Source organism: Glycine soja, chromosome 2, assembly GCF_004193775.1.
Source record: "Glycine soja cultivar W05 chromosome 2, ASM419377v2, whole genome shotgun sequence".
Taxonomy (NCBI): domain Eukaryota; kingdom Viridiplantae; phylum Streptophyta; class Magnoliopsida; order Fabales; family Fabaceae; genus Glycine; species Glycine soja.
Window position 1 is genome coordinate 38256270 of NC_041003.1, and position 72089 is coordinate 38328358.

At 33.8% G+C, this 72089-nt stretch overlaps 3 protein-coding genes across 7 annotated transcripts; all 3 read right to left on the minus strand.

Annotated features, from left to right (window-relative positions):
- Positions 1-9278: 9278 nt before the first annotated feature.
- Positions 9279-26518, minus strand: LOC114393399 (folylpolyglutamate synthase). Of its 5 annotated transcripts, none has more exons than XM_028354757.1 (17): positions 26303-26518; positions 25671-25833; positions 25116-25312; positions 24760-24825; positions 24357-24466; positions 23529-23589; positions 20435-20518; positions 19442-19498; positions 19210-19270; positions 18963-19009; positions 18717-18794; positions 17838-17996; positions 17169-17498; positions 11806-11884; positions 11257-11340; positions 9992-10191; positions 9279-9518 (listed from the first exon to the last, which is right to left on the minus strand). In XM_028354757.1, exons 2-17 carry the CDS (start codon positions 25816-25818, stop codon positions 9459-9461), a joined length of 1821 nt encoding a protein of 606 aa, XP_028210558.1. In that variant the 5' UTR covers positions 25819-25833; positions 26303-26518; the 3' UTR covers positions 9279-9458. The 5 variants fall into 5 exon arrangements, with proteins under 5 accessions (XP_028210558.1, XP_028210542.1, XP_028210551.1 ...); XM_028354741.1 differs by having other exon boundaries at positions 11257-11412; positions 26303-26517; XM_028354750.1 differs by lacking the exon at positions 24760-24825 and having other exon boundaries at positions 11257-11412.
- A 6395-nt stretch (positions 26519-32913) lies between these two features.
- Positions 32914-45182, minus strand: LOC114375839 (peptide chain release factor PrfB3, chloroplastic-like). The gene is made up of 6 exons (XM_028333706.1): positions 45086-45182; positions 40799-40986; positions 39989-40189; positions 34852-35064; positions 34091-34268; positions 32914-33308 (listed from the first exon to the last, which is right to left on the minus strand). The coding sequence occupies exons 1-6, from the start codon at positions 45180-45182 to the stop codon at positions 33028-33030; spliced, it is 1158 nt and encodes a 385-aa protein (XP_028189507.1). The 3' UTR covers positions 32914-33027.
- Positions 45183-54652: 9470 nt separating this feature from the next.
- On the minus strand, positions 54653-55606 carry LOC114393427 (probable F-box protein At5g04010). Its single transcript, XM_028354783.1, has one exon. It carries the CDS (start codon positions 55529-55531, stop codon positions 54782-54784), a length of 750 nt encoding a protein of 249 aa, XP_028210584.1. The 5' UTR covers positions 55532-55606; the 3' UTR covers positions 54653-54781.
- Between the last annotated feature and the right edge of the window lie 16483 nt (positions 55607-72089).

The following is a 72089-nucleotide window of genomic DNA, read 5'->3' on the forward strand; positions in this document are numbered from 1 at the left end:
CCTCTGTTTGATGTTACAGGACTTCAATGTCCTTTTGCTTTTTTCAGTTTTCACTTCTTTTGTTTTCTCTGGCATCTGGTTTTGAGTAGCCATACCACCCGAATGAAATTAGTGTCATTATCTTTACTTATCTTTTATTTTCAATAAAAGATGAAAATAAAAGATAAGTAAAAAGGGGCAACTGTCACACACTAATTTCATTCAAGTATAATGTTTTATCATTCAGATATGATGTTTTGATCATTGCTAATCGAATTATGATGTTTAGCACCGGTTACAGTGCAAGGTTGAGGGATCGCTCAAGTTGATGTTTGATTGTCAGATCCGGGAACAAAAACCACAACAAAAGGGGGGCAAAATGGCCATTTTTTTATGTTTCTAGGCCTGAGCTTGCCCAGGCCAGAATCTAGCTCACCTGGGCCATGGAATGCCTTCATCCTGAAGCAACCAACTCGCCTGGGCGAGCTTCCCCTGCACCAAATGGCATTTTCTATAAATAGCCATGCATGGGGAAGGGTTTAAGGGATAGCAATTGAAGGAATAGAATGAAAAACGCAGGGAGAAAGAGAAGAAGAGAAAAAACAAAGTTGAGGCATCGCTGAATCGAACTGTGGACCGTTCCCTACATCCTTTCTCTTGCTAGCCTTGTACCCTATGCAACAGTCGGTTAGTTTTTCTTAAGATTTTGATGTAATCTATGTACCCTTATGGGTCCTCTGTGATATTATGTGTGCATTTATCTTCTCCGCTTATCGTCGATAATTTCATTTTATTCGTAAGGCTTAATTCTAGTCGATCACTAATGTCATAAAAATAGGTTTTTTAGTGAGACTGGAAGGTAATAAACACAACAAAAATGAAAAAAAAATCAATTCACAACCCAACTTCTTTTCATCAAATATCACTTGAGATTGTTTCAAGGTCCAATGCCTTAACGATTCTCTCCGCTTTTCAAAATTTAAAATATCGTTTCAAGATCCAACGCCTTAGTGACTCTTTGTTCGCAATTAAAATAAATCTTTCAAAAACATAAAATCAATTTAACACACAAACATTCATACTTAAAGAACTACATATGTCTGATTTCCTCATTGCACCTGAGGATACACAAGAGCAAGGGAAACACCCCTGTCGATTCAAAATAATAATAATAATAATAAAAAGGGAGAATAAAGAATTTTGAAGTCATGATTTTGCACACTTGATTAAAGGTTGTCGTCCCTTGTGACAGGTGCATGGGGTGCTAATACCTTCCCTATACGTAAACAACTATTGAATTCTTCTTTTCAAAATTCACAGACCTCTTTTTTATTTTTCTAATGTTTTCCTCAAATAAATGTGTTGGATCAAGTGGCCTCAGAATAATTAAGAAGGGGGGGGGTTGAATTAATTATGAACATATCTTGACTAATTAAAAATTTATCCTTCTTAATGTTACTAGACTCAATTAGACTTTACTACTAAGTTATGAGAAAGTAAAGAATAGAAACAATAACTTAGGAAAAAAGTAAAGCGGAAATGAAAAGTACACAGCGGAAATTAAAGAGTGTTGGGAAGAAGAAGACAAACACAAGATTTATATTGGTTTGGCCACAACCCGTGCCTACATCCAGTCCCCAAGCAACCACCGGTTCTTGAGATTTCCAATAACCTTGTAAAATCCTTTACAAGCAAAGATCCACAAGGGATGTACCCTCCCTTGTTCTCTTTGAACAACCAAGTGGATGTACCCTCCCCTTGAACTAATCCACAAGAGATGTACCCTCTCTTGTTCTCAGTATTACAACCCAAGTAGATGCACTCTCTACTTGTAACACAAAGGATGTACCCTCCAATGTGTTAAGACAAAGAATTCTTAGGCGGTTAGTCCTTTGAATTCTCTGTAAGGGGGATACAAAAGATATCTCAGGCGGTTAGTCCTTTGAAATCTTTTGTATAAAGGGAAAGGGAAAAAGATATCTCAGGTGGTTAGTCCTTTGAAATCTTTTGTCAAGAGGGAGAAGGGAAGAAGAAGAAGAATAGCACAAGTTTTTGGTCAATGTACTTTTCTTGAAAGAGAAAGTATTGAACAAAAACTTTTAGAAAGATGAAGAGAAATAAATGAAAGAAATATGTTCTGCATCCATTGAAATTTGTGCCATGGTCACATATTTATAGTCATTTGATGACTCAAATTAAAAGTTGTGACTCTTGGCAATTTCTTCAAAACTAGTCACTTCAAGAGTTGTGACTTTTGTGAAAACTAGTCACTTTAAAAGTTGTGACTTTAGAAAAAATCTTCAGAAACAAGTCACCTTAAGAATTGTTACTTTTGGTAATTTATTTTTCAAAACAAGTCACTGGTAATCGATTACCATCATAGTGTAATCAATTACACATCAACAGATGTGACTCTTCATGTTTAAATTTGAAAATCAAAACGTTCAGAAACACTAGTAATTGATTACAAGTATGGTGTAATCGATTACACAAGTTTGAAATTATTTGAAAGTTTTATCACAAGTTGTGACTCTTGAAATTTGAAATCTAACGTTTTAAAACATTGGTAATCGATTACAACTTTGTAAATCAATTTGAAAACAATGTTGGCTACTGGTAATCGATTACCAGAGAGTAAAACTTTTTGGTAAAATTTTTCTTTTGAAAAATTCTTTCGAACAAAATTGTGCTATTAAATAGTTTTTGAAAAACTCTTTTAATACTTATCTTGATTGAGTCTTCTCTTGATTCTTGAATCTTGAGTCTTGATTCTTTACTTAAATCTTGAATCTTGAATCTTGATCTTGATTATTCTTGAATCTTGAATCTTGATCTTGATTCTTGAAACTTGCTTGACTCTTGATTCTTTGTAACTTGCTTGGCTCTTGATTCTTTGGCATCATTAAAATAATCTTGGAAGGCATTGCTTCCACAAAATGTTGGTGGCGACTCCCACTCATTTTCTCCTTTGGAGACGAACATGCTTGCTTTTATCCATTTTCTTTCATCGTCCCGTTGCAAGGTAGGTTACGATAGCTATCTAAAGAGAAAAGGACTGAGTCTGCACGAGACCTTGCTCAGTTGTGGAGTTTAAGGTTATTTCAAAGAGCCTCAAACCATGCATCCAGAACTGATCAAGATGTTATGGAGAAACTCTGAGTTTCAAGACAAGAAGAAAATTATCTCCAGAATTCTTGGGAAGAAGGTCATTATGAGAACCATGTTCTTAAGGTGTTATACAAGGAGAACCTTTACAAGGTGGGAAATAAGAAGGTTGAGTACAACTTCTTATGCAAGGAAGCAAAATTGTGGCAAAATATTTGTAACAAGCTTTCTGCACAAGTTAGGGTCTAAGAACTCTATACCTGACCTGCACATTTTTGCCCTCTTTCATCTCATGGAAAGCATACCCTTTAACCCGCCTCACACCATTTTCATCAACATTCTTCGCACCATCAAGACTTTGGATGGATATGAAGATATCTACTATGTAGTCCTGGTCAACAAGATTCTTTGGGAGCAATGTATGTATCAGATTTTCAACTCTAAATTGGATGAGCAAACGAATAATGCCATTATGATCAAGGGATCAATGATTGCCAAGCAACAAAACTTTGGTGTGTGATGCATAAAATATGTTAGGCTCGCACAAGGAAAAGTGTACCCTAAGCAATAGTAGCAATGCACTTGAAAGTCCGTATATCTAACCCAAAGGACCAATTGTATTCCCAATTAGTGAAGTTTATTAAACTAATAATATAGATTATTAAAAAGAGGATTTAAATATTTTTATGATTTTGATTTTTATAAGAAGCAAATAAATGAATATGAAGATAGGTTTTGAGTTATAATAAGAGTGACCAGGGGTTGTGACTCACTAGTACCAATTTTTCCTCAATCCTAGTCCTAATGAAATTTCTTCCCCAGTTAATTACCGATTTCCAAAATCAACTAAAGCCTATGCTCAAGGTCAAAAGATGCTCTTTGCCTTAAATCAATACCCCAATGATCATGGATCTATCAATTTAAGCCAAAGGACAAAATCAATTCTAAAGATGATTAATTAAAGATTAACTAATATATTGGAAATTACCTAAACAGTTTGATCATGCAATTTGGTGCAAAACATTCTCTACCTAGATCTACCAATTACATGTAAATGAATCCACCACAACTGTGGTTAAGAGTGATGCTAAAGCCTTGGGCCATTATAGATTGACCATGGCCCTCATTATTGACCACGACCCTCTTGAATTTACCACGGTCGTTGCTAGATCTTTATGTCGTTCTAAAGGGTTGTTATCACTTTATTGAGATCATGTTGGTTACCATGGCCATGGTAAATGTACCATGGTCTTGATCGAGTGCAAAGTCTTCAAATCTTCATAAAATTGTACAATTTCTAACTCTCACTCAATTGAGCGACTATACTTCTGAAATACAAAACTAGGGTCCAAATGTGAGTTTTGTCAAGAAAATGCATGCAAAGTGGAACAAAATACCACTTAGAAAGTCATCAATGTTGCTAACATCAAAGCTATGAAGCTGGAAGTTGACATGACAAAAAGGGAGGTACCTCGAGTGGATGAGGAAGAAATCATTAGACGAAGACAAGAGCAAGTCACTAGAGTCAAAGCTAATTAAGATAATGCTCTGAATTTTTTTGGGATTGCCAATAGAGAGGACAAGATTATGCAAGAGCAAGCCAATAAGAATAAAACTAGAAGGGAAGAAGAGGAAGAGCTGATCATAAAAGAGAATAGGACTACAAAGAAACATGACTAAGCTGGTGTGTCCAATCCTCCTAAGATTCAAAGAAACAAAGACTATTCTTCTAAAAAAGAGTCTAAGGAAGCAAGTTAAAAACTTGACCACCAACCAAAATATAAAGGGATATGAGTGAAACCGATGATGATGCTCTACCTATCCCAAGGAAGCAAAAAGCAAAAGGTCAACAACAACAAGTACCAACTATCTAGTAAAATCAGAAGGTTGTTGAGGGGTCCAATGCCAAGGAACCAATTTTTCCCTCAAAGGTACAAAGAAAGGTAAAAACCTAAGTAACTCAAGTGAACAAAGTAGTTGCTGACAAAGTATGAATGCCACCCTCACCTTCCAATGAGTCTTTAAGTGTTGATGCTTCAACCTTTCATCATGAGCATCCACCTACAACACCTAATCAATGCTCACCTCTATCTCCTATCAATTTATTTAAGTTTAAGGACACGGGTCCAAATTTTGCATGGATGGACTTATGGAGACCGTGGAGTTCTTTGCACAAGGAAGTCATATCTAAAGAGGACAAGCTTAAGAAAAGATTTCCTATCACATTCTTCAGGTGGAACAAGCAAAATTTCTATAAAAAGAAGGGCCTCATTTATAGAGTTGAACAGGAACCCATCTAGAAATAGTTTGTCACTATGTCTCCCACTCCTTGGATGAGGTACAATTATCAACATACTCCCTCTGAAGCTTATAAGGCTCTACCTGCTGATGTAATGGATTCCTTGGACATTTTTCTTGAACGTGACCTATCTATCAAACCTAGAGAAGATGCAACGTTATTGGATTCCTTCTGGAACTCCACAAACTAGGTGTCCACTCCCTGATGTTGAAGAAGCTAACAAACCCAAAGGGAAGAAAAACAAAATTGCAATAACCTTTATAAATTTGGATACCTCTTCCTTAAGGAACAACATGAATCCATCCAAAGGTACTCAGTTTCCAACCATTACATGGTCCAAACATATACATATTTGGATGCCTACTACAAAGTTTATGCCTGCCCATTTTACAACTCCTAATCTAAAACTTTCTGATGAAGATTTGTTTGATCTAGGAAAGCTTTTAACTTAGATGTTTGTACCAAATTAAGTTATTGTCTATCCTCCAAAGCTACATATCAATGAGGCAACAACTCTCAAGATGATTTGCGACAAGACTTGTGCAAAGTTACCTATCAGCAACTTAGGCAAGAAGAAGGGATTCAAACTATACTTTGATATGGAGATGCCCTCCAAAAGTCAGAAAGTATAACTTTTCAGCCATCTCTGCGATTGGAAGACTCTCTTTAGAGGTAACAAGCTTAAATGCAAGTAAGATCATTTTGATGCCAGAACTTCCTGGAATCAAAGTGCCTGGTTTGACACAACCAAAGTATTTACATCTGGGTTTGATGGCAAGGATGTTGCAAACCACAAGGATTCCATTGAAGTGTTGCATCTTGTCAAGACGTATCACTTTGATGATGCATGTGTCTACTTTGTGAAGGACAAACACAATGGCTTCATTACAAGACTAAAGGCACTCCTAATCATCTTCAATAATAGTGTTTGATCTGAACAAAATGGATGAAAGGGACTTTGCTGATCATGTGATGCAAGTGCACGAAGCTCTCAAATCAGAAAGGGAGAAATGGGAAAAAGCTATACAAGCTGAGCTTATTGCAACACAAGTTAAGGAAGCCATTGCTCATGTCACTGAAGTACTTGATGCTTCCAACATCTTTGTGTGTTGCGAGAGAATGTTGAACAAGTTGCTTCACCAATAGAATCCAATGCTACCAAGGTTGATGAAGTGTTACCCACTGAAGAGCTTGCACTTGTGTCCACCTAACAGGAACCTTCAAATGAAGCCACATATGTGCAAAAGGATGTTCTTGATGTTGTAGTTGTGTTTTCTAGCAGCTCTAGCAATCCAAAGGATGTTGCTTTCATTAGTTATGCTGCCCCCAATGCTCTATCAAAAGACAGAGTCCAAGCCATTGTGACTCAGGCTATGACAAAGCAAAGGGAAGAAACACAAGAACTGGTGAATCAAGCAATCATGAAGCAGAGAGAAGAAATGCAAAAGGAGGTTAGAGCATAAGCTAAGCAGCAATGTATTGAGAATGACCAATACAAGTTATCTATGCAGTAAACTATTTCTTCTCAATTCATGAACTTGTTTCAAATGCTTTTCCAAAACCCTTCAGCAAACTCAGATGAACATGCTTGGCGCTGTCGTCCAACCACCACCACCAGTTCAACAACAGAGGCTTCTTGGTCCTCCACCTTAACCAACCTTTGTTCCCAATCGTCAATTGCCTCCACCACCACCACCTACTCAAGAGTGACAATGATGGTAAATCATCATTTATTTCTTTGAACCCTTGTCAATGCACTCTTAATAATACAAGGTGTTTGGTGATCATATATGTGTTATCCGCTTTTATATATATATATATATATATATATATATATATACACACACACACACATATATATACACTCTGATATTCCATAATCATGCATGATTATACTGAGTTTATTTGCTCTTATATCCTACATGATTATGTGTTACCTTGATCAAAATTTATATAGTTTGTCATCATAAAAAAGAGAGAGATTTGTTAGGTCTGGACGGTCCAATATTTCATGACTAGAAGATCCATCCATACCCAAATTTTTTATAATTACAATGATATAAATTGTTGATGGACTAATGATTTATTCTTAAGTGTAACAAGACTGACTATATATGAGCACACATGGTAATGATACTCTAACTTTACACTCTTATTAGGTTGCATCGATTCATAGTGGGACTTGTTTTCTAAGTGAGTAATATCCAACGTCCAACACGTTGTTTTAAACAAGCATCCAATTTGTTGTGAAAACCAATATCTATAAATTTTGCCTTTAAACTTGCCTCCAATGGACTTAATCACTTACACAAGGCATTTTATGTTAAGTATAAGTAACGTCCAACCTTTGTACTAGATTCAAGTTAGCTAAAAAGAGAAGCGCTCATACCAACTGTCTTCTACATTTTGTTTGTCTCTCTTGTTTTGTATGTCGACGTATGAATTTCAAGTATTTAAGGACATATTAGAAGAGAAAAAAAAAAGGAATCACTAGAGAATATTTCTCTAAGGTCATTATCGCTGAAGGGAGGCACATATGCTATTGTCTGTACTTTTATTTCTTCTCTCGCCTTAAGCAAGTGACACGTTTCACAAGCCACCAACTATGACACAACGATCACATCGAGGAAGGCTCTTATCCCACAACGGATATGTTCTCTGAAGTCTATAAAAGGTGACTCAAGCACTATCATCAACACATGAAAACGAACAGAAATTCAAGAGAGTGAAATTTTTAAGTGTTAGAGATTTTAGTCACCAAACAATACTACACTGAGCTTAATTAGTCATCCTTTGGTTTGCAAAGCTTTTTGATTGTATTTACACTTAATTTTTTATCCACTCTTTAAGTGTTTTGAATCCGGATATTCAATCAATCCTTTGTTGTTTGTGAAAGTCAGTAGTGACTTAGTGTTAAACAATACTTGATTGTTCTTAAATTCAAGGAAAGTCTAAGGGATCTACCAAAAGTTGCATAGAGAGTACTATTGTAACCAGGAGTGGCAGAACAAAATACTTAATCAAGTTTTGATTAATAGAACCTTTTACTGGTTTGAAAAGGATAACTAGAGGTAACTCTATTTGAGTGAAACAATATAATCTTAAGTGATTCTATTCATTGTGTTGATTTTGACACACTTTGTCACACAAATTTGCACTTGGAAACCTTTGAGAAAAGTTTGGTTTATTGCATTGGATGAGTCCACGTCTGGTATTAAAGAAAGCTGGTTTTTCCATTCATTGGATGATACTAAGTTGAATAACTTATGAGATTCACACTCTTATTAAGTCTTTATTCATTGTTTGTCACAATGAATCTTACTTGACACTAGAATTAAATTTTAATTTCTACAAATGCACTCATGCATCGAGTCCATTTAATCTCCCCCCAAAAGGATTTCATAGTCCCTAATCACACCAGGCACTTCCATAATCAACACACAAACACATGCACAAATAATTTCCCAGCACACATTGCCCAAGTATCACATTCCTCACGTCTCAGATCAAACATAATTTCAATAATACCAGTAGAGTTCAATCCCAAAATCAAGGTTCAATGGCCTCATGAGCTAACCAGATTGCATATAAAGGTCCTGGGTTGACGAGATTATATATATTTGGAAATAAATACCAAGTCTAGTTTCATTATTACTTGCTGGGTTTTGTTTTGTTATTTACGTCGTTTTTTCCCTTGAAAACACTAGAAAAATCATAGTTTCATTTTTTACTAAATACTACTAATAAAAATGTTGGGAAGAGTCTAGTATCCCGTGTTGTCCTGGGACTAAACTTTCTCGAGATTAACAATGAAAGCCTTTTAATATTGGTTAATTTGGTTTACTAATTTTGCCTATTCTTTTCCCCCACGTTTTTCAGCATTTAGGATATGATGTGAAAACTGAAAAGTAGTATGCACATAAAATTGCTCATATTTGTAAAGAATGAAATATTGTCACACCATTGAGCAATTACATGAGCTCAGTATCTGCTTAAATGATTGAAAGAATGGCAATTCTTTGGTGCAATAAAAGTTTCCAGAGCCAAGGTAGGCACTTATATTCTTCAATTTAAATCATCTTTTCAAGAGCTTTAGTACATCTCCAACAAGATGCAGTGATCCAGTGACAAGAACCTGCAACCATTGGTAAGAATTGGCTCTCAGAATACATGCAGTATCATAGGTAGGTAGGTGGATTGAAAAAGAAAAACACTTCTCTCGGTCCCATTACGAGGGACAAGGAAAGCAAGCAGAAGGTAAAAGGAAACACAATTCTCCATCTTCAAATAGCAATTATACATACCAGTGGTTAACCAAAATATTACATCGCAGGGTAACACCATTGGCATGGAAAAGAGTAGAACAAACAGAACAACAGAATAAAGTTGACTTTCAGGAGCATGATGGTAGACAAGAGGTCTCGTATACCAAGGAGGTCATGTTTACAAAAGGGAAGAGAGAGAAAGAGAAGCAAAATTTGATTGTTACTAGCTTAATGGGATTTACTAGGATGTTCCCGGTTAAAGAGGAACTGAGATTTAGCACTGAGTATCCATGCATCAACCAAGTCAAATATAAGAATCAAGTACCATCCATATTATTGTTACCTGAAGTCTTGTGGAAGGATGGTCTCTAACACAGTCCCGCAGCCATTTTATTGTCAATGGCAATGAAGGAATTACTGCACTGCGTGCCAGATAGTTATGAGAATGGCAGCCACTTGAAGCATCATCGTAAAGAAATTCATGAGGTGGTAAGATCTCCTTGTTATCTATCTTGAAATCCTTTTCAAGCAAAGTGGTCATTTCTGAAGATAAATAAAATAATGCACGAGTCAGAAAAAGTCAAGCTTTGTCAAGAATGCTTGGTAATCTAAGGCAGCATCTTGGCATGATCTTAAGGAATTTTGTTATGGGCTGTCTAAATAATTTCATCAGTCAATTTGCTGTCATTACATTTATCTTTATCTAGGCATAATCCAAAGTCTAATTTTGTAGAACTTGATGATAGCAATCAATGTTGAATTTAGAACACATCTAAAACAGTATCTTGTGTCTCATCTTTTGGTTGAATTTCCATTGGAAATATTTTCAACTTTGTTTACAAGATAATAAGGATGTTGAACGAAGACCAACATTGTAACTAAATGGATTTGCTCTTTAAATTCTAAGAATAAATATTTCAACTGATTATTGAGGCACACGTATATATGTCATTGTCAAGACCACTCTACTGGATGCATGGACGCATGATGAAGCACCAAAAAGTTATAGCTCTACTTTTATGTGAAACAAACTTATAGTCCACATAGGTGACCCCATTCCAAGACATGCTTATGCAAAATGAAAAGACGAGGAAAAAGTTGATGTTTAGGATGAGCCAGTTAGTTAGGCCTCGACAGTTGAGAGTAGGCTTTATAACCTGTTAGAATAGGTAATTAGTTAGGCTGTTATAAATGGAGCAGTAGTTGATAGGGGAAGTTCGTTGGTGAACATTAGTTTTGGGTGGGACAGACCAGGCCCTTGAATACGTGCGAGTTTTATTCAGTATTGTTGTAAATTTTGCCATTGCTCGTTCTAATATCACATTGATTGAGATAGGCAATTAGGGATTTGACCAACAAAATCTCATTTCATTCTAGTTTCTGATCCAGTTTCTGTCAGTTGAGCCTCTGGAAATCCTCCAATGACTACCGTGACAACAGACAATAAAAAATTCAAGACATTGATATCTGACTGTCTTATTGCCCCTGGATGTTGAAAGATCCATTTGCTATATGAAAGACAATATGACTGACACAAGCATAATGACATCACAGTGAGGTCCCTAGAGTGACAAAGAACATGTTACAAGCTGAAAAGATGGGGCATACCTTTCCCGTGCGTAATCTTCTCCCAGATTCTTTGGAGGTTAAATTGCCATGATAGGTCTATGCCATTGAGATCAGAAGAAATAACTGATGCACCAGAAGTAACCTTACTATACTTTGACATATTTGGGACAAAAAGTGCTCTTGAGAAATAAATACCTATGCAAGGTTTCAACAAGTTTTGACTGCATTAGTGCAATGAACATCATAGGCATGTGCACACACAAAAACTTCTCAAATAGTGAGGTAAGAAGATATGTAGAATGGCTGGGACGTTCTTTTTTCAAATTTTTTCTTCCAGAAGATTATCTAAACGTAGTGTAGCATTTCATATAGAATATATTGGTAACAAGTTTCTCCGTCATATGTAAAGAGGGTCAACTCAACCGATGTGCTAGAAGGTTCAATGTACTATCTAATTTATTGTTAAATCCAGTCACAAATTTTATATGTAAACAAAACAAGGTAAAGTCACCACTCACTTAATGAAGATAGATGATTTCTTGTAGAAAGTGAAAATAGCAAAATATGAGTGTTTTGAAGCGGGAATACCTGAAGAAGCGCATGTATTTACCAGCCGTGGAAGCAAAATATGGGGATTTCTCACATCTAAGCAATTGAATAGAAGAATCTACAATTAATCAATGCTGAATATCAGGAGAGAATTAATAATGAAATAGATGGTCAAAAGAATTTCATGTGATAATTTATCAGTGTTGAAAATGAGAATACTTGAATTTAAGTGTGAGGAAATTTTACTCACATGACTCTTGATATTCATATTTCAGCTTACAATTTATAGAGTACAAAGCATAAGAGAGAGAAAGGGGGAAAAGACAGCCTAGCCTAGTCTATGTGACAGCCTAGTCTAGTCTATGTCTGCTAACTTCTAAAACAAGAAAAAATATTTAGTAATGATGCATACAAATCTAATTTAGAAACCCCAAAAGATATTCAACACTCCCCCTCAAGCTAGAGCATATAGATCATATGCACCAAGTTTGGAACAAATAGACTGAATCCTAGGTCCTCGCAACGACTTAGTCAAAATATCTGCTGGCTGATCATTAGAGCTAATGAACTCAGTGATAATTTCTTTGGACAATAGCTTCTCCCGAATGAAATGACAGTCAATTTCTATGTGTTTGGTTCTCTCATGAAAGACTGGATTTGAAGCAATATGGAGAGCGGCTTGGTTATCACAATATAACTTCATCTGCCCAACTTCACAGAATCTCAATTCTTGAATTAGTTGTTTGATCCACATAAGTTCACATGTAGCCATGGCCATAGATCTATATTCAGCCTCTGCACTGGACCGGGTAACAACAGTTTGTTTCTTGCTCTTCCAAGAGATAGCATTCCCTCCAATGGAAACACAATATCCGGATGTAGATCTCCTATCCATAGGACAACCAGCCCAATTTGCATCACAATACCCAGATACTTGTGTATTACCTTTGTCTTCATAAAGTAATCCTTGTCCTGGAGCTCTCTTAATGTATCTAAGAATACGCATAACAGCATTCCAATGATCAACACGAGGATTTTGCATAAATTGGCTCACCACTCCAACAGCAAAGGAAATATCAGGTCTTGTAATGGTGAGATAAATGAGTTTTCCCACAAGTCTTCTATATCTCTCGGGATCAGGACACAATTCACTCTGATTTGCCAGGAGCTTCAAATTTGGATCCATAGGGCTATCAACAGGTCTACAATTCTGCATGCCTGTTTCCTCCAAAATGTCAAGGGCATACTTCCTCTGAGAGATCACAACACTATCTCCTGACTGAGCCACCTCAATACCAAGAAAGTACTTCAAATATCCCAGGTCTTTGGTCTGGAAATGACTGAATAAGTGCTCCTTTAGCTGAACAATCTTAGTAGCATCATTCCCTGTAATCACTATGTCATCAACGTATACTATCAAATAAACACATTTCCCAGGGGATGAATGACAATAAAAAACAGAATGATCAGCCTCACTTCGTTTCAACCCAAAAAGTTGAACAATATGACTGAATTTACCAAACCAAGCCCGAGGGGATTGCTTCAACCCATAGAGAGATCGACGCAGCTTACAAACAAAACCATACTCCCCCTGAGCAACAAACCCAGGAGGTTGCTCCATATAAATCTCCTCCTCAAGATCACCATGGAGGAAAGCATTCTTAATGTCAAGCTGATGAAGAGGCCGATGACGCATGGCTGCCATAACAAGAAACAGACGAACAGTGGTGATTTTAGCCACAGGAGAAAAGGTGTCACAATAATCAAGGCCATAAATCTGAGTATAGTCTTTAGCTACCAATCGAGCTTAAGCCGATCAACCTCACCATTAGGCCCAACTTTAACTGCATATACTCATCTACAACCCACAGTCTTCTTGCCAGGTGGAAGAGGAACAAGTTCCCAAGTACCATTATTTTCAAGGGCCTGCATTTCATCAATCATAGCCTGTCGCCATCCAGGATGACTAAGTGCCTCATGAACATTAGAAGGAACATGGTGTGAGGATAAAGAGAAAAAAAAGGAAGAATATGAAGGAGACAAGCGATGGTAACTCAAAAAATTATAAATAGGATGAGGGTTGCGAGTAGATCGAGTACCTTTTCGGATGGCAATGAGCCAGGCTGACTCAGAGTGATGAGAGACAGGTGAGGAAGCAGGATCCATGGTTGGAGGACTAGTTGGAGAAGGATGAGAATCACGAGGGGAGGCTTCAGGTACTATAGAATCAGCTGATCGTGTCCTGTGATGATATGTAAGCAGAGGTGGAGAGACAACTTCAATTGAATTTGGTAGAGAAGATGGGACTTCATTGACATTTTGGTCAGAGTTACCTAGAGGACAAGGAATTGGCAGTACTTCCTGGAGAGAAGAAGAATGATCTACAGAGGATGAGAAGAAAGGTGTGTCTTCAAAGAAGGTTACATCTGCAGACATATAATATCGTCTTGTGATTGGAGAGTAGCATTTGTAACCCTTTTGAAGACGAGAATAACCCAAAAAGACACATTTTACTGACTTGGCTGAAAGTTTGTCTAAACCAGGGGAAAGATCATGGACAAAACAAGTACAATCAAACACTCTAGGAGAGACATGAAACAATGGGTCATGAGGAAAGATAATTGAGTGAGGAATTTGGTTTTCAAGAGAAGAAGGCATCCTATTAATTAAGAAGCACGCAGTAAGCACTGCGTCTCCCCAGTGATGTGTAGGAACATTAGAATTTAACATTAGGGAACGAGCAGTTTCAAGAAGGTGACGATTTTTCCTTTCAGCTATGCCATTTTGTTGAGGTGTATGAGGACACGTGGACTGGTGTAGGATACCTTTTGAGGATAAAAAAGAGGAAAGATCATGAGAGAAATATTCTTTTGCATTATCACTTCTGAAAATCTTGATTGTTTTTCCAAATTGATTTTCAATCTCATTGCAAAACGACTTAAATATGGGCAAAAGTTCAGATCTATCTTTCATTAAATAAACCCAAGTACATCTGGAGAATTCATCAATGAAGGTTACAAAATATCGAAAACCAAAAGATGTAACACAACTTGGTCCCCAAATATCAGAATGAATGGTAGAAAAAGCCGAATCACATCTTTGTACAGTTTGAGGAAATGATGACCTAACATGTTTTCCTAGTTGACAAGACTCACAGTCTAAGACTTGAAGGTTTTTAAGACTAGGAACCATTATTTTCAGCTTGAATAAACTTGGGTGACCCAGACGATCATGCAAAAGTTTGGGTTTTGAGGATGCAAAACAGGATATCGGAGAGCTGGATTCTAAATAATACAGTCCTCGTGATTCACGTCCTTCTCCAATCAGTCGACCCGTCCCATGTTCCTGAATAACAAAGGAATTAGCAGTAAAGGTTACTGAACAATTTAATGAGCGAGTCAACTAACTTAATGAGATTAGATTATATGGACACTGAGGAACAAATAATACAGAATTTAATTTCAATGAAGGAGATAATGATACTTGACCACTTCCTTAAGATGCAACTTTGGACCCATTGGCTACAGTAACAAGGTGAGGAATCTTTGGAAAGAAAATAGATGAAAAGGAAGACTTGTTACCAGAGATATGATCAGAGGCACCTGAGTCAAGTATCCAAGGGCTAGGACTTCCGATTGATTGAGAAACACATGCTGTTGAGAAACATTGTACTGATGAAGATGATGCTTGATTGCTGGATTTCTCGGACTTGAGCTTCAAATACTCTTGGTATTCCTCATCAGGAAACTTAGACTCAGGTTTTTCTGACTTGGATACATGTGCCACTTTGTCAGGGAAGCCATGCAAAGAGTAACAATTTTCTTGAGTGTGGCCCATCCTCTTACAATATGTGCATTGCGGACGTCGACTTCTTCCATTGCGGCCTCCTCTACTGTTACGGCCTCCCCCTCTCCCACGAGGTGCCACCATGGCTGATGTTTCCACAGCATCAGTGAGATTTTCATCCTTCAACGCATGAGGTACACGGAGAAGCCTAGTAATGAGAGAATCCATCAATGGGACTTGATCTCCAGCTAGGACCTGATCACGTACATGATCAAAATCTGAGTGTAGACTCCTCAAGATAAGGACCATGTAGAACTTGTCCAGTTTCCTATTCACCTCTTCCAACGAATCAGCCACAAGAAACCTTCTCAGCTCTTCTACTGTTGCCCGAGCTTTACCCATATGTGCAATCATGTCATGGTTAGATTGCTTGAGAGCTGTAACTTTCACAGTCGCATCAAATAGGCTTTGAATATCGTTGGCGAAGATCTCTTGGGCCTTCTTCCAAAAAAGATGACATGTTTTAAAAGATCTGAGAATTTCCAAAACATCTGACTCGACTGATTGCCACAGAACAGCACATAGTTGATAATCTACCTTCTCCCATTCAAGTTTCTTGTCATTTGGAACAACATTGACGTTTTTCTCTAGGTGGTCATGGTACCCTTGACCAAGAAACCACAACTCAACTGAAGCAGACCACGACAAATAATTTTTCCAGTTGAGCTTGGCAGTTGCAATGGTTGGGATTCCAGAAAATGAAAAAACAGGACCAGAAGTAGCCATTTTGACCCAAAAAAAAATTCCGGCGGCCGGAGTGCGGTGGACGGTGGCCGGAGGCAGCGGCGACGGTGATGGCCGAAACCCGCTCTGATACCAACTTGAATTTAAGTGTGAGAAAATTTTACTCACATGACTCTTGATATTCATATTTCAGCTTACAATTTATAGAGTACAAAGCATAAGAGAGAGAAAGGGGGAAAAGACAGTCTAGCCTAGTCTATGTGACAGCCTAGTCTAGTCTATGTCTGCTGACTTCTAAAACAAGAAAAAAATATTTAGTAATGATGCATACAAATCTAATTTAGAAACCCCAAAAGATATGCAACAAGAATATAATATTCTGATTCTGTTAATAATAGTGGTTTATAGGCACATAATCTGTAATTTAGAGGAAACAGAATATACTCTACTAATGTGTAATTAATGTAATTAGCTTATATAAACACACATCCACTATGTACTCTAGCACATGGTTTTCAGTCAATTATAACAGATTATGTGAACAGCAGATATGTGTTTATATAAGCTAATTAAATTACACATTAATAGAGGATATTTTGTTTCCTCTAAATCATAGATTATGTGCCTATAAACCACTAATATTAATAGAATCAGAATATTATATTCTGATTTTCAACAGTTAGATTCAAGAAATCTCAATAACAATGAATAATATAATACAAAAAATAAAACAGGTAGTTGAGGATTGCGTTAATATAACTTAAAAATGAGGAAAAAAGCATCCAAGAAAGGATATACTTTGTTATCACAAGTACAATAATGGTTAAGCTCCGGGAACGGCTGCAACAATCAATAATTTTAAGAATACCTACCCGCCTAAAAGATTTCTCCAGCTGCTCCAATGTCTTGCTTTCATGTAGGAAGTGACCATTTTCTAAAGATTCCTCTGCATTTTCTACTTCAAAAGATGAATGTGATGAAATTTCATATCTTTTTACGGCATTAGAGAACCACTTTGCGCAAGTCTCCATGCTCTCTGGACTATGAGCTCCATCCAAATAAAATATCAACTCTCCACCACAATTTTTAGACAAGATTTCTGAGCAGTCAGAATTTGGAGAAGAGTCATAAACAATCTGAGCCCTTCCAGAAAAATGGGCAGTTGAAAGTCCTCTAATAAACTCATCTGGCAAATTAGAATCCTGTAAATTGTATTATACAGTGAAAAACGTTAGGTGAAAATGGAATATAATCTTAAACAATGAAAGAAAAGCAGGCTGAATAATCTTAAAGTGAAAAAAAAAAAAAGCAATCATTACCCACACACACATGAAGTGAAAAGAAAAAATTACTGGCTAATCCACCTAGGTATTAAAATCTGACTCTGACAAGGAACTCATTCTGAAAATTCTTATACATGACATGTACTGATAGCATAATTATTGCCAATGTATTTAGATTCTAAAGCATTATGACTTACAAGACTTTCCATAAACATTTACTTAGATCGTTCATGAACCAAAAGTAGAATTTTAACTAACCTTTTGATATTTTTTTCCCCAGTTCCCTGTTCTCTGAAGCCAGCATCTAGAAAGTGAGACGGCAAGAGCAGCATTATAGAATTGGTGATCACCAGATAAACCAAGCTCTAATCCCTTCATTTGTTTACAATCGAAAGGTTCAGTCACTTCCAGTGGAACCTGCAGCCATTGAAAATAGGAAAACAATTAATAGCATTAACAGTAAAGAGACTCGTATGCTAATGTGAGGTTGCTCATGCTCCAGCATGATTGTATGATTGCTGGCCTTTATGTTTTTCCTACTAAATCAGTGCTCTAAATCTAAACTACAGGAAGTACTTGATTTCATATAACTGAAAGGATGAGAAAGATAACCTTTCAGATGGTCAGACCAAGCCAAATTATGAAGTTTCATCAAAAGTTTCAGTTTTTTTATTTCATTATTAATTTATTTTTTAATCACAGACTCTATGAAAATTGATTACATTACCAAAAGCTTGTCCTTCAAAACAACTAGACATGACAATTTCCGAACTTGTGGATACTCGTCTAACTCCGATCTAACTTTTAACGGCAAAAACCTGTTTTGATTGGGTTCAGGATTTTCCCAAGTTGCCAAAGTAGGGATGGGGACAAGTTTGGGGATGTAATTATTTGCGTGCACTCACACACACCCATACAATATGTTAAAGAGGAAGAAACAGAGGCATTGTTTGACTGAAACCGTGAGTTTCAAATACACCACGGATGATTCTGACCATAGGAGTTTCTGACCATAAAAACTCTACATCTGTTTTCATCAAAATAATAAAAGAAAATGTATTGATAAGAGGCAACTTCATAATGCTCTTTCCTTGATGCAATTTATAATGGTTGATGTGATTTAGAACAATGATTTACCATTAGTTCTTTGGCCCTCTCAAGGATAACATCCATTGCTTCAGGAGGTTGGGGTACTGTGAAGGCAGGTACCTTAGGCTTCAAGAATAGGAAGGCATCAATTTTTCAGAAGATAAGGCAAAAAAGAAGGGTGGAAAGGGGGCATACAATTACAAACACATAAATAGAATTAAAGTACTACAACAAGTAGCCTATTTCCATAGAAATCAATGTGCAAGTTTGGTTGGTTGAGTAGAATTTTAATACCTTAAAAATCCCTGCCTTGTGTGAAGCTATCTGTCCAAGAGTATCTCCTGCATAGATGAAGTAATTTAAATACTTTTTCCATATATTGAGGTCAATTCACTGTTGAAGAAAAAACACAAAAGATGAAGAATAAAACTGAGAGTTAACTTGATGAAACCACATTGCCAACACAGGAACATGTTATGCTCTCAGTAAACAATATGCAAAGCATCAGGAAGAATGTTCAGAAAGTATGAGACATACTTACCTAATATCTCAGTATGATCCATGCCTAGAGAAGTAATGCCACAAACAGTAGGTTCTTTAATCTGCAAGTTCATAATCATTTTGAAATGTAATTGTCATAAATCAAATGCAACAGGTAGAAATTTCTTTAAACACTTTTCTTTTATTAGTTCAAGAAAATATATTAAACAAGAATTATCGTTAACAACAAAAGTTAAGAAATAAATTTGTGATACCATACATCAAATGCCTACCACATTAGTTGAGTCTTCTTTGCCTCCAAGACCAACTTCTATTATGGCAGCATCAACCTATGAATGGGAACCATAGAAATGGAATATTAGCAGTGAAGGAAAAAGTGGAGAAAAGAAGAATAAAGAATGATAACATAAGCAGATAAGTAAATATTAGTAAGCAATAAACTGCAGGTAAAAGCCAAAAAAAATTGTAAGAACTAGGAGCACATTATACATAAATAAAAGATACAGCATATAAAAGGTAAAGGTTGTGCAAGGATTCCTGAAGCAAAACATAATAATTTTATGAAGATGCAAATATACATATAGGAACACAAGAATGTTATTGCGATCAAAGAAAATAGAATATTCATTATTTCATCTTAGATTATTAGAAAAATGATGGAAAATTTAGTATTCAAACCCATTTAATTTCAGAATCATGTTGATAGTTTTAGATAAAAATAACAAACAGGCAGTATTTTATTTTTACTTAAAATACACATATGCAAGAAATATATAGCAGCTGAGATGAAAAAGTAGTCCATCCATGTAGAGATAGCAAACAAAAAGATCTAAGTAATTTAGGTTCTATTTTATTTTTACTTAAAAGAGTATGTAAGGTAACAGGCAGTGATATCCTTTATGAAAACAACATTTATCACTGAAGTAAACAGTTTTCTAGAGTGCAACAAGCATGCTGCAGGGAAATAAAGGTAAAGACGTATTCTAGCAATGACAGAAGAATTTCTTTATAATTAGAAAGCATGGACAAACTGGTTTGATTTGCTAGTGCATTATTCAGAACAAATTTAATCTTTCACCTCCAAAACAATACAGGTAAAAGAATTTTGTAATTATTGGCTAGTGGCTTGTGAAAATTTGATCCAGAAAATGACAAGTTCATAACATCAAATCTTTCACATTAGCTACTGCAAACAGGGATATACAGCAATTTTGCAAGGACAATTTAGTAAGAAATTCAATAACAAACTGATATGCATGGTTTACCTGTTCAGAGATAAATATTTTGAAGGCCAATATAGTAAGAAACAGAAATAGTGGTGGCATTGAAAGCTGCTCTGTTGTATTTTCCTGTGAAATTAAGCTTCAGGAATTGAGACACTGCCACCAGAATATGTCATTGGATAATATATTCAAGTTACGTTGTTTCTTCTAACAAATGGTTTCACATCAGAAACATAAATATTCAATGATTAAATTTGAAATATACTGTATGGAAGTTACAATTTCTCATTGATATTGAAGGACAATGAAGAAAAAGATAAATTACTTTTAATATGATTCTGTTACATATTACAAGAATTTTTACTCTAAAAGTAGTAGTAGCTTTGTAAGCAATAATAATCATGAAGCTTGCTATGAGTTAACATGTTATCTTTTCAATCACAGACACAGAGCTCTCTCCCTTTTTATCCTCAAAATTAAAATGGTTTATGGGCATTTAGAAGATCAAAATAGAAAAATTGAACAAGTATATCATAAACTCCCCAACAGCTAGCACTAGTGTCCCATAGTATTGGGAAATCCCACATAGCCGGCCTCAATTATTGGGATGTGATTTATATATCTGTTGGGCAACTTCACTTAAGCCATTTGATTTTAAGAAGGAATCTAAAATGGTATCAAAGCCTAAAGCCCATTTCTGTCATTCCCATAGTATTGGGAGGGTGCAATATAAACAACCAATTCACATGCCAGGTGGGGGCAAGAAACAGATTTGGGTAGTGGGGATAGGATAAAAAGATAAGAAGAGAGGCAAAGGATTGGAAAATTATGTGCGGTTCGGGAAGGGATAAATCAATCCCCTTGAAGTGCTTGCAGTGTCTCTCCATTTCCATTTCTCATTTGAACATCATCCAAAGAGAAGGGGTTTTACATGTTAGCTCTTTCCCTTCATTGAAGTATATTATCAGAAGACCGATAGGGAAAAGCCGAATTACTCAAATAGACAATTCTTCTATTAAGTGTAAATATATAACAGGGTTTATTGTGTAATGTTGTGTCAATGTAGACCACACCTCATGCTATTTATAGTCTGAAAAAGGAATCAGTATTGATTGCAAGATCAATCAATTACTGATTAATAGGAAATAGAATATTCTAATAATAAATACAATATCAGAAATAATATCAAGACATAATCTCACACTCCCCCTTAAGCTCGAGCATATGTGTGATATGAACCAAGCTTGTTACAAATGTGGTAAACTTGATAGAAACTAAATGCAGTTTGAGTCGTGTGGTTGTGCTGGATAAACATGGCTCCGCAGCAGCCTACGAAGGCCCGCAATGATGATGGGGACCAATGTGACGCTTGCTGGAGATGCATCATGTGCCTGAACTTCACGTGCCAGGCCTTGCGTGAGGCTGCATGCAGCGGTGTTTTGAGTTGGTTGCGCACGAGAACCATAGGGCTCTAATATCATATAACAGTGTTTTACTGTTATGTTGTGTGTCTTAGATGACCACATCTCATGTTTATTTATAATGGAGAAATCAGAATTATAGGTTTCTATGTAATAATAAATACAAGATAATGTAAAGATAAATGCAATCTAGCAATCTCCCTCAAGCTCGAGCATATGTCATATGAATCGAGTTTGTTACAAATGTGGTCAACTCGATAGAAACTAAAGGAGGCTCACTGGAGACGCGTCATGCGTCGTGTACGTGACCTTCACGCTCCAGGGCCCTGTGTGCGGTAGTGTTTTGAGTTGGTAGCGCACATGGACGATGTGGCGGTCTTTGCGATGGCAACGGGTATTGTTCACTCGTGAAAAAGGCAAAAAGATCCACCGGGGATGCCTTGAGGTGGAGGGAGAGAAGATCAGTGTGACGCTGGTCGAAGAAGCGTCATGCGCCGTGTGCGTGAACTTCACACACCAGGGCCCTGCATGGGGCTGCGTGTGGCAGTGCTTTGAGTTGGCTGCCACACGGACGGCGTGCCAATTTTCAAAAAGGTCACCGGAAAAGCTTAAACAAGTCGTTGGAAAGAGACGAAGCATGATGGTGTTGTCGCTGGACTGTGGGTCCACCAAACAGCGGCAAAACAGAGCCGAACAAAGGCTAAATAGGTTCACCGGAGGAAAAGGAGCATGGCAGGGAGGTCGTCGAAGAATGGGTCACACATCGGAAAGGGAAAGTGTACAAGAAAACTATTCAAAACCAATTAAAAAAGAAGGGAAAGTGTACGAGAAAATTATCTTTCCCTACTACTTTTCCAAATTAATCCCTCAGACACATATAATTCAACAGAATATGTAAGCGATTCATATACAACATCTTTTTCGTTTATCAAGGGTTCTAATAATTGATATATTTCTACAAATAATTGAAATTCAATTTCTTGATCTGTATCCTCAATTTTTGGAAACTTAAAAAGCCCTTCTGGTAAGTCTCTTTAGTAGTTTTTATTTGTGGTGGTTTTGGTATCTTCAATAAAAAAAGGGAAAAAGGTACATTTTGTTCATTGGGGATTTCCTGGAAAAAATCATAGGCGGTAGAAGAGGTCACAGTTGGCGGTGTTGGGTTCACTGGAGAGAGGCACTTTGGAACGGAGGGTCACGCCAGCGAGATGGCAGCTCAGTGGTAGTATAAGCTCTCTCACAACATGTGTGTTAGTGTTTATGTGAAAGGAATGTTGCGGCAAAAAGGGGAAAAATAGCCGAAAAGAGGGATAGTTAGCATAGAGGTCCACCGGGATGCAGAAACAGTCATCGGAAGACGGGGGACAAGCAGAAAGGTCCACCAAGGACAGTAGGTCCAAAGTTTTTGTTATTCCTCTCTCAAGAAAAACCTAGCTCTGATGCCATATAACAGGGTTTATTGTGTAATGTTGTGTCAATGTAGACCACACACCTCATGCTATTTATAATATATAAAATGAATCAGTATTGATTACAAGATCAATCAATTACTAATTAATGGGAAATAAAATATTCTAATACTAAATACAATATCAGGAATAATATCAAGACATAATCTCACAAAATACAAGCAATGATGCTGCTTAAAGCAATGCTTGGATTTAAGATATACATAAGAAAGTTCAAGAGTCTAAAAATAATGTAATAAACAATACCTCCAATCGGTTCCAACAATCCCAGAAATACTGTAAAAACTTGTCTTCAGATATGTCAATCCTACAGAGATAATTAACAACTCAGAATTTAATCCTATGTAACTTTTCAAAAATAAGTGCAAAGGCAGAATAAGCAACTAACTGCAATACTGTACAAACAAATTGGCATCAATTATTTTCCATATGAATATCAAAAGAATTCTATTTGCAAATCCATATTTCGTAATCTAGGACTGATTTTCAGAAGGAAATGTCATTGCATTTCATCTCAAAAATAGGTAGCCCTAGTTGCTTCATCTGTTTGAAGTTTGAACTTGCTATTGGGTGAAGGCTTTATTAACAATATAATGAATGTACAGCTGAATAATGTCCAGAGATGCTTGCATGGACTACCGTCCAATTCCTCATGGAGAAAAAGGTATGATATTTCTTAATAAAGCTTTGTGAGCATTCATAATTGAAATATCTTATGGCCAAGAGTAGTTCATCTCGATACAGTTTTCTTTCACAAGATACTATTATGACAGTAAGAAAGAACAGAACCTAGTCAACTGAAGTGTTGATGTGTTCTTATTCATCTAGGTTCATTGTTTTGAGTAACAATTTTTGAACTCTTGATATATGGTGGTTTACCAGGATCAACAATATATCTGTGCTGTACATTCATGCGCTCTAGTAAATGAGAGGTAAGAAGAGTGTGTGTATCATGTGCACGTGCGAATGAGAGAAAAATATTATTGAAAAAGACTGACAGAGATCAGAATAGATGAATGGAATGCTGATACTCCATCAGCCATTCTAGACAAGTTATTTCTTTCAATTACTAACCCGTCTATACGAAATCGTTCACGCACGTCAATTAGGTGAGGGGATGTGAAAACTCCTGTGCGAAAGCCACACTCCCTTAATATTGCCTCACAGAATATGCATGTTGAACCCTGATAAGTAATCCATTGACAAAAAGGGGAAATGAAGGATGAAATGAATATTAGGGATGTCCTTTCTGTTATACAACTATAAATTGGTTAAATATCTGTTGTGTAACCTCTTTATTTCAAACATCATAAGACAAGCACCAACTTATTTAAAAGATATATATAATTTTCATAATAGTAGTAGTAATTTGATCCTGAATCTTGAAGCAAAAAACAGAATTGTCTGAATAAACTTTTCAACAAGCCAATTATTGATAAAATGAATAAAAATATATGACAAATTATGGAAAGAGTACCTTCCCCTTTGTGCCTGCCACATGAATAATGTTGAGCTTATTTATATCTTCATCCAAACCCAATATCTGTATAGAAAACATGCATTTATTTTCTACTAGAAGTGACTCCTAGGAAATAGATCATTTTTTCCCTAATTGGTAAAATGCATAAAGAATTTCAAGTCTGTTGAGTTCCAATCTCACAACCCATTTCGCTTTTGTTCTATTTTCTTCCTTATTTACAATCAGGTGGATAGCTTGGGAGAAAATTAGACTACACCAAGACAAAACTATGCTAATTATAAGGTTATAGTTACATCAAATCATCTGCCATCACTATGACTTCAAAATTCTTGGAAAATAGTTCAGCATATTACCTTGAGATACAATGACATTATTTCTAATTTGTTGGAAATCGGTGGCTTTTCCCCACGCCTTTGGCGAGTAATAAGAGAGGAAATTTTTTCCATGGCAGTTTCGTATGAAGACACTGGGAAATTTTGCAATCGTCCATCTGTGACAGCATTGCTTTCCCTTTCAAAAAGAACTTCAGATGACGTCTTATATATAAATCCTAAAACATCAAGCCACGAGAAATTTTCAGAAACTCAATGTTATGCTTTTGCAAGCCCTGCAGTGTCATACGAGTACAAGTTCTTTCATACTTTTTCAGTTGATTAAATCTCATAATAGAAACTAGAGAAAAGCTTGTTTGTTCATGCGTCCAACACCAAATGACAAAAACTGAAAAGTAATTAATATTTAAAATTGAATAATAGAAAAGGATAAATTGAAAACTAACATGCAAGGGAAATGCAATGTTTTGAAATGAAACAATGACAACACACACATATACCTCAAAAAACATCATAGCAAAATAACAAAATGGAATGAAAACAACTTCTAGTACTCTGTTAGGAATAAGAGCTTACTTTGCCCTGCGAAATTATTTATGCTTGTAAATGCAGGTAAACAAGAATAAACCCATTTTGTCTTGACGGTGGATTTCATATGCCCCCAAGGGAAATGTGATACTCCTACCATCCCACACTTAGTGTAAATATTGCTAGTAGTTATCATCAGTATATATTAACCCTGCAAAGCAAACATTACCACAATCGAAAACTACCAAAATAAACCAACACAGCCAGACATTCTGATTGGGAAATTAAGAAAAAGGAAATTACAAAGTGACAGACTCACACACCCTTGTGATAAACTTGACATTCCTTTCCATCATATCTGCCATTCATCTTCCTAAGTAATAATAGCTATACATTTATTTACCTCATATATGCCATTCATAATTCAAGTATGACCATAACCAGAGTCTAAGAGTTAGGAACAGTCCACAAATTATTCATTTAAAATGAAATGATTCAAAGACAAATAAAACCAAAACTGTTAGGATTTGCAGATCAGGAATGAAACCGCGACGCATTATAGATATTATTATTATATAATTTTATTCCTGCTTCATTAAAAAAAAATTACAAACTTAGATGCATTAGCATTATTATAACGACATGTTTCGAATTAGGGAGAGAAAGAGTAAGAGACTCACAGTGAGAAGAAGAGAAGCCATGATAATCTGAATTGTTAGCGGTAGACGCTATGGATGGAATAGAAATGATAAATTATGGTTATGCTATCGGTTGGCCATAGCACTAGCAGCAATCGATCAGCTCTTCCACCACCTTCTCTCAATTTGTAATACAAAATCAGGTTCACGCATTTAGGATTGGACCTCTCTTTTCACCCGCGCCAATGAAAGCGTGGCTTGCTGCAGTTGTTTTTTAAAAATGGACAAAAAGTATTTGTTTTGTATTTTCTAGAGTAGGTTTTGATTTTCATTATAAAAAAAATAGTTTTTCATTTTCATTATAAAAAAATTAATTTTATCTTTTAACTTATTCATTTAAGTTAACTTCTTAACTAAATTTTAATTGAATAGTTGTTATGTTAAAAAATATTTAACCTGTTGAAATTTATTAGATTTTTATTATTTTTTATATTATATGAAATATATAAAAATTTTAAAAAAATAATATGATAAATATGAATGTATAAATATTTAAATTTGAGTATTTTTTTATATTATATTAACATGTACTTGATTTTATTCTAATGAAAAAAAAATTAAATGTACTTGTCGAAAAATTAAATTTATTTTAATTTTGTTTAAATAGTGTGTTTTATTAAAATACATTTTTGTTAATTATTTTTTTCATAAATTTTTTATTCAATCATTTCTGTTCTGATGTTTTGATCGATTTGAAGATATTATTTTCAATTATGTAATATTATTGAAGTTTTGAATTGATTAACCTCATTGTTCATAAATTTAAATGTTATTATTAGTAGTAGTAGGAGAAAACAGACACTTCGTGTCTAATTTCTTTTTTTCATGGTTTTTTTAATGAAAAGAAAGATAATAGAAGTTAGTGGATGGTGTATGAAAGTAATTATAGAGATAAATTAATAATTTATGAATGTAATTATAGGAATAAAATAGACATAAAAATGCATACAATAAATAGTAATAATGATGGAAAAACATAAGGTAGCTTGTGAAGGTAATTATAGGTATAACAATAATAAATAGTAATAATGATGAAAAATCAATTTAAATTATATGATAATTAAAATTCCTATCATTAGAATTAAATTTTTTGTTGGTTAAATTATTTACTTGTATTTAAAAATACATAATATTATTGAAATATAAATAAATATATTTACTAGCTTAGTATATTATATATTTATATTTTTTTACATATAAAAAATGGTTTTGTTCAATGTTATAATGTCAAATGGAATTTCATATTCATTCCCTAAAAATTTATTAAATGGAGTTAATATATATATATATATATATATATATAATAGATTGATTAAATTTATAATAATGAATATAGCATATATTTCTATTGCCTAAATGATCCTATCATAAATGCATCACAATAAATAAATATTTAATCAATCATAAATTTAATTATTTTATCAACTAAATGTATACATGATTTCTGTTGTACATCAATCACATTAAATATTTATAAATGTAATTTTATTTATAATTAGTCATTAATAGAAAATTTACAAATTTTTATTATAATTATACTTATTTATAATTAGCCATTAAATTTTCTATTAATATAATCTCTATTTAAATACTTATAGACACAATTTGTGAATTTTGTATTTTAATATATTATTATTTTATATTACATTTAGACCCAATTCTAAGAATTATAATTATACTTTCCTTTTAACTAATAATTAAAATTATGGTGTTTTTAAATTTCGAAATTCTAATAATTACTATTATACTCATTTAAAATTAGTGATAAATATAAGCTCTATTTTAAGTAATTATAGACAAAATTTATGAATTTTGTAAATATTTAATATATTATCATTTTATAACACATTTAGACCCAATTCTAGGAATTATAATTAGTTTCATTTTAACAAATAATTAATAGATATTATTCTACCCAATTCTGAATATCCCTTGTTAGCACGAGATTTTAAAATTTTATGAAATAATTTTTATAATTATGGTGTTTTTTATAATTATGGAATTTTTTATTTATTATCATAATTATAACTTATAATATTTATATATATATATATATATATATATATATATATATATATATATATATATATATATATATATATATATATATAGAAAGAAGGTTTGATTCTATGGGATGATGACACATGTCAATCGCATATTCATTTCTTCCATAAAATACTATAAGATATTATTCAAATTTAAAATGTCTTTATAAAATATTAAAGGTTAAAATATATTTTTAATCCTTTAAATTTAAGTAATTGTTTTTGGATCTTTAAAAAATAATTTGTTTTTTATTAGTTGCTCAAATTTTTTAAAAGCTACTTTTTTAGTCCTTTGTTGAATGTGTTCATAATTTCCGAATTTGTAATGATTTCTAATCACTAAAATTTATTTTTTTAAAAACGATTCTAATGATTTTGAACCCCAAAGTATTTAACTTTCAATGGTTTGACGACCATCTTTTATCTATTTTGTTTGTTATAAAGAAGAAAAATAAAAAAATAGATGTAAAATTATCACAATTTTTTTGTAGTCTAATTATTTTAACTTGTCATAAATTATTTTTAAAAAAATTAAATTAAAACATATATTTTTTACTATGACAAATCATCACATATATGTGGCATCGTTAATGTAAAGAATGAGAGAGACTAATTGTAGAGTAATAAAAATGTGAAAGACTAATAAAAATAATTTTTTAAAGACTAAACATATGTTTAAGTCAATATTAAATAAATTGAATTAATTGTAGAGTAAATTAAATCATTTGGATATAATTGATTGCTTGTATATAATAATATAATATAATATAAGCATAATTGATATAAACTGAAAGATAAAAAGTGAAATAATTATTCAGATTTTATAAAAATTAACGTAAATTAAATCATTTGTATATAATAATTGATTGATTATATATATATATATATATATATATATATATATATATATATATATATATATATATATATATATATATATATATATATATATATATATATATATATAAGCATGAGTGATATAAATTAAATATATAAACTGAAATAATTATAAAGATGACTATCATCATTTTATTATGATTTTCTCAATTCTGATTCTCACTTTTATTATAAATCAAAGAAAAAGTATGAATTTTCAGTTCCATTCATTTGCCTTATAAAGATGAAATAATTATTTCTGAAACCAATTCTTATTGAAATACTCAATTTTTTATTATGAAATTAAAATTATGAATTTGAAAAAGTAATCATGGCCAATTCTCACTATTTTATTATCAAATCAAATAAAAAGTCTGAATTTGGAAATGTAATATTTCAAATACATTTTTTCCTCACTTTGTTTTGTTTGCCTCATTTTATATTTCTCTCTTTTGTATTATTGTATACCCGCATTATATCTATTTTTTCCCGTTTCAGAGGTGTAGCAGAGTGTGTTCTTCACATTCATCAAGTAATGATTTCATTCTCTTCCATTTTGTTTGTCATCTTCTACTTCAAAAAAATTACGCATTCTCTTTTACAATAATTTTAAAACTAATATCTTCTCTTTTGTTGTTGGTGGTATTTTTTTGAAGGTGGTGAACTTTAAGTGATGGGTGTGTACGAAGCAGAAGTAGTTGTTGTGATTATGAGTGACTTTGATTGCAAAAACTTGGTGATGATTTGACAATGTTGCAATGAGTTTTTTCTTTCTTATTTGAAATTGATTTTTGGTGATTTATCTAATATTTTTTATTTGAGAAATTATAGATGTGTTGTATACACACAAAGATGAGTCATAAAAGAATGTTAGGAATGAGTATCTATTTATAAAAATTTATACATGACTTAGTTTGTTATTGTCATTTTGAATCCGTTGTTCTAATATTAGGGGGAGAGTATAATCATCTTAATTCTTGAATGAAACAATGTGAATAAGAAGTTCAAACGCTAATTAATTTACAAAGTTTAACAAAAAAAGAATGCTAAATCATATGTACCAACTTCTAAAGCTCTAATAAAATTTGATGTCCTTGTTGGACAATGTAATATTGGAAAAACGGGTCTTTGTTGGTTCCAAGGATCAAAATCTTCAATTAACAAATGAGCTAAAAAGTTAGATTGCCAAATTGAGATTATGAGAATTCGAAAAGATTTCTCTCACATAATTAATAATTCAGTTTCAAAAGAACTTGAGGTACGCGAAATTGTTGAGAATAAAGAGATATCAATAAATTATGTCATGGATGAAATACAATGGAATCAAAATAAAGTCAATGTTAATGTGTTTGCATATAATATATGCTAGTACCAAATGATATTAAGGATCAAGAATCAAAAGATATTATTGAAGTAGAATTAGACTCACTTATTAAGTGAAAGGTTTTTGGACCTATAGTCTGTATACTTGAAGGTGTAAGACCAATTAGATATAAATGGACTTTTATGCAAAAGTAAAATGAAAATGGTGAAATTATTGAGATTCAAAGTATGACTAATTGCTCACGGATTTTCACAAATACCCAATATTGATTTTAAAGAGACATTTACTTCTTGTAGATATAAGTATTTTTCAATAATTAATTAGTATGGTTGCACGTGAAGGACTCAATTTATATTTAATGGATGTTGTTATAGTTATGACTTTATGGAAAAATACATTTATATGAAGACCGAGCGAAAGATTTAATTTCCCTATCAATGAAAGTTATAGAGAAGATTACTCAATCAAATTGAATAAGTCTCTTTATAGATTAAAACAATAAGGGTGAATGTAGTATAATAATCTCAATGATTATTTCTTAAAAGAATGGTATAAAAATATTCTCATTTGTCCTTGTATTTTAATGAAAAAACCCAAAAATGGATTTTCCATAATATTATATAGATGTCATAAATATCATTGGAACTCATGAAGAGCTTCCAAAATTCACTATCGCTTCAAGAAAGAGTTTGAGATGAAGGACCCAGGAAGGAAAAAGTTATGCTTGGGATTACAAATCGATTATTTAAATAATGGGGTTTTTGTGCATCAAGAGACTTATATAATAAAGGTGTTTAAAATATTCTATCACATCCATTATGCATTTCAATGGTTGTAAGGTCTTTAGATATGAATAAAGACCCTTTTAAACCTCAAAGGACGAAGAACTATTTGGTCCTAAGGAACTATATCTTTGTGTTATAAGAGCCTTGATGTATATGCTTAATTATACACCCCTTGATATAACATTTGCTATTAATTTATTAACAACTTATAGTTCTTCACCTACACAAATATATTTCAATGGAATGAAGCATATACTTTGTTATCTGAGAGGAACAATCTATATTGACTTATTTTATTCAAAAAAATTCAAATCAAATCTAATTGGTTATATAGATGCAGGTTATTTGTGAAGATAATTATATGCAGCTTATTTCAACATGTATACAAAGAACTTATGGTTTACCTTTAGGAAAAATGGCATTGACTATCACATATATGTGAAGACAACTTACATATATTATACCACGAGATTTTTCCTAATAAAGTTTTAATGAGACACATTCTTTGATAATGAACATCAAAGAGAGAGTGTTATGAATAATCTATTTGTAGTTGTCCATATATTTTATTATCTTTTATAATCTTTCTATTTATCTTTTGTCACTTCTTGTATTTATAAATAAATTACTCTTATTGGAAAGAATATACATAATTATCATTCTCTCTGTACTCTCTTCTTCTTTACTTTCTCTCAATTATTCTCCTCCAAGTTTATTTAATAATAGATTGTTTTTCATTACATGTTTTTCTTTCACTTTTCTTCAAACATGAGATCTTTATGATCAAGCGTTATCATGATTTATGTGTGGTCTTTATCTTAAATTTTTGTTATAATGAATTAAACATGTAAAGATTACACAATTGATCATTATTGCATATAATATTCTAATTCTTACTAGGTTCCGATAATTTTTTGTCAAACTAGCTGATAAAAAAGTTAATGCTTATAAACTACTAGAGTGACTTATCAATCACCTCCGATAGTAATATTTATCATCAAAAGAATAAATATAGTAAAAAAGTAGAAGTTGAAGGATGAAATCAAAACCAACCTTAAAATTAAAGAATCAAAATACTAATTTTACTTTAATAAATTTAACGTAAATTTGTTTCGACACCAATCCCCTGTGGTAGGCAGAAATGTTCAAGTAACACTATTCCTAAAGAAGCTAATTCAAGTAAGCAACATTTATATAAAATTTCATGATGTTCTAGACTCTCTTTTTTCTTTCTCTTCAAACTCATAATTAGATCCAACTTTATCTTGGAAGGATTCACCAACATCTTAATCGTGTGAAAAATGATACTATTTGTTGTTATTGTCACACTAAATCCTCAAAAAAATGGAACACACTAGAAGAGGGCCTAATACAACCCTCCTTAGCCTGGGCTTGAGACTGGCTATGAAGAAACATCGGCAGAGTTTGATGCCAAACCAAATAAAAAAAATGTTTAGAATATAATGCTGTTGACATTCAACTCATCAACATATCTATCAATACAGGCAAAAATTGATGAATTAATACTCTTTTTTGTTTTTTGTTTTTTTTTTCTTTTCATGAAATTAAGGGATAGAAGTAAATCCTGCAGGATTGAAAAAGTGAAAATACTAAGTCTATCATGCTAAACAATTGCAAAATGAGAACATGGTGGCCTAAGGAACATGGATTCTGACCTTATGACATGACTCTGCTATTAATATGAGCTACAATGAGAGGTCCAATATTCCCCTCCAGAACATTATTTAGGTCTGGCACCTCAACGCCTGTCTTTACATCGTGTACTAACTTGTACGGATGAGAGATGTACCTCCGAAATTCTTCTTGCCATAGATTGACGATGTTTTCCTTCCGTATACTTTTTATACTTGCAACTCTTTGTTCCTTTGCTGTCACTAGAAGTTTAGCTTTCAGTCTGTTTAGTGCTTTCATCTTATTTGCAAAGTAGCTTCTCTCACCTGCACAAAGACAACATAAAATGTAATTAAGTAGAATCCCCATTTTTATCCTTAGCAGATTTTTCTTTTCAAAAATAAGGGAAACTGACTTGGTAGTTATTTAGTTCTATGGAATGATTGTCAGGACATGTGGTTAAAACGCAAATAATATGTGAACAAAAAACTAACTTCTTCCTTATGCACGGGCAAGTTTTCTCCATGTGTTACACTAATGTAACTGCAAACTGGATTAACCATGGCCAATTATACAGACGATGCCTGGTACAACTATTAACCATTTCATCTCTTTAGGCAGCCATGTGAAACAATTTTCAAAGCCCTCAACACTAGACATCTTAATCTCTTTTATAATTTTTATTTAGCCATTAATACCCAATGGATAATTGAATTATATGAAGTCATTTGATAATTGAATTCACTAATTATTTGTAATTTACATAAGCTTTCAAAATATAGGAACTAGTTGGTTTTGGAAAATGTGCTTTGTTTTCATCTCATATTTTCACAAATAATTACAAAAATGTCACCTTCGTTTTCATTTTTCACTTGTTTTCAAAAAATTTCTGATACAAATTTCTAAAAATAGGAAACAAAGTCAAAATAAGGGAAAACTCATCATTTCCTATACTAATCTTTGAAAACTGGAAACAAAATGAAGACAAGGTCACAGTTTTGTAGTTATTTGTAAAAGACAAAATGCAAACAGAAAACATAATCTTGAATATATAATGGGAAAAAACTGAAACCAAGAAGCCAACATCTAAACAAAAACATATGCATACCAGAGGATTGGACACTTATGCCAGTAGGTATATGCTGAATGCAAACTGTATGATCAGTTTGTCTCTTGTTTTCCCCATGAATCAAGGGAGATGAGATAATCAAATCCTCAGAATCAATTTCAAGATCACAAGCATTCTCAAGGAACATGGGAATAACATCTACAGTTGCTGAGCTAGCCTGCAAATTTTGAATTAGCAAACAAATTATTTCATCAAATTTCAATACTTAGTTCATAAGCCTAAAAAACATTGATAGTTCCTTGATATACAAAGCCATTCTAAGATTGTTATAATACAGCTCAATTCACTATAGAAAAAATACAGTCAAACCTCATTGTAGCAACTCAAGAAAGGTCACAGTGATCACAGTTTTACGATACTTGCTTTGATATTTCATCAAATCCAGAATCCAACATGAATTTTTATATGCTATAAGAAGGATGTTTCTACAATATATAATATAATATCTTTTCCTGCACACGGATAATTATGATTAATTCAATTTAGTAAATTAAAAAAATTATATTGTTAGCTTTTTTTAATACCTGTTCACACATACGTAGAAAAATCTAATGGTTGATATCAATATAGAATATTAATATTATGTGACGGAATTGAGATTAATACTCTTTATAAGGTATTAGAAGACTATTCTTCCCAAAAAGAGTTTTTCTATAATACAATTCCATATGAAAACAACAGAGTATATCAGAAAGGAAAATCAGCTTGCAATTAGATAGGATGAAAGGAAATGTTCTCACCTCAAGCTGAGAAGATTCATTTGGAGAACCTCTTATCATGTAGTGAACTCCTTTCTCCCCTGAAAGATATCCATATGCACACTCAAATTCAAACTCTATAATCGCAGAATTAATTCCTCCATTCTTGAACAAACACTTGTCAACAATCCTTCCTGCATAACCTTGTCTTTTGGCCCATCTAAGATACATGATTAGGATCTGTTCTGCCCAGAGCTTGATTCACGCAGATGTAGGCCAAGGACAGCAGAAAAAGTTTACATAAATAGTTTGAGAACAAAAAATATGGAATCATAGAGCAGACAATCAGCAACTCAGTTTTACAAAGTCTAGATGAAATAGATATGTTTATTATGTGTATAACACTGAAAAAATTTGGTACTCTTCATAAGTTCCAGTACTTGAAGATAAATTCAGCAATTGTTAAGTTCACATATGAGTGAGGTTATGCTAAATTCACAGTATTGGAGACCTTGTTTACTTGTTCCTGCTTCAAATGCAAAACTCCAAGAATGAAGTAATACTAAAACTTCAACACCAGAAATTTTAATATTTTAAAGTAAAAATACCACATTCGAAGATGAAAATTGATTTCTGTAGAAAAGAGTAGGAGTCTATGACTGGTACAGCTACACACTAAGGCAAATTAAAAGGTCCAGTTGCCAATGAGAATCACTTCATTGCATGAGGAGAACAAAGATGATATTTAACTTCCATATGCATGCCTACCAAACTTTTTTTTAATCGGCAAAAATAGTATTGTATTATATATTAAACATAACAAAGTTGTACTGATGAGATTACACAGTGGCCAGTTTGAGTAGGACTATGGTGTCCTAATACATAGTTTACAACATGAACTAAGAAACCATAGTTCTGACATTATACTTATCCCATAGTTACCCCCACTTGTAGAATTATCCCACCCTAATCACATAAATGCCTCCTTCATGTTGTTGGACCAATGATGAAATGGTGTGTCAAAACCTTTATCCAGATTTTTTAACCAAGTCCAACAGAGAAATTTACCATCCTCCAACAGCTTCATATCACTAAAATTTTCCTCTTCAAAAAAAATCTTATTCCGATGCTGCCAAATACTCCAAGTCAAGGAAATCCACCAACATTTCCATTTTTGAAAATTGTTGCCATTAACACCCCTTCGGGAATGTTCCATGAACAAAAAAACTCAGCCATGAAGCAAAGCATGTCAACCTTGATAACTTCCCAGAATTCCTTAATGAATATGAAATTAAGGTCGTCTGGATTAGGGGTCTTATCACTCCCACACCGCATCCTTAATTTCATTTTTGGTAAATGGCCCCGACAATCTTTCATTGTGTTGTTGTCCAATGACTTTAAAGCTAACCTCATCTAGTTTGAGCCTCACCCACTCTTCCTCCTGAAATCTGTTCTTGAAGAACAAGCGTGTCTCCTCCTTCACCCTTTCGAGTTCATCAATCCAAACACCATTTACAAACACTCCTCTCAAGGTGTTGGATCTACGGTTTAAGTTTACAACTCTATGGAAAAACTTTGGAATTACTATCCCCCTCTTTGATCCATCTTGACCTTGCCTTTTGCCTCAATAAGGACTTGTGAGATTGGACAGCTGACCACAACTCCTCCTGAAGCTTTTTCCTACCTAGTAATTCTTGGGCAGATAGTTGTCTTACATCACCTTCAGCTTCTAGCTTGTTTAACTCATTCTCAATGGTTACTAGCTTCTGCTGGGAATCTCCAAAATGATCCTTATTCCATACTCTCGATGTGGCCTTGATTCCTTTTATTTTTTCTTTGAGCACAAAACCCCCTCATCCCCTTACCTGATTATTCAACCAAGATTCTTGAACCACCTTTTGAAATGATTTGTCACGGAACCAACAATTTAGGATCCAAAAAGGTCGGGGGTCCCCAATCAGCAATTTCAAACTTTAGAACGACTAGGAAATGTCTGAGAAGTTTCTTTCCAAAATAAACTATGTCGTGCCTTGGCATTTATGAAATCATTCAGCAGAGACAAGAAATCTGTCAAATCTTCTCTTTGTTGTTCCATTTGGCTTGTACCAAGTGAATTTTCTCCCCACATAAGGCACATCTTCAACTTGAAGGTCCTCTGTCCATCCATTCGTTGAAGTCATCCATATTGGTATCATTTACCCTCCTTTGACTCAGCCCTATTCTCTCCTCTGCTGTTCGAATGTTGTTAAAATCTCCAAGTATGCACCATAGCACTCATGGGTTTAAATCTCTCAATTGTTTGATTTGGTCCCACAAATTTCTCTTCTGAATCATGTCACATGGTGCATATGTGTTGACAATAGACATCTTTTGTCCACCAGGGATCCATATCCCCTCTAGATAGATGAAGCCTTGCCCACATATCTTCTTGTCCAATCTGAAGGAGCTTTCGTTCCACAAACATAGTCCTCATGCTCTATTGATGGCTGGTTGCATTTCCCACTTGACATTTGTATCTCCCCACAGAGCATGACAGATATAATTATCTAAATGTTTCTTCTTAGTCTCTTGTATACACAACATGTTTGTTCTCTCCTTTTTTACCATTCTTCTTAATGCAGCCCATTTTATTCCCTCCCTAGCCCCCTTATGTTATACATAATGATCTTCATTATCTAGACCCCTTATTTCCTAACTTGTCAACATCTTTCTTATCCCTTTCCTCCATATTCATTAACTTTATGACCATTGTTGCACCTGTTGTTGCACATGTAACTCCTAGATTTTGCGTCGTGTTCCATTGTGATGTGACTTCCCTTATTTGAACACATGTTTCATGGCTATTGTTTTGTAGTGGAGCCTATGTTGGAGGCTGCTCTTTGTCCAGTTCTTTCCACTCTGCCACTTCTTTCAACCCACTACCTCTCATTGCTGGTGAGAGGTTATCATGGTTCTTAATTACACTGTTAACTTCATTGTGGGCATTGTTGTTTGTGTTTTTAAGAGCCCAACAGTGTGCCCATGGCCCAGTTGCTTTCTACACCCTCTGCTTCTTGAGTATACCTTCTCCATGTGCCTTGGGCCTTTTTGTTCACAATTAACATTGCCTTTTGCACCTTTTGTTTTGTTGTGAAGTGTATCTTTTGAGAGGCCCATTGGGGGCCCACCACCCTCCACATTTTGTAAACCAACGCATGGATTTGTAGCCACTAATTCAAAATTTGCTGGCATCATTAGGTCCACCTCAATCCCACTACCTTCCTTACAATTTTCCTATTCTAATGCATGTTCCCTTTCCATAATTACCGTTGCTACCTTCTCTGTCTCCTTTATTAGTCCCTTCTCTGTCATATCTTCGTTGATTTTGTCCTCATTTTCTTTTTAGCGATTTGAGGTGTGATTAGACTTATTTACTTTCCCTTGTGCCTGTATTTTTTCACTTTTATCAGGCCTATGGTTGCTTCGGTCAACTTCTCTTTGACCACTACAAGTGTCGGATATGACCCACTCATGTGCTCGTGTCAGTAACTTCTGTTTATTGACCTGTGGTTTGTTGAAATGGTATTGTCCATCAGTCCGTTGTGCCACCGTGACACCTCAACCCTGCTCGTCGCCCTCTGCACTCGGTAGAAAGTCCTCTTCCGATGGTTCTATTTCTGACATTACATCTCCGTTCATCATTTGCGTCCCTATTTCACTTTCACTATCGTCGGAGCTTATTTCCTCTGATGACCCTATGGATATTCTTCCCCAACATTTGCATCTATCCTGGTTGTATCATGTTTCTTCAATCATATGCACAGTATTCTACCCTATTAATCCATGTTGAGACCATGTGTTGGATTAATGGTTGTCGTAGTGTTTTAACTAGTATCCGCCCCCTATCCAGCCTATAGAGTTCGTCCATCTCGTCATCCACCTCCACCGCTTCTCCTACCATCGTGGCAATCTATTTAATGTGCTTCAAGTCCCAGACATGCAAGGGTATACCCTAGCATAATAGCCAGACTAGACGATATCCAGTTCTCAGCTGAGGAGTCGACTTTTCCAACGAGTAGAATAAGGATGAGCCTTGCTCATTTGCTTCCTTCACCATTTGTGCAGCTTTGGTCTCTGTGAGGCCTATTAACAATACCATGTCATCTCTAATATACTTTGGCGTGATGTCGTCGCCCCCATTCCACATGAGATCATCTTCCATTCTATCAAACAACGCAAGGTTCTTCAATCTTCCCACCCATGTATTATTTAGCCATGTTTTTTCTTTCATAGGTATGTTCAACTGCACTGACGAATAAGATACAGATCCAGTTGGACTCGGGTTTCTGAGATTTCTTCCTCGTGTCAAGTTCTTGCTATTCGTCATCAGGACCTTCACATACAAGGTTGTCTCTTTCATCTGTTGGAGTTGTTTCCCCGTCGTATCTGCAAGGGTACCTTTACTGTTCGTGTCTTCTAACAACTTATATGAAGTTTTTTCCATCCTTTGCTTGGTGTTCCAGTTGGCTGCTCCATGTCCCTTTTCCTGTCGTCGTCCTCTACTAGCTTTTCCATGTGATGTCCTCTCTCTTCCATGCTTTGATACATTGACATGCATCTTTAATCCCCCTACTACCAGGTTATCCAGCTTTCTCTCCAACCAAGTAACATCCTTCACCCCCTTGAATCTTACAAATCCGTATCTCTTGCCCCTCTTATTACGGTTTCTTGCGATGAATACCTCTCGAACATCCCCCCATTTTTTAAACTCGTACCACAAATTAGTTTCATTCATATCTTCAGGAAATCTTGTGAAATAGAATGAGTGAACATCAGATGCATCCCTCCAATTTATTTTCCTTATTTCTCGCTGCTGGCCATACCCATTTCCATCGTGGCTCCGTCGGGATCCTACGGTCACCCACTCTCTATTTCTCTCACCCCCCAAGTCTCTCTTTTTGTTTCTCTCTCTACCTTTCTCTCACATCTCTCTACCTCAGAAGCTTTGCTCTCATGCCTACCAAACTATATACAATAAACTTCAAAACAACTGCTGAAGTGAATAATCAATTTTAGAATGCATCATAATCAGGATTAAGTTTTTACTAATATAGTAACACAAAAAATCACACATCAACCAGATTCACAAGTTATAGTTTAAACATAATCATAATGAAGTTCAAACATTACATTATCAAACCTTTGAATAGATGCCATTAGGTCCAGCTTTTATAACCAAACATGCTCCTGCCATATCGAAAGGCCTTTTAAGAAGCTTAGAAATCTCATACTGATCTAGAATCTCACTCACATCCAATGATGTTTCATATGCTTGTTTATAAAGACCATAATCAATAACATTTATCTCAGCCAACTGATTGATCAGCTTTGCTTCCTCTACCTGCTGGGCATACAATAGGGCACTGTATTGTTTTTTTCAAATAATAAGAAAAAAACTAGCATGGAATTTGTCATGTGTTTTAGTGGTGTTAGCAAAGGTGCAATTTGAGCCATATGGCTAATCAAGCCATAATTTTCATCTATTAGCGAAATTCTGGCCAACCTTAGCAAAACTTTGTTTTCCAGTTTTCCTAAGCCATACATATAATATATCATTCAGCACTTACAAGAAGTATGGTGGACCAAAGGCAGCAAGCAAGAGGATTAGCTGCAGAACTAATGTTTACAGTAGCTAGAGGTAATATAAGGTAATTCTGGTTGAATGAAAGATGTCATCCACAAATTGAAGGCTATCTTTGAGCTTTATAGAACATCTATCTAACTAAAGATCATAACGATTATCTCGTACATAGAAGTATTCTTTGTACACTTCTTTCTTCATTTTAATAGCTGCATTTCAATTTATTTTTTATTAGTTTATTAGAGTCCCCACATACCATTAGTTTAGTGGCTAACACAATCATCATTTCATATGAATTAAATTTATATAGAAGAGAAGACAAATAATACTGCCAAAATTCAGATGAAACTGATGGGAACAAAGCATTACCTTGTATTTCAAGTCCCTTAGAGAATCAACCACTTTGGCACTGTTTTCCAACTTGACAATGATGTCATTGGACTTAGCTGGATCATTCCACATATCAAAATCCCATACCATTTCTTCCAAGGCTGTCAATGCAAAATTTTCAGCACGATGTACTGCATCTTCAATTTTCCTTTTTAGAGAAAATAAACCTGATCATATTTGAATGATTGTTATGATTGACGGAAATAATAAGTGAAATAAAGCACTTACCAACAGTTTATATAAGAGACTATACTATCATGAGTTGTTATGTGATATTGACTTTACGTTGGCTAAGTAGATTTGCAGAAGAGTCATTGAACTATCAAGAATTTACAATCAGCTTATAATTTGCTTTGAAGGTTTGCTCGGCCCAGGAAAGAGGAGGACAAACAAAACAAATCAAGTGAATATTTATGCATGATAAAAGCCACTATCATGGCATCAAATATAGAAAGGGGAAAATAGATATGCACGATCCGCGATGATCATAGATGCAATTGGCATGAAGTGTATGGCATAACTACAAAGAGCAACATTCTTCAAACAAATTTATAAATTTATATTAACAAATAATGTTGTGTATAGATAGGCAAATGCTAACCAGCCCAAGGACAAAAGTTATGGAAACAAAAAATAGAAAGTCTTTAATGGAAAAGACAACATTTATTATATAAAAAAACAAAGCATTCAACACGTGCTTTCAAGTAATTTGACGCATTTAATAAAGTGTATTCAACACCCCTTAACCATTGCTCTTAGGGAACTGGTAACCAACTATACCCGTATAGATAATATAATAGTTGATGTTGTTTCTCTATTTTTATCACAGAATCAAGTTTAACATGCCTATATTTCTGTTGCATCATATATCCAAACTACTCATTATCTAAAAAGACTAAATGATAAGAGGTAAGAGGTCTCCTATTAATCCCAAAGACATTTTTCCAGAATCAGACGAGTGGGCCATTTATCTAAAGGCACAGTTCTTTAGACCTTATCTTCATGTTATGTTGAAATTAGACATACAAAAAGGTATTGAACCTTAGAAGCTTGAAACTCCCATAGTCCCACTCCACATTTGACATTGGTGAAAGATCTGTTGCACAGAAAAAAGATAACATTTGCAACCAAGATATCATCATCCAAATTAAAAGAAATCATTACTAATTGAAAATACACTCCTTCAAACGAAAAAAGAGTTATTTTGTACTATTGTTGCCACAATATATTGGTATACTGATGTAGCTCCATGTGGAGCTTGTAGGCCTTGGATCTTCTTCATCAATGGAGTCCTTTGCTTCTTGAAGATGAGTGAAAGTGGAATGGAGAAGGAAGAGGATTGGAGACATAACTTTAAGGAGAAGATGAGTCAAGAAGAAGCTCACCACCATAGGAAGCCATGGATAAGAGCTTGAAGGTAGGAGAAAATGAGTGGAGGGAGAGGGAGGGAAGGAGCACAAAATTTTGTGCCTCAAATGAGGTTTGAGCTTTAAAGTGTAATTCTCAAATGATCAAAGTTGAAAAAATGCACACACGTGGCCTCTATTTATAGCCTAAGTGTCACACAAAATTGGAGGGAAATTTGAATTTCTATTCAAATTTCACTTTGTAGAAGCAAGCTTCATGATGATGAATCAAGTTGATTCAAGATTGTTTTGATGATAACAAAGATGATGACAAAAATCCCAAGAGAATGATTTCAAGGTTGAGTCAACAAGTTCAAGTTCAAGATTAATTTCAAGTTTCATGAGAAGAAATCAAGAAGATTCAAGAATCAAGAGAAGTTTGATTTCAAGATTCAAGAAAAGAAGAATTCAAGTTTCAAGAGAAGAAATCAAGAAGACTTCATAAGGGAAGTATTGAAAAGATTTTTCAAAAAACAAACATAGCACAATTTTGTTTTTCAAAAGAGCTTTCTCAAAATTTTCTAAGTTACCAGAGTTTTTACTCTCTGGTAATCGATTACCAATTTCCTGTAATCGATTACCAGTAGCAAAGTTTGATTTCAAAAACTTTCAAATGAATTTGCAACGTTCCAATTGATTTCAAAATGGTATAATCAATTACAAGATATTGGTAATCGATTACCAGTGTCTATGAACATTGAAATTCAAAATCAAAGTGTGAAGAGTCACATCCTTTCATAAAAGCTTTGTGTAATCGATTACAAGGATTTGGTAATCGATTACCAGTGACAAGTTTTGAACAAAAATCAAAAGATGAAACTCTTCCAATGGTTTTTAGGTTTTTTCTAAAGGTTATAACTCTTCCAATGGTTTTTATTGACCAGACATGAAGATTCTATAAAAGCAAGACCTTGACTTACATTTGAAGAACTTTTTGACATAACTTTTATATATATTCTTTGACAACTTTTGAATCTCTTTGAACATATTCTTGAACTTCTTCTTCTTCTTTCTTTGCAAAAGCTTTCTAAAAGTTTTCTGGGTTTCCAAACCTTGAAAACAAAAGTGTGCTATATCTTTTTCTTTCTCTTCTCCCTTTGCCAAAAAGAATTCGCCAAGGACTAACTGCCTGAATTCTTTTTGTGTCTCTCTTCTTCATTTTCCAAAAGAATAAAGGACTAACCGCCTGAATTCTTTTGTGTCTCCCTTCTCCCTTTTCAAAGAATTCAAAACGACACAGTCTAAGAATTCTTTTGATTCTTCCCTTTCCCTAAAGCAAAAGATTTCAAAGGACTAACCGCCTGAGAATTCTTTTGTTTCCCCTTCACAAAGTTTCAAAGGACTAACTGCTTGAGAACTTTGTCTTAACACATTGGAGGGTACATCTTTTGTGGTACAAGTAGAGGGTACATCTACTTGGGTTGTTGTAACTGAGAACAAGAGACGGTACATCTCTTGTGGATCAGTTCAAGTGGAGGGTACATCCACTTGGTTGTTACAAAGAGAACAAGGGAGGGTACATCCCTTGTGGATCTTTGCTTGTAGAGGATTTTACAAGGTTGAAAAGAAATCTCAAGGACCGCAGGTCACTAGGGGACTAGATGTAGGCACGGGTTGTTGTCGAACCAGTATAAAACTCTTGTGTTTGTCTTCTTCTTCCCTACACTCTTTAATTTCCACTGTGCACTTTAATTATCGCTTTTACTTTTGGTTAAGTTTCTATTTTTTTTCTTTACTTTCTTAACATTATAGTAAAAGCCTAAGAAGGGTAAATTTTAATTAGTAAAGGTCCAGTAATAATTAATTCAACCCCCCTTCTTAATTATTCCGAGGCCACTTGATCCAACACACTTGAATTTGAAATTAAATTTGTGGAGCCAAATTTTGGATCCAAAATTTGACTAATTATGATTAGTAAATTTTAGCTATGGTTCAGCCCACTAATCCAAGATCAAGTCCAAGATTCTCCACTAAGTGTGCTTAGGTGTCATGAGTCATGTAAAGCATGAAAGACATGCACAAAGTGTGACTATATAATGTGGCAATGGGGTGTAACAAGCAAATGCTCACCTCCCCCTCTAAAATATAATTGAATTGGGCTTCTCCCAATTCAATTAAATTTATTTCCCAACACACACATCAAATATTCTCTTAATGCATGTGAAATTACAAAACTACCCCTAATACAAAAACCATAGTTAAGGTGCCCTAAAATACAAGGGCTGAAAAATCCTATATTTCTAGGGTACCCTACCTACATTATGGAGCCCTAAATACAAGACCCAAAAATAATGAAACCTTAATCTAATATGTACAAAGATAAGTGGGCTCATACTTAGTCCATGGGCTCGAAATCTACCCTAAGGCTCATGAGAATCCTAAGGCCTTCTCTTGCATCTATGGCTCAATCTTCTTGGGATCTTCTATCCAATGCCCTTAGGGGGTAGGATTGCATCATATACTATTCTCAAAACTAGAGTAATCCTCTAACTAATGCTTTACCCATAACAATTGTGAGCAACAACTTGCAGTAGACACATACTCAACTTCTAATATGGATAAAGCAATGGATTTTTTCTTCTTACTTGTCCAAGGTATCAGACAAGGTCTAATATAATGGAATCCACCACTTGTACCTTTTTGTTCAACTCTATCTTCTACATAGCTTGCCTTACAATATCCTACTAACTTGAAATCTTGATTTTTTTTTATAGAACAAACTTTGGTTAGTGATACCTACTAGATAGTGTAAGATCTTCTTGAAAGCTTTGAAATGTGACTCTAGAGGATCAAAACTGAAATCTAGCACACAAACATACACTATAAGCTATAAACATATATAGAATTGAGCCAATCATACCTCCATAGATCATATAATCTATTGGTTTACCTGATTCGTCTCTGCTTAGAGGATTGGAAGCGTGCATTGGTGTTTTCATTGGTTTGGCGCGTTCCATCTTGAACTTTTTTAGAAGCTCTTTAGTTTATTTCTATTGATGTATGTATATTCCTTTGTTGTCTTACTAGATCTAAAGCCCTATAAAGAACTTAAATTCTCCTATAATGCTTTTGTTCTTAGGTTTAGGGACAAGAGTCCAAACATCATTTCTGGTGAAATGATGGAGTTTTTTTTTCCATTGCAATGATCCAATCATCATCTATTCAAGCTTCATCTATCATCTTAGGTTCAATTTCAGAAACAAGAGCATAAGACGAAAGATCTTTGAATAATGATCTTGCTTTTACTCCTTCAGTCTAATCTCTAATAATCTGATCTTGAGAGTGATAGTTAACGAATTTCCACTCCTTCGTTTGAGGTTATTGAATTTATGATTCTCCAAACCAGGGATGAATTTCATCAGACTATTTCACTTTATTTATCTTGGGTGCAACAAATAGATCAATCTACATATCTACAAAATCATACCCAAGTTCTGATAGCTTCCTATTTGTTGTTAGACCATCATTAAACTTAACATGAATAGATTCTTCCATGACTAAAGTTCTTGAATTAAACACTTTGGAAGCTTTAAATGTGTCAGAATATCCTAGGAAGATTCCTTTATCCATCTTTGAACCAAACTTTGCAAGTTTATCTCATGTGTCAGGGATAAAACACTTACATCTGAATGGATGAAAGTATAAGATATTGGGTCTTCTTCATCTCCATAGTTGATAATGAATTTTCTTTATCAATGGTCTTATCAGTATTCTGTTTTGAACATAGCACACTATGTTTATTGCTTTTGCCCATAAGTGTTTAGGAAGTGAGTTTTCACAAAGCATGGTCCTAGCCATTTCTTGCATAGTTCTATTTTTCCTTTCAACTACCCCATTTTGTTGAGGCGTACTCGGCAAAGAGTAGTTGTAGAAAATATCATTCCTTTCACACAATGATTTAAACTCAACATTCTCAAACTCAGTTCCATGATCACTTCTGATAGAAGAAATACAAAAACCTTTTTTTTCATTTTTAACTCTCTTAAAGAATATCCTAAAGACCTTGAAAGACTCATGTTTATGTGCAAGGAAGTAAACCCATGTATATCTTGAATAGTCATCAACTATGAAAAAGCCATATTTCTTTCCTCTCAAACTTAACGTTCAAAGTTGGTCCAAATAAATCTATGTTCAATAGTTGTAATGGCCTGTAGTGAAAACAACATCTTTTGATTTAAAAGAAGTTTTGATTTATTTCTCTTGTTGACATGCTTCAAATAGAAGATGAGTTTTCCATCAAATCTTAGGCAATCCTTTCACTAAATCCTTTCATAGATAGTTTTGAAATATGTTTCAGATTGACATGTCTAACTTTTTATGCTAAATCCAACTCTCATCTTCTCTAGAAAGCAGACACGTTACATTCTGTTTACTTAGACCTATTAGATAAATCTCATACAGAATGTTGTGTCGTCTAGCAATAAAGAAGGACTTGCCATCTTTTTCCTTGACTATATATTGGTCTTTGTTGAAGGACATAATATAACAACTATTGCAAAATTGACTTATGCTCAGTAAGTTATACTTCAGACCTTCAACATATAAGATGTTGTCTATGGAGGCTAAAAAGGGAATACTAATTTTACCTATATAAGAAATATTTCCCTTACCCATGCCTCCAAAGGAAATTGTTCCTCCTTCAACTAGCTTTAGGTTGAGGAACATAGACCTTTCCCACGTCATGTGTCATTAGCATCCACTATCTAGGTACCAACTTAATCTCTAGCCTTTTCCTACCAAGGATATCTGCAATAGGAACATATATGAGATTTTGAAACCCAAATCTTTTTGGCTTCATGAGCATTAGTACTTTTAGACATTTCTTTCTTGTTATGGATTCATCTAAACTTGGAATGTCTAGACTTACCATAGAAGTCACATTTTTCTAAGATAGACTGTAACTTAGAAAATTATGCTCCTTTTTCCAGACCTAGACCAGACTTGTCATAAGGATGTTGATGGAATTTTAACAGCATGGTTAAAGTGTTATAACTTTCCAAAAAAATCCAAAGTATTTAGTAAGACAAACAATGTCCTCTCTTAGTTTTTCAATTGTAGTGGATTCATCAGTCTTACTGGCCTAACTTAGACTCTCTTCCAAAGTCTGGATTTTCTTTTTCAGATCTTAATTTGATTTATTCAGCTCAGTATTCTCATAAATAGATATTTTATATTTTTCTTTATACTTTTTGCATTGAAGAGAAATCATATGATTATTCTGAAGAAGAACATCATAGGGCATCTCTTCTTCATTGTCGGATGAAGAACAAGAAGAGGTATCAAATTCAAAGCAGGTTTTTACCTCAAGCTTTTCATTTGTATCTGCCATCAAATAGATGTTGGCTTTCTCATCATCTAAATTGTTACTCTTCTCATTGTCAGAGTCATCCCAAGTGACCATCAAACTTTTCTTTTTCTTGTCACCAGAGTGTCTCTTCCTTTTTAACTAAGGGCAGCCGGCTTTCATATGTCCAGGCTTTCTGCATTTGAAATGGATGATCTCATTGCTCTCCTCCTTGTGTTTCTTCTTAAATCTAGTGTCTTTCCGTCTGGAGAAGTGCTAGAACTTTCCTTTCTTTTTCATCATCTGTTTGAACTACTTGGACATGAGGACCACCTCATCATTTATGGATCCCTCAGAACTGTTATCTGAGCCATCCAACTCAGCCATCCACACTTTTAGAGTTTTAGAAGAGCTTTTCTTTTCTTCTTGTTTAGAGCTAACTGCTCCAGTCTCAAGGGAAACAGAATCTCTCTTAGGAAGATGATCTCGGTTCTGAAGGTGAACTTCGTGAACTCTTAGGATACCTTACAGTTCATCCCATGCTAGAGTTTTCAAATTTCTAGCTTCTTGGATGGTTGTTGTTTTTAGTTCCCACACCTTGGAAAAGTTGTCTAGAATCTTCAGATTTATCTGAGCTTTGGTGAAGATGTGTCTTAGAGCTTTAAAACCATTTAAAAGCACTTGAAGTCTTCCAAACATGTTGTCCATAGATTCTTCTTTCATGGAGAAGCTTTCATAATGTCGCGCCAGAGTGGTAGCCTTTCTTAGTTGAACATCTTCTATTCCTTCATAGTTGTTGCTCAGTAAGTCCCAAATCTTTTTGGTTGTCTTCAGTATGCATATTTTGTTGTACTCATTCTTGGATAGAGTGCATGTCATAGCATAATGAGATTTTGTGTTTAGATCCATTATAGCAAGTTCTTCGTTTTCCCATCCTACTTCATGCCTGGGAATGAGTATATCTCCATTTGTGATGATCAAACAGAGTCTATAGTGGTTGGACTTGATGTACATCTCCATTTTGTCTTTCCAATAAGGATAGTCCTCTCCGGTGACGCCTGGTGACCTCACAAGGGATGCTCCCTCAACAATGAACTGACTATTGTTGTTGTTATTTGCCATCAGAATTTTTTCCTCTAGACACTGTAAGGTACTCAACTCTTAAAGCTTGAGTTCTAATACCAAATTATAAAGGCAAATATCAAAAGAATAGGGGTTGAATTTTGATTTTTACTAAACTTAAAACCTTTTTCAAGAACAATGTTATCGTCTGATGAAGAAAAACTAAAGAAACAAATATTAGATTTTCACAAAGCAAATTAGATGATAGTTTTAGATCATACAAATCAAACAGAGTTTTTCAAATGCAAAGATCACATTCAAACCCTAAGTTAGTTTGAAGAGCAGAAATACATAAGACACAAGAAATTTATACTGGTTCATCTCAACCACCGAGATTATATTCAATTCTTGGAAACCCACCAAGATTCACTAACTTTAACAAGTTACAAGTATTTATCCCTACCACTTTTGGCTCTTTACGTCAAGCTCTATTCCAAGCTTGTTACAACCGATTCTTTATTCTACCAAACCACTACTGACTCTAACACAAATAAGAAGAACTGTTTGTTTTGATTGCACAATGATTAACGCTCAATCATCTTATAAACAAATAGATACTTTAAATACTTAGTCTTTTCTCTCAAGATAATCAAAGTGTTTCAAGAGATATTCTAAACTTTACAATAATTTACACAAAGATATTTTTACAGAAAGAATTTGAATAATGAGTGCTTCAATTCATACTACATGTCTTCAAAGTTTATGGTATTTATAGGCCTCCTTCAATCAAGTATATGTTGTCTCTAAATGAACGTATTTTTGCTCTTAAGCTCGCATATGAAGAATGTGACTGTTGGGAAATTAAATGCATGCACTTCCTCATGCTGAGAAATCACTCTTCATTGTTGGCGTGTTGAATACTACATTAGGAAACCACTTCCTTTTGCGTCAAAGAAGGTATGTGCAACAGAACTCTTCTTATTGAGGAATTTTAGAACTTGACTTCTTTTATTCTTCGTAGGATTCAACAAATCCTAAGAGAATGTGTCTCCAAAATAGATCTCATACACAAAGTATTAAATGAAGTCTTATAAATGTCATCTTTAATGTCATATCATCATGATTTTATTGCTATCATCTGAACATCAAAAGTAGACTTCACGAAATATGTTCTTATGACATAAATATCTTTTGACTTAAAAGTCCTAAACATAAAAAATAAGTCTAACCAGAAATCAAAAAATAAAACAAAAATTAATATTAAATTTCTTCGATTATTTGTGGAACTTATATTTTACTTAATTTTCTCCATAATATGAGACAATTTTGATGTCTTAAATTGTTAATAAAATGATCCAATTTTTTTTTTAAAAAAATATCATTTCAAAAGAGAAAATAAATTCAAATTTAAAAGATACATTACCAATACAATTTTTTTTAAAAGATACTTCCTCCAATTTTGAATTCAAATATAAGGAAAAGAAATATCTTACAGTGTTGATTTTAAATATAAACAAATCTCAACTAATTTTACTCTATTGAATGTTATTTTCAAAATACCCAAGAAAACTAGACAAAATAATTAGGAATGGCAAATTTTTTTTTTCACAAGACAAAAATTAATTATTTAAATTTTAGTTTAATAAAAATAAAATATAACAAAATAAATATAATCACTTTTTGATGAAAAAGAAACACAAAAAAATGAAGTATTTATTTTCAATAGTTCAACTGTAGTTTTTTTTTTCAAACACAATATAAAAAATAACATTGAAATAGTTTGAGGGGACGGCTGCCCTGTGAACGTGTACCTAGTTCCACCCCTGAAAATACCCTTCATCTAATATCTAATATGTTTGTATTTTAATGACTTCTTCTTATTCTTAATATTTAATTTGAATAAAAAAATTTAAAAATAAATAATTTTTATTTGAGTTTGATACAATTAATTTTTTTTATTTTAGTTATTATTATTTTTTTTTAAATATATTTTTAGTCCTTTAAATTTGGATAATTATTTTTAGTTGGATAACTATTTTTTGGTTAAATTACTCATTTGGTCCCTATAGTTTCACGATTTATACCTTTTAGTTCTTATAGTTTGAAAGTGATTTTTTTAGTCTTTATAGTTTACATTTTAATTCTTTTAGTCCCTATAGTTTAAAAGTTGTCTTGTTAGTTCTTATAATTTATACTTTAATTCTATTTTAGTTCTTATATTTTTGAAGTGATATTTTTAGTTCCTATAATTTGTATTTTAATTACCTTTTAGTCCTTACTACAAAAAAAATATAAAAATAATTAACTACAAATTAGTTATAAATTATCAACTATTTTTTATTACAAATTATCTTGTGATAAATTAGTTACGAATTACTTGTTAATATTTTTGTAGTTAATTGTGATTGATAATATTATTCATATTTTGATGGTAACGACTAAAAGGAAATTAAAATATAAAGTATAAAGACTAAAAAGACCACTTTCAAATTATAGGGACTAAAAGAGAATTAAAATGGAAATGATAAGGACTAAAAAATCACTTTTAAACTACAAGGACTAAAAAAGAATTAAAATGTAAATTATAGGGACTATAAAAACCACTTAAAAATTATAAGGACTAAAATATATAAATGATGAAATTATAGGGACCAAATGAACAATTAAATCTTATTTTTTTAGTCTTAAAAAAATAATTTTTTTATTAGTTCATTTTGAAAAGTTACTTTTAATCTCTCTTTATATAATTTATTTATAGTTTCACAATTTATAATGATTTTTAACTATCAAAATTATTTTAAATTTTTTTAAAAATGATTTTTAGCGATTTTAAACCACTAAAATATTTGACTCGAATGGTTTGATAATCATTTTTTACATATCTATTGGTTTAAAGAAGAAAAATAAAAAATTGATATAGAATTATCGTAATATTTTACATATTACGACTATTTTAAATAGCCAACTAATTATTTTTAGAGAAATTAAATTAAAAAATATTTTTGACTTGACAAATCGCCACAAATTGAGGGATTAATAAAAATAGTTTTTTTCGGGACTAAAAAAATAATTACCTAAAACATATTAATATTTAAAAGCTTTTTTTTTACAGATATTTGAAACAAAAGAAAATTGAAAGTTAAAGACCAAAGCAAATTTAAAAAATAAGATAACGAGCATAATTTGCCATATTTGGGTGAAGGCATGTACCTGAACGTTGAAGAGCTCTATTACCTTCGTTTGGATTAGGAATTTCAAAATTTCAAAAAATTTAAAGTACCTAGAATTTGAATTAATTACTTTAATTTTAATTTCTTTTACTTTACAAATGCTTTGTTTAAATAAATCAATTCAAATTTCTTTCATTTTAAATCCTTTGTTTGGATAGGGCAATTCAATTTCTTCCTTATGCAAAATTTCAATTTTATATTTTAAATAGATAAAATTTTAATATTGAACTTTATAGAAAATAAACACAATCTAATTTTGAAATATTAATTAAAAAATATTTTCAATTTTTAATAATTTATAAATACAAAATATTGATAATTTTAACTAGGGTTATTTTGTTTGACCACAACCAGTGATGTTTTTAAACTGACATCAATAAAGACTATTTTTCAGTCAATATCAAATAGGGTTCTTTTGTCAAAGTATGTTGAGAATATTTGTCCGCTGACGTCAGCCGGGGATATTTTTTGGCTAACATTGGTTGAGTCTATTTTTCAATCGATGTTGGCTAGATTTTTTTACCAATGCCGGCTAGAGTTTGTTTGGCCAACACCAACTAGAGTCTTTTCGAATGACATTGGCCAATGCTAAATTAGCCAATGTCAGCCTAAAAGATCCTAACAAGCGTTGACAAAAAAATCTACCCAACATCGGCTAAAAAATAATTTGATTGATGCCGACGAATAGAACCTACCCGATGTCAGCCGAAAAACACCACTGATCAACGTTGGTAAAAAAATCCCTAGTCGAAGTTGGCTAAAAAATAGCCTTGACCAATGTCGGACACCCAACATCGGCTATAAAATAGCCTTGGCTGATGTTGGCTAAAAAAAAGCTCTGACCGATGTTGACCGAAAAAATTCTAGTGAATGTCAACTGTAAGAACCTGATCGATGTTGGCTAAAAATAGCCATGCTTGATGTCGATCAAAAATACCTAGCTGGTGTTAGCAAAAAAAACCCTAGCCAACATCAACCAAAAAACCTAGCTGATGTGGGTAAGAAATAACTCTGACTGATGTTAGCTAGAAAACACTAGTCGATGTCAACAAAAATATCCTAACTGACGTCGACTAAGAAAATCTAGTTGACATCAGTCAAAACACCCTAGTTAACATCGGCTAAAAAATAACCGTAGTTGATATTGGCTAAAAAATAGCTTTGGCTAATATTGGCTGGAAAAACTTAGTTAACGTCGACTGAAAAACCCTAACAAGTGTCTACTCAAAAATTAGTCATGACCGATATCAGTAGAAAAAATCTAACCAATGTCGGCCAACAAAATCATTGGTCAACATCAACTAAAAAAACCTAGATGACAACGACCAAAAAAAATTCTTGGCCGACGTTAGCAAAAATTTCTCATGATTGACGTCAGTGACAAAATAACCCTAACCAACATCATCTAAAGAAAATCTTAGCTGATATCGGCAAAAAATAGTTTTGGTTGACATCATACAAAAAAATTCTGACCGAAAAAATCTCAACCAACGTCAGTGAAAAACAATTTATGTTGATATCGACCATAAAAACTTTGGTTACCCGTAGTTGTGAGTGTTGAGCGAGAAAGAATCGTGCGCAAACACGTAAGTTAGAGTGAGCATCCGAAAAAAGAATTTCAAATTCTATATTTTTTTTCTAGAGAATTTGAAATTTCACTGTTTTAATCAATCAAAATAATTCATAAAAATACCTAAAATTAAATCTCCTTTCAAATACTCTATCCAAACTATTTTATGATGAATCATTTTAAATTCCTTAAAAAGATGAATTCCCCCGCTGAATTGCTCCAAATGTTTGGATGGGGGAATTTAAAATTTTAAATTCTAAGAATTTCAAATACTTCAATTAAAATTCTTTTATTTTCTAAATTTTGTATTTGGATAAAAAAAAATTAAGTTAGGAATTTCAACATTTTAAGAATTTCGGGAACTTTAAGGCAGAAGAGATGATGAAAGTTAATAAGGGAATACACGAAAGTTTTAGAAGATTATTTTATAAAAAAAAAATTTCAATTTCTCACCTTTTAGAAGGAAATTGAAATTTCACATTTTTAGTGGTTTAAAATTCTGTTTTAAAATTTCAAATTTTTTTTCATATTTTTAGTTGTTTAAAATTCTGTTTTAAAATTTCAAAAATATAAATTCTTAAAAAAAAATAAAAATCCAAACAATAAATTTTAGCTTACAAAAATTTAAATTCTCAGATAAATTATTTTCCTTAGTTAAAATTCTCTATAAATTACTTTTCTTAGTTAAAATTCTCTTTCCAACCATACTCTAGAGTTTTATATTTCCCTAGCATGAAATAAGAGAGCTTGTTGTACTTGAGAAACCAGCTTCTCCAAAGAAGTGACTATTTCAAAAGCATGATCCGCACTCTCCAAATTAATAGCCCAACAAATAATCTTCAATCATTCTCCAATTCAAGTTGTTGCTTCGTCATTTAAAGATATATGCACACCAAACTTTTGCCACAGCCTTTTAGTCACGTTACACTTAACAACGCAAAAATGGATTCGTCCACCTCACCACAGATAGGGCACGTGGCATCTATATTCAAACCCACGCAATTCTTGTCTTACCTCCGACAAACAAAATTGCCACATCTGAAACTCCTTCCACCAGGCTTGGAGACCCGTTCACAATTAATTGGCCATATATCATGAGGTATATAATATAGGCATTCATTTACTCCTTTTTTTTTTCTTACATTTTACATGACTCCTCATTCATAGTTTTTTGTAGAATTGAAAGATTAAAATCTTGTCTTGTACATAAACTCGCAGCGCGCGGGACTTAATTAAAAAGGAGTTGAAATTTAAAAAAAAAATAGAGAAAGACAAAGAAAAGGAAGAAAATGAAAAGATACAGAACAAATGTCAAAAGAACCTAGGCATTAGAAAACTCAAAATCCTTCAGATATACTTTAGCCTACAAAGTAACATTATTTTTTGGTTTTTCATTTCCTCCCTTGCTAATTAGTTTGCATAGTTAGTGAGAAGAAAATGTTGCAAGTACCTAAGCCCATCTTCAACCCTAACGTACCTCCAATCCACAACACTTAAAATCCCCACACTCACCTCGTTCACCCTAACCCCATTCACATTCTTATCCTCCCCTCCACACATCCTCACCTTCAAATCCGCCACCACCGCACTCTCCACCGCACCGGAGCAACACCCCGGCGCTGGCAGCTCCTGCGAGAACCACCCCTCGCCGCCGGGCGCGAACCCCACCTTCCCCACGCGCTCCATCATCGTGAAAACCCCTCGCCACCCTCTCAACACCACGTTCCACGCCATCCTCACCTCTTCCACCCCCTCCCTCAAAACGGCGCCGTCGCAGCCCACGCCGAAGCGAAACACCCCAGGTGCGTCCACGCGCAGCGCGTCACAAGGGCTCGCAATGGAGACAATGTTAGAGTCGCGCGTGCAGATGGAGACGGCGAAGACGAGGTCACCGAGCGAGAGGCTCGGCTTCGAGGGTCCCCGGAGGCGGTGCGTGGTGGCGGTGTGGCCCATCGAGAATAGACGGCGGTAGGCGACAGTGGGGGCGGAGGAGGGAAGGGTGGAGAGAGAGGGGAAGTGGGTGGCTAATATGGGTTTCCAAATGATGTCAGAGGACATGGAAGAGAACCATGACTTTGAGACGCATGAGGCCATGGCTAGGGTTTTGGGGTCAAGGTAAGTGGCTACGAGGATGAGAGCTTCCCATGGTGGCGGCGACATTGTTGGATTGTAGAACGAGTTTGTGTTTTTGTTTCCGTTATGGTTGGACTTTGGAGAGTAGTGGATGCTGCTGCTTTGTCGTTTTGGATTATTGAAACGGGTTTAAATGAAGGAAGTGCGCTTTAACGGTTGAAGTGAAGTGGTGGAAGTGACACGTGGAGGAAGGTTATGATTTGCATGGTTATTGAGTGCCACGTGAGATTGGATGGAGGAAGCTGAACTCTGCTTGTGTTATGACACGTGCCTTAGTGCCTCTAGGTTTTGATAAATCGAATATAGTAACTTCTTTCGGTGCTGAAATAATCAGATCACATGGAGGCATGAAAATGGATCCAAATTCAGGTGTCAATCTAATCTATCATGGATTAAGATCGGGCCCCGTCAAAATAGGGGGAAATTTGTAATTAATTGTAAAATTTGACTCGGTCTATGGCTGTTGAATCCGTGATTATTTGAGTGAACTTACCTATTTCATTTAAAAAATAACTTATATTATTAATATTTTGTTAGAACTTTAAAATATTTTATTGGTTTAATTAGAAATAAAGTAAAATTTACTTAAAATATATTTTTAGTATTTTATAATATTATTCAATATTATTTTATTTGGTGTTTCCTCAATATTATTTTTAAAATTTTTGTTATTATAATTTTAGGTTTCTAGCTTTTAATAATATGTTTGTTGTAGTGTGTAGACAGTGAAAGATTTAATTTAATTAATATTTTTTTAATTTATTTTATTTTTTACTAAAAAATTGATTTTTAGTTGTATTTTCTTTTTAAAAAAATAAATATTTTTTTTTGAGTGGGTTGATGACCAACCTATTTAACTCACAACATGTGATGAATCGTGCTGGATTACTTTTAACTTTTATTCTGAAATTAAATTTAAGTTTTAACTCACAACATGTGATGAATCAAGCTGGATTACTTTTAACTTTTATTCTGAAATTAAATTTAAGTGAAATGGGTTGAACACCTATTGATGGGTCGAGGTGAGCTGAGCTTGTCATTTTTACAGCTCTAAAATCATATATGGGCATCTAAAATACATCTACAATTAGTTAGAGTAAATATCTGCTTGCTGGGGTGGATGCGACACTATTTATCACAAATTTTGAATGGGGATATGCCATTACGGGTGTTATACTATCTATCTTACTCCATTCCGCCTCACACCTATTATATATACATGTTAATTTAATTAAAATACAGTACATATATAAATAAGTATACATTACATATTTTATTAATTATTAATTTAATGACTAATATGACATTATAATAATACATTTAACACAATCATATCCATGTGTTGTGTTACTTTGACTTTCATACCAATGAAGATAATAAAGATAAGATCATGAGGTTTATCAATTGCAAATATGATAAGATGAAAGTTAGTAAATGTTCTGAATGAATTTAGTGATAAAATAGTTGTTCTGAATTTTGAATTTTGTTTGTTATGATCAGTAGTTTTGTTGTGATTAGATAAAGGCGCCTACCCCTTAGTAGCTAGCATTATTAAATCTATTTTGTTACTCGGTTATAAATATCCGAGCCTTCTTTAGAATCCAATATGAAAAACACACATTTGTATACATATCAAATTGTACGGGTGGCAAAACTAGTCGGTTCTGTCCGGTCCCGCGCATTTTATATATGGATTTAAAGTATTAGTATGTTTTATTTTTGTTGTGTTGGCAGGTTGGTTCGTTGGTCCATCAAAATTAAAATATTATAAAATAATAAATTATAAATATATTTTAATTAATTATATATTTTATAAATATTAAATAGTAAATATTTATTAAAAATTAAATATATTACCTTAAATTTTGTAATTTGTTTAGAAAAAATAATTAAAAATTATTAAATATATATAAATATCAAAATAAATATTAAAATTGTTTTTTAATAAAAATGGGTTGGTGGATTGGTCCACCTATTTTTCTATGAACCCAATTTTTTAATGGTTCAAAATGGGATGGGTTGAAGCAGGTTGAAAACTCAAATCCGACCTACCAAAAAAGAGTCAAAATAGATTGGTTCGACGGGTCCAATCCTTTTTGTCACCTCTACCGAATTATAGATTTTTATGAAAAAAAAGTTAGTTAAAATTTTAATAAGTTGAAATGTGTTGATTAGTGCACAAAATCATATAGTTACACAATAAAATATCAGGAGAAAAATTTGGATTTAGAAGACATAAAATATCAATTTAAAACAAAACTCCCTCCTATATTCCCTTGATCAAACTAATTATACAATTTAATGTAAGAAGTGGTTAAACTAATTATGTTCTACATACAACGTCTAAATTCTTACAAGGTTATGATTTAATTTGTTGCTTTTAATGTTATATTTGAGTTTAATTAAGAGTGAAAATTTTAATAATTTACTTGCTGTAATTTCTGTTAATTAATATTCTTTTATTTATTTATTGACTTTATATATAAGTAAAATGTCTATACTAAAAAATTATATAAGTAAAGTGCAGGTAGCAGGTATGGGTATATAGGTACCAATGAGTATAGGGATAAGAATTAAAGTTATTACCTTAGCGAGTATGAAGGCAAGTACAATTTTTTTTTTAGATCAGGTATGGGAACGCGTAATGACCCCCATCTTGATTGTCTTGTTAATTCTATTGAATCACAATAAACTTCTATTTTTGTGTTATCTCTCTTCTTCTTCTTCTTCTATTATTTGTTTCCTTATTTGTTTAGTGTTTCTCAATCTTAAACCCCAAAAAAGTGCATTTGTAAAATTTTGCTTACTTATGCAAGTAAGCTATTGGGTAGATATCTCTTTGTGACTACTTCAACCATCTTTTAATGTAAAATTGACATTCATCACACCTATACTTTTTATTTTTATGGACTGAGGCTCAAGGAATCCATACACAAAGCCATGGCTGGATTCTATACTCAAATCATTGATTGCCTTATTTTTGTTTTAAAAAATGTAAATTGTTAATCATATTATAATTATACAAGTTTATGGAACTATAATACTAAATTATACTTACGTTGTCCAAAAGTGTAAAACAATGATGCTTAGACATTGATTGCCTTAGACTATTTGTTGTACATCATTGCAATCTATGAACACAGGGAAATAATCATTGTGAGCCCTAAACGAAGTCACATCCCACACCACCTGATAAGGTTGTTGGTAAAGGTCAGAGAAAACCATAACAAAATCAACTAAGGGATAATCAATGGGCTTTAACCTATCAACATGTTGAACTGGTTTCTTTGGATGTCTCTGTAAATCCTATGTAGTTAATAAATATAAGTTAATGTCAATAGATGGTATATCTGATTTTTGAATTTCTTAATCCCATTTTGTACTTATAAAATCTATTTCATTACAAATAACACAACTCAATAAAATACTTTTTGTTAAATAGGCTTCACAAGCCGTCTTGCCCATGCAATAAAGGTGTTCTTGGCCTGCCTCACAAACTAAACCTCTAAAGTGGGAAAAGGAACTTCAACAACTTCATCTATAGCTTTTGAGACACCGACCTTCACTATATCATCGGTCAAACTCACATGGCATACGATTAATGACCCCTCATATATTTTTCCCAATGCCACTAGGTGGGTACAATGCTGATAACCTTTATTTACTGCAGGTTGTTGTTGTGATGCCCTCTGGCTCAACTTGTTGAATAGAACCTCCTTCAACTCCTCATTAAGATTTTCCTTTCTATTTTTGTTCTCCATGGCCGTTTTTTTTCTTCCATTGCTCTTGAAGGCTCCCTATCAACTTAGCCAATTGTTGCATGTTGATCAATGTAGAAGTATTAGAGCCACGTGATGCATGTCCAAAGTACTGGGTGATGGTGACACCCATTCCGCAGCACGAACACTACTAGGGTGCTCTAGTAGCCCAATGAAAATAGTCAGTATATCTTAACATCCACGGGGAACAAAGGTTCGTTATGTCATGTCATCTACTCTTCTATGGAATCCTAACACCAACAAAAATAAATTTGTCCATTGATGTTGTTATTATATAAAGTTACATGTAAAACTGAAAATTTACATACCATCCTATTAGAAATTTGTTGGGCCGCCTTAGATGTCATCTACCTAGAACATTTTTTGCGGGCCATCTTCCACTTCATATGTCTTTCAATGGGAGATGGAGGGTAAAAAATTGTTGAACTCCCAGATGCAATTGCTTCGTCCTATCATTTTTTCATTTTCTCTGCCATTAGTTTCCATTCAAGCAAGTCATAACCCCCACGAGACAATATGTGTTGCTACATGTTGGGTTTTTTGGCATTTCTAAGTCTTCTTTCTGATTCCTTGTGATAAATTAGACACAATTTTAGCAAATAAATTAGAAAATTCAATTTCAAAAACACAACATCGATAATTAACTTGCCAAAAAGGGGTTTTGTTGTTTGTAGAAAATCCTTTCCATATCTTTTGATCCAAACTGTACTTATAACAAGGTATCCCATCTTCACCATCCTTTTCTACATATATGAATTTATTGGTTAGGTTTGACTTAAATTGCTTCCATCTTGCTTCCACCAATGAAATGACTGGAGAAAAAATATCACACTTGAATGGGGGTTGAATAGTGTGTTAGATAAATATGAAAATCATTTTGCAAAGAGTATTGTTTTCTCACAAATATATGCCAAAAACAAGGTTTTCCAATGGATGGAAAAATAGCTTTTGTTAACAACAAATATAGACTATCATCCAATGCTTGTAAAATGATGTTTTCACAAAGATTTTCAAATGCAGACGTGTGACAAAGTTTGTCAAAATATGCACAAGAGAATACAAATTAAGTAGCTTTAGAGAGAAGTAGAAACACTTAAGCTTATACCAATTCACTCAAACTAAGCTATGTCTAATTCTCCTTTACAATCCTATAAAGGGTTCTACTAATCAAAACTTGATTAGAAACAAGTATTTTGTTTTGCCACTCCTTTCAAAAACATTATTCTTTAGGCCACTTCTGGCACACTCCTTAGGCTCCCTCGGAATCTAAGAACACCCAAGTATTGTTTAACAATAAGCCGATCCTGGCTTTAACAAACATCAAAGGTTTGAAATGAATACACAAATTCAAAACACTCAAAGAGTAAATAAGCACTTAAGCACAAATACAATCAAATAACTTTGCAAAGAAAAGGATAACTATTTAAGCACGGTATAGTATCGTTCAGTGACTTGACAAAATCTCAACACTTCAATTTCACTCGCATGTATTTCTCTTTGTATTCGTGTGTTGATAATAGTGCTTGAGTAGTCTTTTATAGACTTCAGAGAAGATATTCACTATAGGATTAGAGCCTTCCTTGATATGATTGTTGTTGCAAAACTGGTGGCTTATGAAACGTGTTGCTTGCTTGAGGTGATAGGAGGAATAAAAGTACAAACAACTGCATGTGCTCTTCTCTCCAATGATAATGACCTCTAAGGAATATTCTCATTTGATTTCTTCTATTTTGTCCTTACATACTTGAAATTCAAACATTAACATTTCAAAATAAGAAAAGCAAAGTGAATGTATAAAGGAGTTGGTATGAGCACTTCTCTTTTTAGCTAACATGAATCCAATACGTTGTTAGACATTACTTATACTTAATATAAATTGGCTTATATAAATGAATAAGTCCTTTAGGGGCGTGCTTAAAAGCACCGTGTATAAACATTGGTTTTCACAAATGATTGGACACTTATTTACAACAATGCATTGGACTCTGAATATAACTCTTTTAAAAACAAGTTCAAACTATGAATGGGCGATAACTAATAAGAGTATTAGGATAGAATATTATTACCATGTGTGCTCATATATAGTAAGTCCTATTTCACTTAAGAACAAATCATTAGTTCATCAATAATTTATATCTTTGTAATCATCAAAATATTAGATATGGATGGATTGTCCAGTCATGAAATATTAGACTGTCCAGACCTACCAATTTCCTTCTTTTTAATGATGACAAACCATATAAATTTTGATCAAGATAAAACATAATCATGTAGGATATCAGAGCAAATAAACTTAGTAAGATTATGCATGATTATGAAATATTAAAGATATTGTATCGGAGTATGAGTCTACGTATGGAGCTTTGTTAGGACCCCCCCTAAGTTCAACAACCTTTATGCATGTTACAAATAATAGAACTAAGATGAAACATGCAGACATATATATAAAAGCAGATAACAATACACACATATAAGCACCAAACCACTTGTATTATTAAGAGTGCATCTCTTTTACATTCAAAATTTCTATACTTCTCCCCCTTTTGTCATTAACAAAAAGACATAGGGTTCAAATAAAGAAATGATGATTGAACATTATAGTCACTCTTGAGATGATGGTGGTGGAGGTGGTGTAGAAGTGGGATTAGCTAATGATTTAGGTTGAGGAGCTGGAAGAATGTAAACTGGTAGAGGCAGTTAGACGATAGGGTTAACAACAATAGATAGTTTCTTGAAGATTTTGCATGGGCATATATGATAGATTGGTGAACTGAGTAAATATAGCATGTTGCATAGATAGTTTGTACTGTGCATTGTCAATGTGTTGCTACTCAACATAAGCTCTTAACTCCTTCTATGTTTCTCCTATTTGCTTCATCTTAGCTCGAGTCACAATTTTTTGTATTTCTTCCTTTACTTCATCATTGCTTGAGTCACTAGGGCTTGGACTCTATCTTCTAAAACAACATTGGGGGTAGCAAAGCTAATGGGAGCAACTTCTATTGGATTGATAGAGCTGCTAGTGAATACTAACTGCATCAAGAGCTTCTTTTTGCATAAAGGTGGCTTCACTTAAAGGTTCTTCCTAACTGGATGCAAGTTTAGGATGTGTAGTGTGTAACAATTCATTAGCCTTGGCAGCAGTTGACACTTTTGGTGAAGTAACTTGGTCGGGATTCTCTTGCAAAGCACCAAAGGTTTTAAGATCAACAAGCACTTTAGTGACCTTGGCAATATCTTCTTCAACTTGTATTTCAGCTAGAGCTTCCTGCACAACTCTTTCCCATTCTTTTCTTTCTGGTCTCTGATCTTCATGAACTTGCATCACATGATCAACAAAGTCACTTTCATTCATATGATTTTGATAAAAAAAACAATGTTGGTCTAGATGATTGGAAGTTCCTTCAGTTGATGACATCATTATAATTATTTCTCATAAAGTAGACACATGCATCATTAAAGTGGGAAAGTCTAGCTGGATGCAACCCTAGATGGAGTCTCTATGTTCTGCAAGATCTTTTCCATCAAATTCAGATGCGAAGGCCTTGGTTGTATCAAACCAAGTAGTTTGATTCTAGGAGGTCCTTGCATCAAAACTATCTAGCTTCCTTATGATTTTGGTTCCTCTAAGGAGAGATTTCTATCGCGGGGATGGTTAACAAGATCCAACCTTTGTTCTATGCAGTGCATCTCCACATCAAAGTACAATTTTTTAACCCCTTTTTCTTACCTTAAGTCATAGACTGGTGTTAAATCAAAAGACATTTGTGTCTTAAGACAAATCAGGACCCTTAATTATTTTGATCAAATGTAAACAAATACAAAGGTTAAAAGCTTAGTCTTATACGTTATCTGAATTGGCCTTGTAAAATTTGTGTTTAATGTTTCAGATGATAGTCAAATAGAAGCATGATTTAATACGACATTAAAGATGACATTTAAAAACATTATTTAATATTGTATCTGAGATCTGTTTTGCAGAAAAATTCTCCTAGGACCTATTGAATCTTATGGAAAACAAATGAAGTCAAGATATGAAATTCTTTATTCGTCATCAAAAGAAGAGCTCTACTGCACATACCTGCTCTGACAAAAAGGAAGTAATTTCCTATTGTAATGTTCAACTCGCCAGCGACAAAGAGTGGACTGTCTACATGAAGAAAGGACGTGCCTTTAATGCATATTTAGACAAAGAACATGTGAAGAATTCTACCCGTTGTGAGACAACGGGCACTTGGAGATGAGGCCTATATATACCAGAAGCTTCAAAGATAAAAAGAACTCTTGCGTGAAAAATTTCACTGTTCTTTCTATAAAAAGAATTTTGTGTATTCTTGTAAAGTTAGAAATAGCTCTCAAAACAAGCTGAACATATCGAGAGAAGAGAAAAAGACTAAGTGCTGATTGTAAATCCATCTTTAAGAGAATCATAGATTTAGTCATTGTGCAAATACAACCAACAAATCTCTTCTGATTTGTTGAGAGCCAGCAGTGGCTTGGTATAAACAAATAATACTGGGTGTTGATCAAGCTTGGGTAGAGCTTGATTTGTAGGGCCAAAAGTTATCGTGATATAATACTTATAACTTGTGAAGTTAGTGGAACTTGGTGGTTTTCCAAGAACTGGACATAGTCTCAATGGTAGAGACGAATCAACATAACTCTCTGTGTTTGATCCTTATTTACATTCTTTTTTCTTAAATTGGCCTAGGATTTGAATTTGTTTTTAGACATTTGAAAACATCTTTTATTTGGAAAAATCATTTTTCATCATTTGATTGTGCTTTCAAAAGTTTATCATCTATTTTACAAAGTTTTTCCTTTCAGACGAAAACTTTTTTTGATTGTGAAAAGGCTTTAAAAATTTATAAAATCATATTTCAACCCTCTTTCTTGTGATATTTGCCTTTATAGTTTGGTATTAGAGCTCAACCTCTAAAGGCTAATCACCTAATAGTGTCTAGAGGAAAATATCCTAATGGCAGATAACAATAACAACTGTCAATTCATTTTGGAGGGAGCATCCCTCACATGGCCACTAGGCTTAATAGGAGAGGACTATCCATTATAGAAAACAAAATGAAAATGTAAATCAAGTCCAACCATTACTGGCTTTGAATGATCATTACAAATGGTGACATACCCATCACAAGACCTGAAGTAGAATGGATAGACACAAACTTGGCTATAATGGAGCTAAACATGAAAGCTCGTTATACACTGAGATGCACTCTATCTAGAAACAAGTACAACGAGATATGTAGATTAAAGACAAAAAAAAAGATATTTGGGACTCTTTGAGCATCAACTATGAATGAACAGAAGATGTCTAACTAAGAAAGGTTGCCATTCTAATGTGCCACCAGTAGAGCTTTTGCATGAAAGAAGGAGAATTTGTGGATGGCATGTTTGGAAGACTTCAAGTTCTCCTAAATGGAATTGAAGCTCTAGGACACACCTTCACCAAAGCTTAGATTAACCTAAAGGTCCTATATAGCTTTCCAAATGTGTGGGAACCAAAAACAACAACCATTCAAGAAGCTAGAAACTTTAAAAATTTAGCATGGGATGAACTGTTGTGTATTCTAGGAGTTCATAGAGTCCACCTTCAAAACAAAGATCATCTACCTAAAATAAATTTTGCTGTCCTAAAAAATAGAGAAACCATCTCTAGATGACAAGAAAGAAAGAGCTCATATAAAGCTCTGAAAGTACAGATGGGTGAGTCTAACAACTTAGATAATAGTTCTAAGGGATCTACAGATGATAAAGTGGCTCTAATGTCTAGAAAGTTCAAACAATTGATGAAGAAGAAAGGAAATTTTCAGCACTCCTCCAGACAAAAAGATACAAGATTCAAAAAGAAACATAAGGAGAAGAGTCATGAGATCATTTGTTTGAAATGTAAAAAGCCTGGACATATGAAAGTGAAGTGTCCTCGGCTAAAAAGAAAAAAGGCACTATAGGGACAAGAAAAAAAAAGTCTGACGATCACCTAGGATGATTCAGATGTGAGAAGATTAGCAGTTCAGATGGCGAGCAAGCTAACATCTGCCTAATGGCAGATATAAATGATAAAGTTGAGGTAAAATCCTACTCTAAACCTAATACTTCTTGTTGTTCTTCATCAGATGATGAAGAAGATATGCCCTATGATGTTCTTCTTCAGAATAGCCACATGATTTCTTTTCTGCGCAAGAAGTATAAAGAGAAATAAAAAAAATACCAATTTGTGAAAACACCGAGATGAAGAAATCAAATGAAGATTTGAAAAAGAAAATTTAGACTCTGGAACTAAGTCAGGCCAGTAAGACTAATGAATCCTCTACAGTTGAAAAACTAAGAGAGGAGATTACTTGTCTTATAAAAAGACTTCGGGATGTTTTTCGAAAGCTCTAACACTTTAATCATGCTTTTAAAATTTCATCAACATCCCCATGAAAAGTATGGTCTAAGACTAGAAAAAGGAGCATCATCTTATAAGTCACAGTTTGTCTTATACAAATGTGGCTTCTATGGTAAGTTAGGACCTTCCAAGTTTAGATCCATCCATAAGAAGAAAAAATAGTCTAAGGGTACTAAGGCTCATGGACCTAAATAGATTTGCGTACCAAAATCTCAAATTGTTCTTGTTGCATATATCCTTAGTAGGAAAAGGCCATGGTTTAAGTTGGTACCTGGGCAGTGGATGCTCATGACACATGATAGGGGAAAGGTCTATGTTCCTCGACCTAAAACTAATTGGAGGAGCAACAATTTCCTTTGAATGCATAGGTAAGGGAAAGATTACTGGTATGTGTAAAATTGGTATTCCTTGTTTAGCCTCCATAGACAATGTCTTATATGTTGAAGGTCTAAAATATAACTTATTGAGCATAAGTCAATTTTCCGACAGTGGTTATAATGCATCCTTCAATAAATACCAATGTTTAGTCAAGACAGAAGATGACAAGTGCTTTTTCAGTTCTAGACGATAGAACAATTTGTATGAGATTGATCTAATAGGTTTATGTAAGCAGAATGTAACATGTCTGCTTTCTAGAGAAGATGAGAAATAGATTTGGCACAAAAAACTTGTGCATTCCAATTTGAAACACATTTCAAAATTATCTAAAATGGATTTAGTGAAAGGATTGTCTAAGGTTTGTTGGAAAACTCATCTTCTCTATGAAGCATGTTTGCAAGGTAAAAAGATCAAAACCTCTTTTAAATCTATAGATGTTATTTTCACTTCTAGACTGTTACAACTATTGCTCATGGATCTATTTTGACCAACTAGAACATTGTGTCTAGGAGGGAAGAAATATGGGTTTGTCATAGTCGATGACTATTCTAAATATACATGGTTATACTTCATTGCACATAAGAATGAGCTTTTTGCTGTCTTTGAAATATTATGTAAAAGGATTCAAAATGATAAAGGTTTATGTATCTTCTCTATCAAAAGTGACCATAAGACTGAGTTTGAGAATGCTGAGTTCAAATTATTCTATGAAAAGAATGGTATTTTCCACAACTTCTCTTCACCCGGAGAACTCCTTTATAGATGGGGTAGTTGAAAGGAAAAATAAAACTCTATAAGAATGGCTAGGACTATGCTCTATGAAAACTCACTTCCTAAGAACTTTTGGGTAGAAGTAGTAAATACAACATGTTATGTTCAAAATAGAATTTTGATCATACCTTTAATAAAAAAGACTCCTTATGAACTATGGAGAGGAAGAAGATCCAACACTTCATACTTTCATCCCTTTGTATGTGAGTGTTTTATCTTGAATACCAATGATAAACTTGCTAAGTTTGATTCAAACGTGGATAAAGGAATCTTCCTAGGGTATTTTGGTGCATCTAAAACTATAGAGTTTTCAATACAAGGACTTTAGTTATAGAAAATTATTTCATGTTAAATTCAATGATGGACTAACGTCTGATAGGAAGTTATCAGATCTTGTGAATGATTTTCCATATATGCAAATTGGTCCATTTATGACACCTAAAGAAAATGAAGTCAATTAGTTTGATGTAATTCTTCCTCAAACTAAAGGATTTTCAGATCAACAACCTCAAATGAAGGACAAGAAGTTTGTTCATTATCATCCATAAGATCAGATCATTGGAGATCATATGGAAAGAGTCAAAAGTAGGTCATCATTCAAAGATCTTATGTCTTATGCACTTGTGTCTGAAATTGAACCTAGGATGATAAATGAAGCTCTAACAAATAATGATAGGATCATTGCAATGGAAGAAGAACTCCACTAGTTAACTAGAAACAATGTGTGGACACTTGTTCCTAAGCCAGAAAATAAAAGCATCATTGGAACACTATGGGTTTTTAGAAACAAACTAGATAAGCAAGGCAAAGTCGTAAGAAACAAAGCTAGGTTAGCAACTCAAGGCTATAACCAACAATAAGGTATAGATTTCACTAAAAACTTTGGTCTTGTTGCTAGACTTGAAGCTATAAGAATCATGCTTGCCTTTGTTGCTCATAAAGCATAAAGATTTTTCAAATGGATGTTAAAAGTTCTTATCTTAACGAATTTATTGAAGAGGAAATGTATGTCAAACAACCCCCTGGATTTTAAGGATCATACTTTTCCAAACCATGTTTATAAACTTGAAAAGGTTATGTTGGTTTGAAATAGGCACCATATGCTTGGTATGACAAATTGAGCTCTTTTCTTTTAGAGAATGACTTTATGAGAGGCAAAGTATACATAACTCTTCTTAGAAGAGAAGTTGGCAAGGATTTCATTATAGTTCAAATATATATAGATGATATTATTTTTTGAGCCACTAATGAATATCTATGCAAGGATTTCTTTGACCTGATGAAGAATGTGTTTGAAATGAGCATGATGGAATACCTTAAGTTCTTTCTAGGGCTTCAGATCAAATAAGATAACAAATGCATGTATGTATGTATATATATATATATATATATATATATATATATATATATATATATATATATATATATATATATATATATATATATATATATATATATCAACAGAAATACACTAAGGAACTTCTAAAGAACTTCAAGATGGAAGGTGCTAAACCAATGAAAGCTCCTATGCATGCTTCCAATCCTCTGAGAAAAGACAAATCAGGTAAACCAATAGATCAGACGATCTACAGAGGTATAATTGGATCACTTCTATAACTGATTGCTAGCTGTCGCAACCTACTCTTCAACGGGAGGGTGAGGCAAAAAGGTAAAAGTGTGTCTTCTCATGAAGAAAATGTGTGGAGTCGCCACCAACGTTTATTCGAGAAAAATGTTAGAAAAACCAAAAAGAGATCTGCGAATTTTGAAAATAAGGGTTCAAGAGTTGTTTACGCATAGGGAAGGTATTAGCACCCTACGCGCCCGTCACAAGGGATGACAACCTTTATTCGAATATGCAAAAACGTGACTTCAATATTATTTATTTTCCCTTTTTATATTTTTTTATTTTTGGGGTCGACAAGGGTGTTGCCCTTGCTCCTACGTATCCTCAGGTGCGATGAGGAATTCAGACCTACGTAGTTCTTTAAGTCTGAATGTTTGTGTGTGAAATTGATTTTTGTGTTTTTGAAAGATTCATTTTAATTACGAACAAAAAGTCGTTTAAGGCGTTGGACCTTGAAATGATGTTTTAAATTTTGAAAAGCGGAGAGAATCGTTAAAGCGTTGGACCTTGAAATGATCTCAAGTGATATTTGATAAAAAGAAATTAGTTATGAGTTGGTTTTATCTTGGTTTTGTTTATTAACTTTCAATCTCTTTAAAGACAACTTTACAACACTAGTGATCAATTAAGATTGAACTTTACAAAGAAAAACGAGATCGCCGATGATAGATGGAGGAAATGAATATGCACAAAACAATAAGGGGGACCCCTAAGGGTGCATAGATCACATTCAAATCTTAAAAACAAAACTAACCGATGGTCGCACAAAGAACACCGAACAACGAACGATGTAGGGAATGATTGCGGTCATGATTCGGTAGCGCCTCAGCTTCATTTCCTCTTCTTTCTTCTTCTTCTTTCTTTTTTCTCTCAATTTCCTTCACTACTGAACCTTGGAACCCTTGATTAGCCTTCCTTCATGCCTATTTATAGGAGAAACAAGCATTTGGGACCATGGCAGCTCGCCTGGGAGAGCTGAGACTTAGCCATGAAGCAATTGGCTCACCCAGGCAAGCTGGTTACTTAACATGGAAGTCTTTTGGTGGCCCAGGCGAGCTAGAGGCTAGCCTGGGCAAGCCAGGGTTCAGAAAACTTAGTAACATGACCCTTTTGCCTCTCCGTTTTGGTATCTTTCACATTCCTGATCAAAACGTTGAACGACCTCTCATTTTATGCGGTAACTAGAGTCGAACAACGCAGTTTGGCTAGCAAGGATCAAAAGATCAACGAATGATAGTCCCCGGATGAAATTAGGGTATGACAGTTGCCCTTCTTTACCTATCTTTTATTGGAAATAAAAGGGAAGTAAAGATAAAGACATTAATTTGGTTTGAGTGACCTTGCTATTCGACTGGGCAACTGGCAAAAACTAGGGAAGTGAAACCGAAAAACAAGAGGACATTGAAGTCTTATAAAACGTAAAATAGAGGACATTGAAGTCCTATAGAGCATAAGACATTTGAAGTTTTTTTTAAAGCATAAAAACAGAGGATGTTGAGTCCTAAGAAGTGCAAAGACAAGGACATTGAAGTCTTGTAAATGTAAATGAAGACATTGTAGTCTTTTGAAAGCGTAAATGACTAAAGACATTGAAATCTTTGAAATGTAAATAAAGACATTATAGTCTTTTGAAAGCGTAAATGACTGAAGACATTGAAGTCTTTGAAATGTAAATGAAGACATTGTAGTCTTTTGAAAGCGTAAATGAATGAAGACATTGAAGTCTTTGAAATATAAATGAAGACATTGTAGTCTTTTGAAAGCATAAATGACTGAAGACATTAAAGTCTTTGAAATGTAAATAAAGACATTGTAGTCTTTTGAAAGTGTAAATGACTAAAGATGTTGATGTCTTTGAAATGTAAATGAAGACATTGTAGTCTTTTAAAAGCGTAAATGACTGAAGACATTGAAGTCTTTGAAATGTAAGTGATAGAGGACTTTGAGTCCTATGAAAGCATAAAGACAGAAAACTTCGAGTCTTATGAAAGATAAAGGCGAGGACTTTGAGTCCCATGAAATCAAAGGCGAGGACTCTGAGTCCTATGAAAGATAAAAGCGAAGGCGTTGAGTCCTATGAAACAAGCCAATAGGCACTAGTACCAAAAGGCTTAACCTTATGAGAAAGCAAGAGGTTGACTCTTTGAGAGGGCCTCTCATCCTAAACTTAAAAGACAGGACATTAGATTTGGGAAATTGGTATATAAAGAGAAATCTATGCACTTATAGCCTAATATGAACATGATTTTTGGGATTCATATGCATGCAACCTTCATCTTGAAATACTAGTAATGCAAAAGGTTTTGCATCATGAAAATTGTGTAATGCTCATGACATTCTATCCTATTTTTTGCAAATCTCTTTGGGGACTCCCTTAGAGTGTATGTTTCAATTTAATCACTTGACAATTTTAGAGTGACGACAATGGAGTGGTTTGACATTTAATCAATCAACTGAAATATTGATCCTAGGGTTTTCCCTTGTCCTTTTGTTTAAAATTTTGACGATTTTGCATAGAAAGAACGTATAAGGCTTTGGGACCGATCACATGCACCATGGAAGGATGGCAGTGGATGGTTACACTTTGGTGTATGACCAAATGAAACTTTCCTGACATAAGAATATAGAGTGATGCCAAGGGTCTGTCGATCCCACTGAAACTTGATGGCATGGGCTAATCCCAAAAGAATTTATACAACAAAGGCCATCCTTGGATTCAAAAGGAATCCTAAGGAGTCTACATGAGAGACTAACAGTAGATGTACACTACTATCACAATTGTCTTTGGGAATTTTCCGTGAGCTTCTGGTTGAATGAGTTGTCTTCTCAAGTGCAAAACCTTGAGGATTCTTTTTTTTTCTTCTTTTCAACAATCACAAGCATGTGCAGGTTTCATTCCAGAATCCCAACTTAAAAGCAAAATTAGTCATTCCTTGTTCCACATGGGCTTTATTGGGCTTGTAACATGGTCAGGGGTAAGAGGGCTATGAAAGAAAGGATTAGAGAGGCTCAAAGAGTTTTTGAGGGTTATATTGAGTAAGAACCTTGAGAGTATTGATTGTACTTTGGTTCCTTTCAACTCTTGTGTCGGGCCCTACTCATTTTGTCTTATACATTAATCCTTATTGCACTTTTGTGTCTTCCTTTTAAAATCGGGAGATCTTTTGTCTCTCTTTTTCTTCGCTCGCCTTTGGCAGATTTTATTTTCTTTTTCCCTTCATTGTTGCCCAACTTTATGCATGTGTTGTTTGCATTGCTCTTCCCGCCGGTTTAGTAGTGGTTCCTACTCAGGGTTCCTATTTTGTTTTTGTTATTTTTAGAAAACAAATATGCTTTGGCTCGAATGGGGTAGCAAGGGATAAATTAGTGTTTGGGATGTTGAAACACGACCATGTGTCATTTCAAATCTTGAATAGATACTTTTAGTTTGGAATTTGGGACAAAACCTTAATAACATGCCCCTGATTGTTTTTTCCTTTTTTATTTTTTATCACCCTAATTTTTGCCTAGGCTTCCCTTTCAGGTTTTCGACCCACTGGGTGAGAACTTCTGATCTACCCCTAGGTTCACTTGAGGCTCATGCATGGTGCCTCTCATTGCCCTAGTGTAGGGCTCTGAGGTATC

Bases quoted from the DNA above. Each gene is read 5' to 3' on its own strand.
- LOC114375839 (XM_028333706.1), bottom strand. From the start codon at position 45,182: ATGGAACGCGCCAAACCAATGAAAACACCAATGCACGCTTCCAATCCT. The intron at 40,987-45,085 runs GTATGATTGGCT...AAATATGATCAG, and splicing joins AGATTATATGATCTATGGAG to GTTTATTTTCTCTAAAAAGG. The intron at 34,269-34,851 runs GTGAGAACATTT...CAAAATTTGCAG, and splicing joins ATGAATCTTCTCAGCTTGAG to GCTAGCTCAGCAACTGTAGA.
- LOC114393399 (XM_028354741.1), bottom strand. From the start codon at position 25,818: ATGATAACTACTAGCAATATTTACACTAAGTGTGGGATGGTAGGAGTA. The intron at 23,590-24,356 runs GTTAGTAATTGA...TTATCTCTGTAG, and splicing joins GAACGATTTCGTATAGACGG to GATTGACATATCTGAAGACA. The intron at 10,192-11,256 runs GTATGCCCCATC...ATTTATCTTCAG, and splicing joins GAAGATTACGCACGGGAAAG to AAATGACCACTTTGCTTGAA.
- LOC114393427 (XM_028354783.1), bottom strand. From the start codon at position 55,531: ATGTCGCCGCCACCATGGGAAGCTCTCATCCTCGTAGCCACTTACCTT.